This window comes from Myodes glareolus, chromosome 1 (genome assembly GCF_982192425.1).
Source record: "Myodes glareolus chromosome 1, mMyoGla1.1, whole genome shotgun sequence".
Classification (NCBI taxonomy): Eukaryota; Metazoa; Chordata; class Mammalia; order Rodentia; family Cricetidae; genus Myodes; species Myodes glareolus.
Window position 1 is genome coordinate 55689034 of NC_142026.1, and position 55412 is coordinate 55744445.

The window sequence follows — 55412 nt, forward strand, 5'->3', positions numbered from 1 at the left end:
AGAAAAAAAAATAAAAACATCAAATCACAAATGAAGAACACAATATAAAACATCTAACCAGCATTCCTCAAATGTGTCACAGGGAAGAAGAGTCCATGGAAATCCAATGTAACAAGAATGTGACATCCTGGTGAGATGCTAGAACAGAATAGGAACATTAGACAGACACAAAGGGAACCAGAATAACCCATGAACCTTAATTCATGAAAATGTTAGCAGGCTTGGTGGAGCAATCAGGAGACAGAAACAGCTGATCTATGAGTTCAAGGCCACCCTTGAACTCAAAAACAAACAAAAACTTCAATTCTCTCTAGATATCTCTAGCTTCAAAGTCAATATTTTGGTCCATACCTACAATTCTAGCACTTGAAAGGCTGAGGCAAGAAGATTTCTTTTTTTCCTTTTTCCTTTTTGCTGTTTTGAGACAGGTTTTCTCTGTAGCTTTGGAGCCTGTCCTAGAACTAGCTCTTATAGACCAGGCTGCCCTCGAACTCACAGAGATCCTACTGCCTCTGCCTCCCTAGTAGTGGGATTAAAGGCGTGTGCCACCACCGCCCGGCTAAGGCAATAAGACAACCTAGGCTACCAAGTGAGGTCCATGTCTTGGTTCAAGGGCCAGACCGTCTTAAAAACCAAACAAAACCCCAAAAGGAAAACATGAAGGCAGTCCGTAAAGTTAAGTTTTGTCCAAAACATAAAAAAAAAATTAAAAAAAAATGAACTGACGCCTATGAGGGCGTCAGGAGACCCTTTGCCCTGGGTCAGGCGTACAGATAACGGACTTGGCAGTGTTGACAAACTTCTGGTGGGCCCCCCGAACTTCCGTACTTCTTCGAAATTCCGGCTTCCACAGCGGGGTGGGCCTGATGACGTTGTTCGCTCTCATTCGCCCCCTTCATCTTTGAGGGCGTGGCCAGCCCTTTCTGCCGCGCTCTGACAGATGCAGGGCCCGGCTGGGCCCTGTCCTTCCGGCACTCTGATTGGCTTGTGCTCCTCCTGGGGGTGTGGCCACATCTCATTGGCCTCTGTTCCTGGGCCTACGGCGTCACGCAGCGCATCCGTCGCGCTGGTCTACACGTCAGCGGCCGGCTCCCACCCGGAGGAGCCAGGGGCTCGACAGTAGAATCTGCGGCGGCCTCAGAGGAGCGGTGAAGGCGACCGCATTAGCGATGGCAGGGGCGGGGCCGGCTCCGGGACTCCCGGTTGCGGGAGGCCCTGTGGTCCCGGGGCCTGGCGTCGGCCTCCCGGGCAAGAGCGGCGAGGAACGCTTGAAAGAAATGGAGGCGGAGATGGCCCTGTAAGGCCCTGAGCAGGAGAAATAAAAGCGGTTTCCGGGCAAATCCACTCAACCCTGGAGCCTCCGGGTCTCCTAAGGCCCGATGCGGCTCCATTAGGGGCTGTGGGATCCGAGGGACTCGGGGCATGGAGACATGCGCGGGGAGGCTTTGGACGGGATGAAGGCGCTGTCGCGAAGTGCCCAGCGCCCCGGTCTTGGTGAGGATCTGACATAGGGTATCTGTCCCTCTCCCTCAGGTTTGAACAAGAAGTCCTGGGAGCTCCGGTGACCGGAATCCCAACTACTGTGCCTGCGGTGCCCACAGTAGAAGCCATGCAGGTCCCAGCAGCTCCTGTGATCCGCCCAATTATTGCCACCAACACGTACCAGCAGGTAAGGCGGGAGTTACAGCTTATGAATCGGGGGGTGCTTTGATCTTAACGAGGGTTTATCTATGGAGAGCGATTAATGTTTTTTGCATTAGTTATTTGCATGACAATACAAATACAGGAACTCGGGATGCAAGACAGTATATTTAATCCTTTGGAAGCATCTGTTCTGCAGCATCCTATCTGGTAGAACTTTCTGCAGTGGCGGCAACTATATAAACTTTCTGCAGTTCAGTGTTCTTCAGAAACATCTTTAAAGCTTATACTCACGGATTTGTGCTGTAGTTCAGTAGTAGAGCACTTGTGTAGCCTGGACAAGCTCTAGTGTGTAAGGCCACCACCACCACAAAAATAATAGTAAAATGTATACTTTTGTTAAATCGTCCCCAAGTCTCATTAATAATATTCCAATGCTTAATAGTCAGCTTTATATGACTAGTGGAAAGAAGGAAACAGGGACGACTATTTAAATGAATACCAGCAAAAGAAACTTGCTAATTCTGTTTGCAATTATTAGGTGGACTGGGCTGCAGCTCAGTTATAGATCTCTTGCCTAGCATGTCAAGACCATAGGTCCCTTGCATTAAAAAAAAAAAAAAGAGCCAGGTGGTAGTGGCGCACACCCTGAATTCCAGCACTCGGGAGGCAGAAGCAAGCAGATCTCTGTGAGTTCGAGGACAGCCTGGTCTACAAGAGCTACTTCCAGGACAGGCAGAGAAACCCCATCTCAAAAAAAAAAAAAAAGAGCAAAAGCAGCCTTTGAGTGCTTTTTCTGCACCAGGCACTGCTCTGCTCTGAGGAGTGAGAGCAGTGAGCATATAGGAGAAAACAAAACAGAAAAGTTAATTGTTGCTTCTTTGGCATTTACATTTTAGTAGGGAGAGAGATTACAGAGTGGTAAGAAGGGCAAAGTTTGAGCTGGGCAGTCATAGTACATGCCTTTGATCCCAGCACTTGAGAGGCAGAGGCAGGTGGATCTCTGTGAGTTCGAGACCAGCCTGGTCTATACAGCGAGTGCCGGGACAGGCTCCAAAGAGAAACCCTGTCTCAAAAAAAAAAAAAAAAGGAGGGGGGCGAAGTCAGTCAGGCCTTTGTGTTTTATTGTTAGTAAAAGTGATGGAGGCATGCAGATGTCTGGAGTGATGTTATCCGCCAGTAGAGCGCTGTCCGTGCAGACCCTGAGACAAAGTGTATAGTGGTCATAGTGTTCAAGCAACAGCAGAGAGCTTAAAGTGCAGAAAGGAAAGTCTAGAAGATTTAGGATGGTGATGGAGCCTGACGGTGGTGACACACGCCTTTAATCCCATTACTCCAGAGGCAGAGGCAGGTGGATCTCTGTGAGTTCGAGGCCAGCCTGGTCTACAGAGCGAGTTCCAGGACAGTCTCCAAAGCTATAGAGAAACCCTGTCTCGAAAAACCAGAAGAAAAAAAAAGTAGACAGTGATGGGAGCTACATTTTGCAGGGTCTTGTAAGCTACTTTGAGAATCTTGGCTTTTACTTTTTTCTAAGGGAGGGCATGGTTCGAGATGGGGTTTCTCTCTGTGACAGCTCTAGCTGTCCTAAAACTCAATTTGTAGACCAGACTGGCCTCGAGCACTCGAAGATCCTCCTGCTTCTGCCTCCCGAGTGCTGGGATTCAAAGTGTGCACCCCCACTACCACCCAACTGGCTTTTACTTTTGAGATAAAGAACTACTAGAGAATTCTAAGAACAAGGGTGATAGTGGTCCTACTTACAGATAAGCAATAGACTGGATAATAGACTAGAGAGGTCAAGGGTAAATTCTAGGAGATGGAGGAAGAGGCTAATAATCTACGTAAAGTGGGTGTAGGTAACAGGGAGAACAAGTTAGATATTATTTGAGATAGTTCTGTGGTGTCTGCGGCCTTGCCCTGATTTCAAAAATGAATCGGGGACTTGGTTATTTCTTGGATGGGAGATAGTACTATAGGGAAGCTGAGTCAGAGAAATTGATCCTGGGAGAGATTAATAATAGTAGCTTTACTCAGTATGGCTCCAGGAGCCCCAGTGAAGGGACCTTGTAGCAGAGCCTGACTGGTCACCAGCCCCATAAAGCACAGGCGACCTGCCAGGGTGGGCCAGCTGAAGCTGATGAGCAACTCTGAGCCAGGCCTCCTTCTCCCCAATAGGTCCAACAGACCCTGGAGGCCCGGGCAGCTGCCGCAGCCACAGTGGTTCCTCCCATGGTGGGAGGCCCTCCTTTTGTGGGCCCAGGTAAGTAACAAAGTGAGAGGGTACGCATCAGGCTGGGTGGTAAGAAGGGATGGATACTCAGATCTCACCTCCCACCATCCTCATCTCTCCTCCCCACAGTTGGCTTTGGCCCTGCCGATCGCAGTCACCTGGACAGTCCTGAGGCTCGAGAAGCCATGTTCCTGAGACGAGCAGGTGGGTTGAGGACCAGGACCCCACATTTGACCAGGCATGCTTGTTTAGGTTTAGAAACTCTGGCTCCTTGCCCAAGTCTGCTGTAGATTCCTTTCTCCGCTCTGATGCTGTCTTAGGACAGTACACACTTGTGTGCCTCCTGATTGTCTCAAGTCAGTTTGTTCTCAGTCCTGTCGCTCCTCGCTGGAAACCTTGACAGTGTCTCCTCAAGCTTTAGCACCTTCTAGCAAGCTCTTCAGTTTGCTTGCTGTGCTCGTCACCTTTGCTTCTTCTAGCAAGCAAGCCTTGTGAAGGACAGGAATCTTGATTTTTGTCACGAGTATCACCAGGCAACTCACTAGTGGTCGGGACCTTTGTGACCTGGCTCCTTGCAGATCCTGATCTCCCACCATACAAAGGGGCTCCAAGCATGGCTGAGCTGTTAGAGAAAGTCAAGGAACCTTCTCTCTTCTGCTTCTTGTCACTCAGCTGTGACCTTCTGTCCGCCATCTGTTTCCACTCTGGCCCTTCAAGTGTATATATGTATATATACACTTACATAATCACATACCGCCTTTTTTTATGATGTTGCTTGTGAGAATGTGTGGTAAGATGTGTGTTCTTAGTTGGATGTAAAATTCTGTTGATTAGCCGGGCGGTGGTGACATATGCCTTTAATCCCAGCACTTGGGAGGCAGAGGCAGGCGGATCTCTGTGAGTTCGAGGCCAGCCTGGTCTACAAGAGCTAGTTCCAGGACAGGCCCCAAAGCTACAGAGAAACCCTGTCTCGAAAAACAAAGACAAAATTACTTTGATTGTGTTTGTTAATACTGCTGTGCTTTTGTTGTGCTGGGGATGAGCCCAGGGCCTCAAATATGTTCTACACTGAACTGCATCCAAGCCCTTAGCTCTTAAAAATAAGACCTTGCTATGCAGCCTAGGAGGGCTTCGGATACAAATCCTGTCTCTGCCTCCTGAATACTATGGTTAAGGGATGTCTCTGTTCCTGGCTTTCTTTTTTCATCTGATGGTGTCTGATGAATCTTAGTAAGTTAACAAAGTGAAAATCTGACTAGATCACCCTGCCCAGACTCCTAACCTGCTGTTCCCTCAGGAGGATACCATTGCTCAGCCAGGAAGGCTGCTTTGTTGCCTATCAGTTTTTCTCTTTGAACTCCCCCCCCCATTTCCTCTGGGATACCACCTGTATTTGAGGGGAAAGGTTTCCTTAATATATATTCTCCCTCGTGGAGGTGTTTCTGCTCACACCTTGCTGGACTTTTAGTTATCCTGAGGTCCTAGCTCGTGGGTCCCTTTTTCCAGGAGGCCTCAAGTCCCCTGGCTGGGTTATGGCTCTCTGGCCTCTGACAGCTCCTTTGGCTGTCCTTCTCTGGCAGTGCATGGATTTCCTCCTATCCTGGACCCAGGGCCTGGCACCACCATGGTCTTCTGGGTTCCTAGCACTGTTCACAACAGGCTTAGGCCCACAGGAAATCCTTGACATCACTTTGCTGAGTGAAGCAATGGCAAGACCACCTCATCTTCTCCAGGATTTCTTGGGTGCTGAGAGTACCTATACAAACAGCTTGCCCCTAGTGTCCCAATCCCCCATGACACCCCCATCTCTCTCTCCCACAGCTGTGGCCCCTCAGAGGGCCCCTATCCTGCGTCCAGCCTTCGTCCCCCACGTGCTACAGAGAGCAGGTGAGGGGCCAGGGTCATGACCCTGCCAAGCAATTTCTCTCAAGCCCTGGAACTTCCCCTCTAACACCCTGACAGATTCTGCTCTCTCTTCTGCAGCAGGTGGCCCCCGACCTATGGCCCTGAGGCCCCCACACCAGGCTCTGGTTGGACCCCCTTTGCCTGGGCCGCCTGGACCACCCATGATGCTTCCACCAATGGCCCGGGCCCCAGGACCACCCCTGGGTTCTATGGCTGCTCTGAGACCTCCCCTGGTAAGTGGGGACTGATTAGTGTGGTTAAGGGGGGGGGGGCTGGAGAGATGGCTCAGAGGTTAAGAGCACTGACTGCTCTTTCAGAGGTTCTGATTCAATTCCCAGCAACCACATTGTGGCTCACAACCATCTGTAATGAGATCTGGTGCCCTCTTCTGGCCTGTAGGCACACATGGAGGCTGAACAATGTATACATAATAAATAAATCTTTTTTTTTTTTTTTAAAGTACAGTGGGTAGGGGCTCCCAGTCCTAACTCACTACATTTAAGTCTCTCTTCCTCGACTTTGTTTCTGTTTCTTTGTACCTGTGTTGTTTCATTTCTTTATATGACAAAAATCTTTGTTTTCTTTGCTCTTTACAGACAAGAACTTGCTACATAGCTCAGGCTGGCCTGGACCTACAGTCCTCCTGCCTCAGCCTCCCAAGTGATGAGGGTAGAGGCATGTAGACCATGCCCAGCTTTCTCCTATGTGGAAGAGAGTATAAAGAGAAACACATAAGCCAGATGGTGGTGGCACTTGCCTTTAACCCCAGCACTCGGGAGGCAGAGGCAAGCAGATCTCTGTGAGTTCAAGGCCAGCTTGGTCTACAAGAGCTAGTTCCAGGACAGGCTCCAAAACTACACAGAGAAACCCTGTCACAAAAAAATAAATAAATAAATAAATAAATAAATAAATAAAAAATTTAAAAAAAAACCAGGAAGGAAAAGAAAGACCTGTTGATAATATTCCCATGTGTTTTTATTTTCCTTTCATTCCCTCTTTGTCCCTGTATACATCACCTGTGTCTATCTCCCTTCTGCCTTTGTTTCTGTGTCCAGCTGACTCTACTTCTCTGCTCCCTGGTCCCTGGCTCCCAGACCCTTGCTTTGTATACATTGGGGGTGGTAAGATATGAGCCTGTGAGCTGCCCATCCCTCACACCCTTCCCTTGCCCACAGGAAGAGCCGGCGGCTCCTCGAGAGCTGGGCCTTGGCCTTGGGTTAGGCCTGAAGGAGAAAGAGGAGGTAGCAGTGGCCGCAGCAGCTGGGCTGGAGGAAGCTAGTGCAGCAGTGGCTGTGGGGGCAGGAGGAGCCCCAACTGGCCCTGCTGTCATTGGTCCCAGCCTCCCACTGGCCCTAGCCATGCCCTTGCCTGAGCCTGAGCCCCTGCCCCTCCCACTGGAGGTGGTACGTGGCCTGTTGCCTCCACTGCGAATTCCTGAGCTCCTGTCCCTGCGTCCACGACCCCGGCCCCCTCGGCCTGAACCACCTCCTGGCCTCATGGCCCTAGAGGTAAGCGGGGACTATGCAGCAAGGGGACAGAGGGGCTGGGAGAAAGCAGAAGCCCATGAGCTTCCACACAGGAACACAGCCCTCTAGTCAGAGGGTGGTCAGGTGTAGACAGGGGAGGCAGTCCATCATGTAACACAGCTGGAAGCTTATGTAGCACTTGAGTGGGAGGTGCCAGGGGTGGAGGTAGTGCAGAGCACAAGACTCCCAACACCTCTCCCTGCCCCTACAGGTCCCAGAGCCTCTGGGTGAGGACAAGAAGAAAGGCAAGCCAGAAAAATTGAAACGCTGCATTCGCACAGCAGCGGGGAGCAGCTGGGAGGACCCCAGCCTGCTGGAGTGGGATGCTGGTGAGTGGACCAAAGTGAGAGGTTGGGCATCACCCATCCAAGAACAGGCTGTCCTGAGTTTTCAGGGCCACCAACAGAGAAGGGGGAAAAAGTGACTGCACAATGTCTGGAGGGTGTGGTGGGCAGAATTGTTCTCTAAGGCTTTGGTGTGGTTTTGCTGGAGACAGGCTCTCTCTGTGACCCAGGCTGGCCTAGACTTTCAATCCTTCTGGCTCAGTCCCCCAAGTGATAGAATTACAGGTGAGAATCACCAGGCCATTTGGTACCTAGGGCTTTCAGACTCTTTCTCATGGGGAGCTTGGCCTGCTGAAGGTCAGAGGATTCTGTTTTAATGCTTTTAAGGCACACAGTGATAAGTGAATGGCCTACCTGCTGCCCAGATTCCACAGTTAACATTTTGCTGTATTCACTTTATCCCTGTGTGTTTGGGTGCATGTGCGCACATGCATACACACACACACACACACACACACACACAATGCTAAGGATGGATCCCAGGGCCATGCACATGCTGGGCAGTCATGCTACCATAGAATCCTGCCTTCACAGAGTTGTGTTCTCTCATTCTTTATTGTTTAAAACAAGAAGTGAAATTATTACTTTGGTTGTTTTGTAAGACAAAGCCTCGTGTAGCCCAGATTGGTCTTCAATTCATTGTGTAGCCAAGTAGGACCTTGAAGTTATGACTCTCCTGCCTCTCCATCTGAAGTGCTGGCATGTGTCACCACGCTTCAGTTTATGCTGTGGGTTGAACCCATGCATGCAGTCAGCTCTACCAACTGCTCAACATCCCTAACCAATACCCAGTATTCACCCCAAGAAAGACTTTCTTTCATGTTATAATCCTATTAAAACAGCTAAGAAAATAACAGTAATTATTGATTTTGAGACCAGCTCTTTGATGTAGCCAAGGCCAATCTTGAACTCACCATCCTCTTACTCTACCCTCCCAAGTGCTAAAATTGCAAGTGTGTTTCACTATACCCAGCTTCTACTCCTTCTGCTTGATTAAACTGGCCTATGTAGCTCAGTGGTGGAGCACTTGCATAGCATGTGTGAGCCCCTGAGTATTCCATCTCCAAGTACTGCAGAAAAGAATTTAGTTAGAGAGATACTTAAGTGGTTAAAACATAGACCACTTCTACAGAGGACCTGAGGTCAGTTCCTTCCTGAAGTTCAGGTTCCTCACAACTGCCTGTCACTCCAATTCTAGGGGATCTGACAGTTTCTTCTAGACTCAGAGACACCGGTCCTCACATGTGTACCTACCCACACAGACACGTGCACACATATACCAAAATAAAAATCTAACCAGGTGTGGTGGCACATGCCCTTAATCTGAGCACACTCAGGCAGAGGCAGGCAGATCTCTGTGGGTTTGGGGACACTCTGGTCTACAGAGTAAGTTCCAGGACAGCCAGAACTACACAGAAAAACCCTGTCTCAAAAAAACAAAAAAAAGAAAGAAAGAAAGAAAGAAAGAAAAATCTTAAGCCAGGTATGGTGACATACTCCAGAGGCAGTCAGATCTTGGGAGTTCGAGGCCAGCCTGGTTACATAGCAACTTCCAGGTCATCCATAGATACATAGTGAGACCCTGTCTCAAAAAAAAAAAAAAAAAAAAGGGTGTGATCTTTTTTTTAAGGCAAAAAGAAAAAAGCTATCTGCTAACTTAAGTCCTAAACCCAGAAGAAATGAGAAGTCATTCAGTCATTCATGCAGAACTGTGGGGATAGAGGGTATCTAGATTCTGGCCAGCATCCTTGTGTTGCCTCAGGTTCATGGCCATAAAGCCAGGTGGGCAGGAGAGGGTCTGGTGACAACTCTGCTTGAACTCCCCTGCCTGACTACACCTGCAGACCTGACCCAGACTGTCAGCTTCAGTAGGACAGGTGGGCCTTATAAGAAGTGAAAAGAGTGCCTGCCCTCAAAGATGCTTTAGCTGGCCTGGCGTGGTGGCACCTACTTTGATCCCAGTACTCCGAAGGAAGAGGCAGGCAGATCTCTGTGTGTTCAAGACCAGCCAAGTACATAGTGAGACCCTTCCACCCTCCAAAACAAAGTTTTTTGTGGTTTTGTTTGTTTGGTTTTGGTTTTTCAAGAAAAGGTTTCTCAGTGTAGCCTGGACTGTCCTGGAACTCGCTCTGTAGACCAGACTGACCTCAAATGCACAGAGATCCACCTGCCTCTGCTTCCCGAGTTCTGGGATTAAAGGCCACCACTGCCCAGCTCCAAAAGGAAGTTTTAGCTGAAAGATCAGTTTGTGGGAAACCTAACTTCAGTTTACACGTCTGCAACCTTTTTTTTTCCCCTTATTTTAAATGAAGGTCTTGCCACCACATCTGACTTGTATATTATACAATAATTAATTTTTTGAGTGTGTTGGTCAATGACCTTGCTAGAAAATCTCATTCTCTGGGTTGTTATACTTTGCTTCTGGGGTAGCCTAACTCACTCGTAAATAGTCTTTAGTCGCCATGGAAACCATGGGGTGGGCAGCTCCAGCCTTGGCTGAGGGCAGAACAAACTTCCCTTCATTCCAGCCTTTGACTGCTGCCTCCCTTCCCATGACAGTCTGGTGGTCTGGGGCAGCTGACTTGATCATGCCAGCCTCCCAGCCCTATTTCTAAGGAGGAAGACAGTAATTTAAGAGCATGCCCAGTGAGACCGGTGGTAGAGGTACCCTGGAGAAGGGACAGGCATTGTGTTCCCATGACAATGTGGAGTTGGAGCAGATTTACAGAGTGGCCCAGTTGAGGAAGAGTGCAGTATTGTGCCAGTGTTGTGGCAGGACCACAAAGGACCAAGGAAAGGCTAGAGCTGGGACAGAGTTAGTCTCATTGCAGAAGTAAGTGACTACAGAAGGTGATGAAAGGCTATGCAGTTAGAGGTTAAGGTGTAGACTCTGGCTGGGTCTGGTGTTCACACCTGTATTCCCAGCACTTAGGAGGCTAGTCTGAACTTCTGCATAACAAAAACCTGTTTGAAAAAATGGGGTGGTAGAGACCCTGGAGCCAGATACCCAGACTTGTCCCAGCTCTGCTTAATGTGGGAGTTCAGGCAGCTGCTTGGTCCCTCTGTCTCAGTGGGAAAGGGCCTGGGGAGTCTCAGGTGCTTATATAACAGACTGCCTGTCACAAGGTGGTCACTACCACATGGATATTGGCAATTATTACTGAGGATCCCAGGGCAGAGACTGAGGATAGAAGGAGGGGCACTCCAGGATGCTCTGACCTCTTCTCTCTCCTAATTCCAGATGACTTCAGGATCTTCTGCGGGGACCTGGGCAATGAGGTGAATGATGACATATTGGCACGTGCCTTCAGCCGTTTCCCATCCTTCCTTAAGGCTAAGGTGATTCGTGACAAGCGCACAGGCAAAACCAAGGGCTACGGCTTTGTCAGCTTCAAGGACCCCAGTGACTATGTGCGAGCCATGCGTGAGATGAATGGTGGGTGAGGCCTGTCCTGGGGATAGTGAGTGTGGTAGACCCCCCCCCACATAAGCCTGACCCCCAAGTTTGACCTGGAATCCTCCATTCCCACAGGGAAGTACGTGGGCTCACGCCCCATCAAGCTTCGCAAAAGCATGTGGAAGGACCGGAACCTGGATGTGGTCCGCAAGAAGCAGAAGGAAAAGAAAAAGCTGGGCCTCAGATAGGGTCTGTGGCTTGGCACCCGCTCCCACCCAGCCGGGCGCTAGCTCCTTCCCACAGATGTTTGTGGGAAACCCCAGTTGTCCACTCCCCTGTCCCAAAACCAGTTTCAATAAATTTACCTTCATTTCCATCCCTGACTGGGCTTAGAAACTGTCAGCTGACAGGGCCTGGCTCGCTGAGAAGTGGGAACTTGGAAAGTTTACCCTGCAAACATTTAGGTGCACAATGTCAAGCCTCTAGTGTGCCTATTACTACCAACTCCCTCTCTTGGTTTCTCAGATTGAATCTCATATGTTCCTGACTGACCTCAAACCTGGATGTGGTTCACAACTATATTCCAAGCACTTGGAAGGCTGAGGCAGGAGGAACAAGCATTTGAGGCCAACCTGTACTACATAGCAAGAACTTGTTTTTAAAAGGGAGACCCAGATCTCTAAGGCTACATACATGCAGTACCACACCAAGTGTATGGGGGTGCTGGGGATTGAATTGAGGGTTTGTTGTTGTTGTTAAATTTATTTATTTGTCATGTATACAGTATTCTACCTGCATGTATGCCTGCATGGCAGTAGAGGACACCAGATCTCATTTTTAGATGGTTATGAGCCACCATGTGGTTGCTGGGAATTGAACGTAGGTCCGCTGGAAGAGCAACCAGTACTCTTAACTGAGCCATCTCTCCAGCCTGAATTGAGGGCTTTGTGTGTGCTAGGTAGGACCCAACCATCAAAGCCTTACCTCTACCCTCTGACCTCTTAAAGTTTTAAGTGTATGGTCAGCATGGCCTATTCTGTGAGGAAGAGGGGCTGTGGCAAGGTCAAAGCCAAGCTTGGCTTGGGTTCATGTTTCTGACTCCAGCCTGTGCTCTTGGCACTGAAGGAAGGTGTTGGAGGGTTATGTAGGCCCTGCCCTTCTAGAGTGCACATCATGACAGGCTTCCATCTACCCCAAGGTCTAGGCAATGCTGAGGATCCTGTGGGTTCTCTAAAGCTCTTAGAGTCATGATGCACTGTCTCCATGGCCCCCAAGCCAGATAGGCCTGGACGCGATCAGGACATGGATTGGGAAATCTAGGAACTAACCTGAAGGGACATGCTGAAGGAGGAATTCTCTGTAGCCCAGACTGGCCTCCAACTTGGCATTCCTACCTCAGCCTCCCAAGTGCTGGGATCCCAGTGTTTACCACCATTTCTAGCTGAGACTTCATGCTCTCTGCCTCACCCTGTGAAGTTCAGATGTGTGCATTACTTTGCTGCACCCTATTTAGCATCTCTTGTAGGCTTCTGGGTTCCCACTTCACTTTTCTTCTCCAAACCTATTAGCTGTCTGCATCTCTGGGGTCTATTCCCTAGCTTCAAGCTTTAAGAATGTCCTCTAGACCATGGACACCAGGCCTAGGCTCAAATGTCCCTCTGGAGACAGCACTGAGCCCAGGAAGCTTAGACATCAAATCAGGCCTGGCTCAAAGGTTGACACTAGAACCCTGAGGCCTGAGCTGGTGATGCATGAGGAGAAGTCCAGAATTTGGGAAGCTGAGGCAGAAGGATCAACATGAGTTCCAGGCCAGTCTGAAATGCATAGCAAGACTCTATCTCAAAAGCCTACAGAACGGAATTCCCAAGCTGGGGGTGGTAGCATATGCTTGTATGACTGGGGCAGGGGAACTGCCAAGAGTTCCACAGAGTGAGACCCAGACTATAAATAAATAAATAAACAAATAAACTGGTTGGGTGTGGTGGCACACACCTTAACTCCAGCACTGGGAGGCAGAGGCAGAAAAATTCTATGAATTTGATGCCATTCTGATCTACATACCAAGTTATAGGCTAACCAGGGTTACAAAGTGAGACCCTGTTTCAAAGGAAGGAAGAAAAAGATCAGAAATGAAATGTCCTAGTCCTATAGAAGCTGGGGAGGCCCAAGCCAGAAGGCAGAGGTACTGGGCTGGAGTGTAGGAAGAAGGTGTGGAGGTTTCCTAGAGACACACCTATCAGAACCCTGGGTTGGGGAACAAATTAAGGGAGACAGGCACCAGGATGGAGAGGTAATTCCAAACCTCTCTGGAAGATCACTCTGGAGAGGTGTCAAATTTCTCCTGTTCTGTGTCCCCACACCCCTTACAACTCCCTCTCTGACGTCACATTTTCCAGTCTGGCCCCAGGAGTGAGGGCCTCCCTCCCTGGCAGGAAGTGCCCTTTAGCCCCCTGCCACCTGGAATGGACCACTAAGCCCCAGAACCCTTAGACTCCTTCTCCTGGTGTCCAGCCAGCCCTTCCTACCCTGAACCCCTTTCTCCCTGCAATTAAAGGAGTGAGTGAGGAGATAAAAATATGACCCGAGAAAAGAGGATTGTCAAAGAGCACCAGACTACAATTCTGGGCCACAATAGGTAGAGTAGAAACCATCACTAGCATGGTACAGAGAGATGGAGCGTCAGGGACACACAGGAGTAGCGAGGGATAGGGTGGCAAGGCCTCACCTCAGGCTGGTACAACAGGGATCTAGAGCTGGGAATCAAAGTCATAAAAGGGAGACAGGAAAGGCCAGACTCAGGGAAAGGAGATCTGGGGTAAGGACACCAGGACCCTTTAGGCCCCTGGTGGGTGGGTGGATTGGGGGGGGCGCTAGGGGATCTCCCCAGGGGCTCATTGCTCATTCGACACTGGATCCAGTCACAACTCCCAAAAGACTGTTTTCTTGGGGTTTAGTTTTTCTGCAACATATAAGGCAGTGATGCCTCCCTCCCTCACACTCCACAATACTGAAGAATGAAAGGACTGTGCCCGTTCTGGAGCCTGGACTAAAAAGACTTGGACCAGGAGGCTGGAGAGATGGCTCCGCGGTTCAGAGCATGGCTCCCACATGGTAGCTCATAACCATCCATTACTCCATTTCTAGAGGATCCGTTGCCACCTTCTGATTTCCATAGGCACCACGTATGGACATGGTATACAGACAGACAACACTCATACACAAAAAAGTTTTTAAAAATTTTTGCTAGGCATCATACATGTTTGTAATCTTAGAACCCAAGAAGAAGAAGGAGGAGGATCAACAGTTCCCTTTGAGGCCATCCTGGGATGCATAATCAAACCCTTGCTCTAAGAACCAAGGGGTTAGGTGAGTGAGATGACTTAGTGGGGAGAGACACATTGTGGCCACTTCTGATGACCTGAGTTTGATCCACAGAATCCACATGGTGAGAGGAGAGCACTCACCCCCACAAGGTGACCTTTGACTTCTGACAGTGTACACACAAACACACACACACACACACACACACACACACACACTAAAAATACAAGCCTGTAGTGCAGTGGTGGTGTGCACCTTTAGTCCCAGCTCTCAGAAGACAGAGGCAGGTGGATCTCTGTAAATTTGAGGCCAGCCTGGACTGCAGAGCTAGTTCCAAGTCAGCCAAGTATACAAAGAGAAACTTTGTCTCAAAAAAGCCAAGGAGGAGAGGGGTAGAAAAAAAAAAAAAAACCAATGTGGCACATGCCTTTAATCCCAACACTTAGGAGGCAGATTTAGATAGATGTCTGTGAGGCCAGCTGGGGCAACATAGTGAGACTCTGTTCTCAAAAAAAGAAGAAGACGAGATAGAAATAATAAAATAAAAACCAACGTCTTAGTGGGAAGATGATTGACTCCCATGGGTAAAGGTGCTTGCCACACAAGTCTGGACCTGAGTTCAATCCCCAGAGCCCTGTAAAGCTGGGACAGAACTGATTCCACAAAGTTGTCTTCAGACTTCTACACACACATCCTGGCACACATACACAATAAAGTTAAGGGTAAAGGGGTAGAGATACAGCTAAGTGGTAGATTACCTGCCAGGACGAATAAAGAAAAATGTTTGTGGGACTGGAGAGATGGCTCAGCATTAAGAACACTGACTGTTCTTCCAGAGGATCCAGATTCAATTCCCAGCACCCAGATGGCAGCTCACAACCATCTGTAACTCCAGTTCCAGGGGATCTGGCACCCTCACACAGACACACATGTGGACAAAATACCACATGTAATATAAGTAAATTATAAAAGAAAAGAAAAACGTTATATTTATTTGTTTATTATTTCTCTATTTGAATCTCACTTTGTAGCCCTGGCTAGCCCGGAACTCATTGTATAGACTAGGCTGGAATTGAAATCCATAGATCTGCCTGCCTCTGCCTCCCTAGGGCTGGGGTGAAAGGCAAATGCTACCATGTCCAGCAATGAAAATGTTTTTAATATTAAATATTTAAAAATACTAAGGTGGCAAATATTTAATACTAAATATTTACCTATTAATATTTATTAAGAAAGTACTTACTTAAAAATGGTCAGGTCATGGAATTTAAGGCTTGCCAGGCTTAGCAAATTAAAACAAACAAGCAGAACACCTAGTTACTGAGTTTCTGTTTAAAAAACAAGCAAACACAGACTTTTTGTATAACTATGTCCCAAATATTATGTATACATAAGCATATTGCATGTGTTATTCTTTTCTGAATCATTTGAAGCAAGCTACAAACACGAGATTTCATCCCTAAATGTTTTCACTTTTTAACGAAGATATTTTCCCCAACAAACCATTGCCATAATTAAAATACTTTTTGCCAAAAATTAAAGTAATTTTAATGAATAAAATTATTCCAGGCAATAACACATTCAGTTCATACTCAAAATTTCCCAGTTTTCTGGGACTGCAAAAGCCCAGAAAGACATGGGATCTTGACAGAAAGAGAAGTGGGAGAAAGCATGCCACAATTTCCCCCTTCATAAAATCGGGATGAAAGCATCTCCCTCTTTAAAAGATTAAATACAGGCCCATTGTATAAGCCTCCTCGGAGCCAGCAGTCCCTCATTTAACGTTAGCAGTTACTTTTATTATAACACGTTGATGTTATTTTAGTTATGAGTGCCACTATTCGGAAGACCCTCCCTAATCGTGCCTGGTAAGAGACTCAGGGCTGGATTCCCCCCACCTCACCCATCTGGCTGTCTGTCACCCTGCCGATTATGACGTAGGTTGATGCTAGGGAAAGGGGGCATCTGGCCGGAAATCCCTCTTCCTGTTGCAGATAAGCCCAGAACTGCCCAGCTGACCCCAGACCCTCCTCCCCCACCACCTTTCATGTCACAGACGGGGAACCTGTCCAAGCCCCTCACCCTATCCCCACTACCCCGTAAGCACCCCTTAGACCTCGGCACCCCCAGCCCTGCCCTGCCCCTGTTCCCCAAGTCCTTTTCCAAGCCCGATTCATCCCTGAAAGGGGACAATTCCAGGGACCAGTGTGCATCCCTAAAGCAGGGGGTGCAACTTGGCCACGCCCCCATCCCTGCAACTTGACCCGGGCTGCGACCCCCAGCTCTGACGTCTCGGAAAATTCCCCCTCCCCTACTCAGGCCCCCCGGGAAGGGGGCATGGTATGAAATGGGGCTGAGACCCCCTGGCTACGAGAGAAGGAACCTGCCAGAGGTGAGCCACTGCGAACTGGGGACTGATGCCTGGGTATCTAAAGTGGGAAGGACCTGGGAACTCCCAAGACGCTGGAAGCCTGGATTGAAGTGTCTGAGAGAGGGAGAAGGGACTGGAAACCAATATTCTATTTCCTGGGGAAGGAGGTTGCAGAAGTCTAGACTCCTGGGTCCGAGGGAAACAAGGGCTGCAATCAGACTCCTGGGTCCCTAAATGTCACTAGCTTGTCCATTTACCCTTGGAACTTTTCCTCTCTTTACCAGGACAATCCGAACAAGCATCCATGGACCTGTGGAACTGGGATGAAGCGTCACTGCAGGAAGTGCCTCCTGGGGACAAGCTGACAGGACTGGGTAGGCTGCTGTGGCTTGGGACAAAGTGGATGCTAGGGTGCAAGGATGCAGCCCTCTTGACCCCTAACGCGGCCTTAACATCCTTGTTGCCCGCAGAGGGAGCGGAATTTGGCTTTTATTTCCCCGAAGTGGCCCTGCAAGGGGACGCACCGATCACATCGATGACAGTGGAGAACTGCTGGAAAGGTGGCTGCTGGGCTGGACCCCCTGGGTGCTAGGGAAATGGGGGAGGATGGGCTCCTAGAAGGCACGAGGGGGCTGCCCGGGAGGCTGAAGGAAGCATGGGTGGGTGGCCGAGGTCCCTAAGTCACTGCTCACATCGTCCCTAAACTGAGCTATCTTGTCCAACACAGGGTTCTCAGAGCAGGGCTGGAGCCCCGCTTTACCGCAGGAGGAAGTACCTTGTGAGAAGGGTGAGTGTGTAGGGAATGAGATGGGAGGAGAGGAACCAGATCCTCACACACCAGAGCTGAGAGTTTAGATCCCCTGGTCTACAGAGGAGCGGGACTAGGACTAGGGACGCCTACATCCTGAAGACTATATAAAGTGCCAACCTCCTACAACTCCCAAGGGTGCAGGGGACCAGGACTCTTGGGTTCCCCTCACTTAAGGTCCATCTTCCTCACAGAGCCGGTTGCTCACCCCGTTCCGTGGTCGCGAGACTGGACTGACCTGGGGTACAACACCTCGGATCCGTGGAGCTGTGCTTCACAGACGCCAGGCCCCGCCCCTCCAGGCACAAGCCCTTCCTTCGCTGGCTTTGAAGGGGCGACCGACCAATATCCTGCTACCTCGGCGGCAGGGGCCCCCTCGTGGTCGCATGCCCCGACAGCCTGGAGCACGGCCAGCTGGGACTGTTCTGCGGGCACCAACGGCGCCACCTATTGGGACAATGGCCTGGGAGGGGAAGCGCGTGCGGACTATAAGATGTCGTGGGGCGGGTCTGCGGGTTCGGACTACACCACCTCGTGGAATACTGGGCTGCAGGACTGCAGCGTCGCTTGCGAGGCGTACCAGAGTGCAGCATTCACCACGTCCTCCAAATCGAGCCAGCAGTCTGATCGGGCCACCTTAAGTCGCTACCGCAAAACCAACCACCGCGGTAAGAGGCTGCAAAGTGCAGAGAAGGGGAAGTCAAACGGATAAGGAGGAGTGGAGCCTGGACACTTTGGCGGGGGAGGGGCTGCTGGTGGTGGTGGTTCTCAATAACTAAAAGAGGCGCGATCTGGGAAACTGGCAGCTAAGGGGCCGGGGTTATGTACCGTGAATCTTGGGAAGAAAGGGGTGAGAGGACACTGGTGACTTTCTAGGGACCAACGGGACAATGAGGTAGGCCCCTGGGTTATGTAAGAGAAAAGAGGAGCATTCAAACGCCTGGTCTTCGAGGTGGGGAGGCTAAACTCGTGAATGCCTTAGATGGGGCTCAGGCTGCTGAAACTGGCTCTTGGGTCTCTACTGTGGAGGGATCCGAACTCACAGACGCCCGAAAAGGGATGGAGTTTAAACTCTTGGGTCCTGAACCTTTTAGCCTTCGCCGTGAAGGCTCCCCGACTCCCAGGGTTGTCCAGCGGAGTGTTCTGGGTTTGAGAAGCCTGACCTTCATCTGCCTCTCTACCTCGCAGGTCCCATTCAGCTGTGGCAATTTCTCCTGGAGCTGCTCCACGACGGGAAGCGCAGCAGCTGCATCCGCTGGACGGGCAACAGTCGCGAGTTCCAGCTGTGCGACCCCAAAGAGGTGAGACAGCTCCCCAGACCCGGCAAATCCAACCTAGTCCTGGTAGGAGCCTAACCTAGTCCTTGACCCCGCCCCCACCCACCCTCGACCACAGTTAAAACCCGCTCCCCTGGCCCTTCTGACCTCCGGATTGCATCCTAGGTGGCCAGGCTGTGGGGCGAGCGCAAGAGGAAGCCGGGAATGAACTACGAGAAGCTGAGCCGAGGTCTGCGATACTATTACCGCCGCGACATCGTGCTCAAAAGCGGTGGGCGCAAGTACACGTACCGCTTCGGGGGACGTGTGCCGGTCCTTCCCTGTCGGGACAGCATGGGGCACCTGCCAGGTGCAGAAAACCAATAAAAATACCCCGTCGAACGTGCTTACTTGTCTGCTTCTTTTCCACTGACACTGATTAGACCGTCGGGGAACCTAAATGTGCACTCCGACATTTCCGCACGGCGTCTCCACCCAGACTCAAGTATCCGGACCTCTATCTGTCCTTCACCGAGTCTATGAACCTGGATTCTGATGCCCTTAAACCCTAGACTGCCAGTGTCTTAGTTCCCCCACTAGGAGGATCCTGGAGTGAGGACTAGCCCCTCCCATTTCGAATCCATCAGATTCTAAACCCAGTTCCCTCCCTGCCGGGCCCCTGCCACCCCTTCCTCAGGTGTTTAGGTATCAAGGTCCCACCACTCCCCTCAGCATCTTCTGCGCCTATTAACTTGGCAATTAGTTCAGGGTAAGGAATCCGTAGGGCCTATTGTGCGTGCCTGTCCAGTATAAGGACTTTTAAAGAAACTGAACTTGCTAAGGCTTGACAATAGCTTATTCTCAAATTTATCTAAGAATTTATTGGCTTTTCAAAACAAGGTTTCTCTGTGTAGCCCTGGCTGTCCTGGCACTCACTGTGTAGCCCTGACTGTCCTGGCACTCACTCTGTAGACTAGGCTGGCCTTGAATTCAGAGATTCACCTGCCTCTGGTTCCTGAGGGCTGGGATTAAAGGTCTGGGCGGCCACCACCGCCCCGCTAGGGCTAAGAATTTAATCCCCAAAGTTTTAAGTTAACCAGGAGCACAGAAAGTCGATCTTCAGTGTTTAGAGATGGCCCATATGGGAGTGGTTAGATGTTCAGGATGGAGTCCCCACGATTGCATTCTGACGCTTTATAGAGAGACACAAGGGTGGTCCAGTCTCATACCGCGTGATGTCCTGGCTGTCTCAAGACAACCAGTAAGACCATTTGATGCTGGGTGGTGGTGGTGCCTATCCCTGCACTCAGGAGGCAGATGCAGGAGGATCTCTGTGAGTTCGAGGCCAGCCCTGCTCTGAGCTTCAGCTATCCTGTTGGGACCTCACTGCTCCAGACAGGAGACAAAATCAAAGCCACTTCTTTTTATAAAGGAGCCCCATTTTGGCAGTTTTGTGACTTTAAAACCCCATCATAGAAGTTTACCTGCTCTGTCTTGAAGAAAAGAATCAGGCTCAGGGCCAGGCATAGTGGGACACGTTCGAGGTCAGTTTGGTCTAAGTAGGGAATTCCAAGTCAGCCAAGGCTAAAAAAAAAAAAAAAAAAAAAAAAAAAAAAAAAAAAAAAAAACAGAAAGAGACTGACTGACCCAGGCTCCCCCTCCAAAAAAGAATTTGCTGAGTACCTTCTAGCTCTAGAAGCCACTGAATAATTAGAACTAATGCACACACACACACCCCAAAACCATGGGTATTCCAAGTTGGAAGACATAGGACCAGACCTTTAAAAAGACTACTGGACACCTAACCCACTCCAGGAGCCCCCAAAGAGAGCCTCCTATGTAACTCTCCCGTCCTGAATCCTGCCTTCAGAGAGTGCAGTGGACAGGCACATCCTACACTGTCACCAGAAAGGGAAAGCCCACAGTTCTTGGGACTGGGATGAAGAAAGCCCAGGGGATTATGGGAGCCCAAAAGAAGGAAACTGATCTAGGCCAGGGGGAAGAGAGACTGGAGTGGGGCGAAGAGAAGTCAGGAAAGCAAAGAATGTTTCAATCAGAAGAAAAGACCCAGAGATGGAATATCTTACAGTGTTGTTCGGAAATACGCATATAAAGGGGGAGGGTTCACTTCACAAAGGATCGATGGGCCATGGTGTCTTGGTTTCCCATGCACTGGGGAGCCACAGAGGTGTACAAGAGACCTGGATTATAGGAAGATGTTGGAAGGAATGGATGTGTACACAAATAACTCCACAGATAATTACAGTGCTGACAGAAACAATAGGAAAGAGGCTCCTGGACCAGTTAGATCAAAGACAGTATGCAGGGCTAGTGAGACGCTGAGTTAAAGGCGCCTGCCGCCAGGTCTGATAACCTGGATTTGACCCCAGGGACTCAGCTGGTGGAAACTCCATCAAGAACCAGCTCCCTCAAGTTGTCCTGTCTTCCACACAGGTGCAGTGGCATGCTCATCTCCACCCCCACCCCACAGTTTGCTAAAAAGGCATTATGAGGGAAACTTCAGAGGCCGGATTGTGGAGAGGGAGGGAAGCGGTTGGTTCCCTTTTACGTCACCCTTTTCGAGACCCTCACTCGCCCTCATTTGCATACGAGTTTTGTTCATTCCTCAGAGATTTAGAAATCAAAGCAAGCGAGAAGGGGAGCCATCTACAGGCAGAACAAGGAACAAGGGCAAAGCCGGGGAAGGCGGCTAAGGGAGGGTGCCTGGGGTGCAAGGAAAGAGTAGGTGAAAGGTGTTTGTAAGGGCTTTAGTTTTAGACTAGTTATGCCAGAAGCCAGGGAATGAGTTCTGGCTGAGTAAAGGACGTGGTATAACCGAGGTGGTAACAGCGTCCTAGGGCAGAGGGTGCGCGCTGTGCAATAGCAGGGGAGCTGAGCTGCGGGGGAGGGAGGGGTACAAATGGACCTGCTGTGATGCTCCAGGGTGAAAGACATGGACTGCAGTCGGCAGAGGAAAGGTCTGGAAATACTCTAAAGTCAGCACCAACAGGATTACTTGATAGGTCAGGCAGGCTATATGAAAAAGTTGTCTTGGTTTTTTTTTTGTTTTTTTTGTTTTTTTGGTTTTGTTTTGTTTTTAATTCCATGACAAGAATGATACAGTAGCCATTTTCCCCAAGAAACTGTTTCCATTAGACCCAACATTTAATTCCTGAAGTACAGGGCTCTGGGTTTGGGGCTCTCAGCTGCCTGTGTAATGGATTTGCTGCGGGGTCGAGACCACGCGGCAGGTCCCCAAACGAAGGTGGGGACCCAGCTAGCGGTGTGGGCAGGCACAGATGTTCCGGGACTGCTGGGGACCCGAAAGCTGCCAGTCCCAGAGACCATGCGGTAGGGAAGGTGGCTGGTCCCCAGCGGCGACGAATCGATAGGCGGCGGGTGGGAGACACAGAGAGAGGCACACCATGTAGATGGGTTTACTGCAAGCTGCCGGGGTCCCGAAAGCAGCCAGTCCCCAGCGGCGAACGAGACCACGCGGCAGGTCTCCATGTGACAGCGGCCAGCGGGCAAGAGAGACCGATAAACACACCATATAGAGTAAAGTTAGACATTTATTAGATGGGTTATGGAGGGGAAGGAAAAAGGGGAGAAGAGGGGAAGGGAGCGGGGGAGAGGCTGCCTCTCCGAAAGAGGGGACAGGAGAGGGAGAGGGACAAGGAGAGAGAGAGAAAGAGAGAGAGAGAGAGAGAGAGAGAGAGAGAGAGAGAGAGAGAGGTCTAAGGCTGCAAGCAGAAAGGGAGTGGGCGTGGCTTGTCTCTTAAAGAGACAGAATATTACAGCCTGAATAGATAAACTGTGATTTCTGAGGTTTAAGGACAGCCATGAACAGGGAGTGGCGTCAGATACGATGGTGAATGAGACTGTAGGATAGACTGCTTGCTTCTCACCTTTGGACAAAGGTCTTAGGACCTATGAAGGTAAGAATTTCGTCTTTTCTTCAGAAGTGCCTTCTTCTAGATGTGTTTGATAAGGAGAAAGCACTCAATAGATATTTCTCGAATGCACAGCAGACCCCAAACCTTAGTAGAACTAATTATCTGATGGAAGTACCATTCAGACTGTGAAACTCAGCACATAGGCAGCACCACCTGCCAAAATGAAAACAAAGACCTAATTCATCAAAGCCCATAGTTCTGGGGCTGTCTGAATGTTCTAACCTTGCTTTTGCCTTTTGAAGTTCCTCTTTTGGCTGTTCTTTGTTTCTTTCTTTCTTTCTTTTGGTTAGTTAGTTTTTGGTTTTTCAAGTCCTGGAATTCACTCTGCAGACCAGGCTGACCTTGAACTCAGAGATCTGCCTGCCTCTGCTTCCCAAATGCAGGGGTTAAAGGTATGTACTACCACTGCCCAGCTGGCTAACTGTTCTTGTTAACTGAAGCATGCCAAACCAGAATATGGTTTTTTGTCCTTAAAAACTCACCCTGAGAAAAGACTGAGTGATACACTGGCATCCTGAACACCCAGTGTAGTTCCCAGAGATCTCTGGTGGATGTCCCTCAACACATGAATGAAAATAACTTTCGAATCCAGACATAGTGGTACAAGTTTGTTATCCCAGCACGTCGAAATCTGAGTTCGAGGCCAGCCTGACCTACTTAGCGAAATCCTGTCTTAAAACACAATCAGATTATCTGGGATAGTCTCCCATTCCCACTCTGCAGATGGTCCCGCGACTGTCTTTTTCCTTCCAGAAGGACAGGCAGGTGTCAAGAGCCCATAATTAGAATTTGGTAGCCTGTTGAGTTCAGCGCAAGATCCCGACTGGACCGGCAACAATAATGAACAGAAATTTAGCTCAATAGGCGGTCGGGCTTCTTTGGAAGTGGGCGTGGCCAGGGCCGCTTCTGGGCACGCCTCCCGTGGCTTCTCTAGCCTCTGGAGGACTCAGTTCGGCTCCTCCTCTTGCAGCTTCCGGCCGGTCGAAATTCCGCTTCCCGTCTGACATTGGCGTCTTTGCTAAGGGTCACATTGAACTACCGCTGCTCCAGGGCAGTCTTTCGGTGAGTGCGAAGGGTCGGGATCCCGGGGGACCCAGTCCGGAGCGGCGAAGCGGCCCGGGGCTTCCCTGACGGGGGAAGGGGCCTCCGGTCGCCATGGCTGCCTCGGGCCCGAGGTCGTGGAGCTGACCACAGCAGCCTTCTTTCTTCTTGCTAGGTCTCATTCTGAGACGTCTCTATTAACTTACTCCTTCATCCAGCCCTACGAGCTAAGACCTGCTACTGTCCCCTTTGACAGCGCTGGGGCTGCAGTGTGAAGCGCTTTAGCCTCCGTAACGCGACGATAAGGATTTGAACCCAGCGAATTTGACTGTGGTGCTTTTAGCCGCGGGTTCCCAGACGTGGCCGCCCGCGTTCCATGGCCTCAGCATGTCACCTCGTCTTGTTCCTTTTCCCGCAGCATCGTCTTTGATAAACTCGAGATATTCCACAAAATTGCTTCCAACAGTGGGTCTGTTAAATCCTCCGTCCCCACCCTGCCTCCACAAATGACCCCTTTCTGCTGCCCCAGATGCCCCACTTCGGTCCCCCAGATGCTCTAGAATAGACAGTTTTTCTCGGGTGTGATTTTGACCGTGTCATCTCTTCAGTAATACCAGAGGGCTTTAAAAAAAAAAAAAAGCCGTGGATACTCAGAGTCAATAGAATTCGAGGCGCTAAGGTGTTTGAATGCATGTGGGGGAGTTGCATGGTGCTTTTATTAACCTCTGATTGAAATGTAGCATTTACTTTCATTAGGAATGGAGGCCTCAAATTCAGTAGGTTTGGCAACCTATGGAACTTCGTCAGCAGTCAAAGTCACAGATACCTGACACATTCTAGTTGCAAGTGTGACAAGACAAGTCACCGGGGTTACTTGATCAGTTCATATATGTGTGTGTGTGTGTGTGTGTGTATAAATATCATCTTAAGCAATTTTGCAGTGCATTGAGCCATATTTTTTTTCTTTTTCCTTTTTTTTCTTTTTTTTTTTTTTTTGAGGCAGGGTTTCTCTGTGTAGCCTAGCTGTCCTGGAACTCACTCTGTGGACCAGACTTGCCTCTAACTCACAGAGATCCAACTGTCTCTGACTCCTAAGTGCTGGGATCAAAGGCGTGCGCCACCACCGCCTGGCTCATTGAGCCATATTCTGAGAAAAGTTTATGAGTTTGCCAGACCCCTCTTGTAATGTTGTTTTTGATGATGATGGATGCAGCACATCCATCGGGTGCTGTATGACCTTGGGAAGTCATTTAGCCACCCTGTGCTTATATAGACAACAGAGATAGTAATACTTTTTAGGATGGCTCTAGGACTAGTTAGGTGTGTATAGAGTGCACGTGGTATTGCTATGCACACAGTAAGTGTTAGCTGGAATATAAGGATAAAGCCTGGTTTTTCCAAGGAGACATCTGTCTCCTGACCCTACTGTGACTTCTACACTCAGACACATGGATTTTTTGTTGCCCTTCGTCTTTCCATGTTTGTTGAGGAGAAGGAGGTAATAGCTTGTTGTTAGTCAACCCATTCTTCTTATCTGCTCTTCTTCCATGGGCCTCGTTGATCTGACATCCCTATGCCCAGCCACCCCTAGAATGGTTGCCAATGTACCCACTCTGTTTGCATCCAGGAGTCGGCACCATGGCTGAAGACATCAAGACCAAAATCAAGAACTACAAAACTGCCCCTTTTGACAGCCGCTTCCCAAACCAGAACCAGACCAGGAACTGCTGGCAGAACTATCTGGGTAAGCAGAATGCCGGGGTGGGAGGGTGAAGCAAGGTAGGGAACAGAGACCTATGCATACCAGCTTGCGGCCATTCTGTCAGGAAGGCCCAGTCCCTCATAGTAGCTGTCGAGGTCACAAACTTCAGTCTCAGCAATAATTTTTTTGAAGAATTGTGTATGCATTTTGTGTGTATGCCACACATGCATGCTACATACAAGTGAACATAACATGTAAATACTTAGTTCAGAAGTGAGTCTTGTGATCACAATCCGTGTAGAAGATGGGTATTGCCATCACTCTGCTCTCTCTCTGCTTTGTACCGGTCTTAAACACACTTCCCTCCTCACTAAAGGCATGACACCACTGGTTAAAAACAGTCACATTTTTTTGCTCCTACCACACTTGAGTCCATGTGACCTTCCCTTAAAAAGTATAAAACAGAACAAACACCAGTACCCCCTCCTGTCTTCCCTGCTTCTGATCAGGACCATCTTCCCCTTCCCCAGCCCTGTCTGTACTTCCATCATCCTCATATCTTCCCCTCATACTTGCTGTCATCCCTAGCTCTAGAATATTCTAACTGAGCAGCAATGTAGCTGCCCAGGTCAGGTGTATGCATCTCTTTATGGTATACTTATGAGTTTGCATTCCCTCTGTGTATATAACCAATCATGAAGCAAAAAGTATTTGAGAATTTTCCTCAAAAATGCACTTGATCTGAGTTGATCCAAACCTCTTTTCTTCACAGACTTCCACCGCTGCGAGAAGGCAATGACCGCAAAGGGGGGTGATGTCTCCGTGTGTGAGTGGTACCGACGTGTATACAAGTCCCTCTGCCCCGTATCATGGGTATGTGCCTTCCAGTGGGACCCTTGGGTGTTCAAGTGGGGACCTGGCAGAGAGGACTATGGTGACTAGTTAGAGTTCATCTCCAAGGGCCAAGATAGGACCAACCCTACAATGTCACTGATACCTCCTCAGTTAGGGCCTCCATCCCAGGACCACCCTCCTAGATCTGCTTCCTTGGCTATGCACTGTAGAAACCTGGACTTTAGAAGAATGGTAGTGACACACACCTTTAATCCCAGCGCTCTTGGGAGGCAGAGGTGGGCAATCTCTGTGGTTCAGGGCCAGCCTGGTATGCGGAGCAAGTTCCAGGACAGCCAGGACTACATGGAGAAACTCTGTCTTGAAATACCAAAAAAACAGAAGGAAAATTAAAGAAGGAAGGATGGATGACTTTTTTTCTCCTGCCCCATTGTGCTATGAACATGTGTAAATTGCACATAAATAGGGAGTAGAGACCCATGTTATAACAGCTGCCCATAACTCGAGGGCATCCTGTGGACTCCAAGGACACTGCACTCTGTGTACAAACCCATACACAGATACCCATACATACGTAATTAAAAATAAAATTTTGTTTTGTTTTTTGGGACAGGGTTTCTCTGTGTAGCCCTGACTGTCCTGGAACTCACTCTGTAGGCCAGGCTGATCTTGAACTCACACAGATTTGCCTGCCTCTGTCTACCCAGCTCTGAGATCAAAGATGTGTGCCCCCATCCACACTGAATAGTGACCCAGAGTTTTTCACTTTTTTCTCTTTAGTTTTTAAAGATGTATTATACATATGGCACACGGGTGGTACAGGTGTGCCACTGCATACATGCAGAGATCAGAGGACAGCTGTGTGGAGTCAGGTTTCCTGCCCACCTTGACAGATGCAAACTCAGGTTGTCAGGCTCACCTGGCAAACGCTTCCTCTCTAGTCCATCGCTGGCCCCACATTCTCCTTGTTAAGACAGGGTCTTGCTGTGTAGTGCAGGCTGATCCTCCTCCCACAGCCTCTCCGGTTCATGTTTCTCCTTATTCTTCCTCCCTTGCTGAAGTACTCTAGGGCAAATGTCGGATGTGCCATTTCGCCCCTACACAACAGGATGTGCCTGTTGAGTAGGCATTGCCGCTAAATCAGGGCCCATGGAGAGAGGGCCTCTAGCACTGATGTGGTGGGACTTGGTATTTAATACTCCAGCATGTTCTCTTTTGTGAAATCAGAGGGCCCTGCTGACTATAGGACATCAAGAGATGCTCGATTCTTATAAGAATTGATGAAGTGGTTATAACATTCATGCTCATTTCAGAAACACTGAAAGCATGTCTTAGAACCAAAATATGATACTTCAGTTCAGTGTGACAGTTACACATCCGAAATCCTAGCACTCGGGAAGGAGGTGGTAGATCAGAAGTTAAAGGTCATCCTGGGCTACCTGAGACCCCCATTATTTTTTAAATGTGTGTGTGCATGCATGTGTGTAAATATGTAGTGCCCATATATGTGTCTGCGGGGGTCAGTAGAAGGTGTTTGGTCTCCTGTAACTGGAGTTACAGATGGTTGTGTGCCTCCATATGGATGCTGGGAATCAAACCTGGGTCCTCTGCAAGAGCAACAAGTATGCTTAATTGGTGAGTCATCTCTCCAGCCTCTCCTATTGTATACTGTATTGAGATTTGCTTTGATTTACTGTGGGATGGTGATTGTTGTTAGACAGATACTTAGTAGTCTAGAATGACCTTGAACTCCTGAGATCCTGCCTCAGCCTCCTGGGAGCTGGGGTTGCTGGTAAAGGCCACCATACCCTGTCTGAAGCAGTGCTGGGATGGATGCCATGATTCCTGTGTGCTAGGCAAGCAGTCTACCGACAGCCTACACTATGATACAGAAATTTATATATATTGTTTTTGTTTTGTTTTGTTTTTCAAGACAGAATTTCTCTGTGTAGCAGTACTGGCCTCAACCTCACAGAGGTCTGCCTGCCTCTGCCTCCTGAGTGCTGGGATTAAAGGTGTGTGCCAACACCGCCTGGCTTGTGTTTGTATTTTTTAAGATGTTATTAATTATGTACTTGGGTATGTGCATTTGAGGGGGTGCCCCTGGAGGCCAGAGGAGTCAGAGCCTTCTGGAGCTGGAGTCACAGTTGGTCATGAGCCCCCTGATACAGGTCTGGGAACTGAACTCTGCTCTTCCTGTGCTCTTAACCAGAGTCATCGCTCCAGCCCCATCTGTAGGTTCATGGTTATTTTTAGAATCTTCAGCTTTTAATTATGAATATATGTGTGTTAAAGATGAATGCAGGTGCCTGGGGTGGCCAGAAGAGTGTCAGGTCCCCTGGAACAGGATGTACAGGCAGCTGTGAGGTGCTTAACATGGGGGTTGGGAACTGAACTGCAGCCCTCTGCTACAGGCAAGAGCAGTAAGTGCTCTTAAACACTGAGCCTTCTCCCCAGACGTGTGTGTGTGTGTGTGTGTGTGTGTGTGTATTTAAGTGTTTAAGACTATTCTAATCTTATTATGTGTTTGTGGGGACAAAGGCCAGAACCTCTATTATCTGAATTTGAATCATTTTTGTCCAGTCATCTTTTATTTTCCCTAATAGAAAACATTTAGTTTCCCTAAAAAGTTTAGTGTTTTGTAGAATTTTATTATTATTATTTTGGTTTTCTTGAGACAGGGTTTCTCTGTGTAGCTTTGGAGCCTGTCTTGGCACTAGCTCTGTAGATCAGGCTGGTTGCGAACTCACAGAGATCCACCCTCCTCTGCCTCCCAAATGCTAGGATTAAAGGTGGCACCACCACTGCTCAGCTGTGTTTTGTAGAATTTTTAAAGTAACTGGATGTAGGTTCTTTTCTTTCTTATTCTTCCTTTTCTTTTTCCTCCTCCTCTGGTGGTAGTGGTGGTATGTGTGTGTTTACAACTTTATACAGATGTGGCAGATATGGTTCACACTCTGTATTTTACTTTTTTTTTTCTTTTTTTTTTTGAACTAGACTGGCCCTGAATTCACCACAGTCTGCCAGTCTCTAGCTCCTGATTGCTCAATGCAAGTCTGAGCTAACACATCTGATTGTATGCTCTTTTTTTGTTTTATGTTTTTGTTTGTTTATTTGTTTTTTTGCTTTATCTTCTAAGAATCAAAAAAGGGGGCTGGAGAGAGATGGCTCAGAGGTTAAGAGCAGTGACTGCTCTTCCAGAGGTCCTGAGTTAACTCCTAGCAACCACATGGTGGCTCACAACCATCTGTAATGAGATCTGATGCCCTCTTCTGGTGTGCAGGCATACATTCAGGCAGAAAACTGTGTGTATAATAAATAAATCTTTAAAAAAAAAAATCCTCTGCTCTGTTGACAGAGGTTCTCGCTTTGTAGGCGGAGGTTCAGTCCCAAAGAAACACACAGAGGTCTGCATTAATTTTAAACTGGTTGACCTATTAGCTCAGGCTTCTTATTAACTAACTCTTACATCTTAACCCATAATTCTTGTCTATGTTAGCCACAAGGATGGTCCCTTTTATCAACGAGGCATTCTCATCTTGCTTCCTCTGGGTCTGGATGACAAGTGCAGACCAAGCCTTTCCTCTTTCCAAAATTCTCCTGTTCTGGTCACCCCACCTATACATCCTGCCTGACTACTGGCCAATCAGCATTTTATTAAGCTAAGCCAGTACAAGTGACAAATATTTATAGTATAAAACTATTGTCCCACAGTACTGATCTTTAGCTGGACTTGGTCTTTGGGGGAATAAATCCATGACAGGAAATGTTTTTCCCTGTTTGCATGATTTCCCATTTCCACTGTGTGTGTGTGTGTGTGTGTGTGTGTGTGTGTGTGTGTGTGTGTGTGTGTGTGTAGTGGGGCTATTGGGGTGAAGGATAATTTGCCAAAGGTCCTTATGCCTCATGCTCTAGTTTTTTTGTGGGTAATGTCTTGAGACATAGCCTCATGTATTCTTGGCTGGTGTTAAGCTCACTAGATAGCTGAAGCTAACCTTGGACCCCTGATCCTTTGCCTCTACTTCCTAAGTGATGGTAGTGTAAGAGTGCCACCATGCGTGAGGCTTCTTTCTGTGTACTTTTTTCTTTGATTTTATATATGAACATTTTACCTGCATGTCTGTCTGTACAGAGTTGATACCTAGTGCCTGTAAGGGTCAGAAGGCACTGAATCCCGCGGAAGTGGAGTTATCATTGGTTGTGAGCTCCCATTTGGGTGCTGAAATCAAACCTGGGTCCTCTGCAAAAACACCAAGTACTCCTAACCACAGAGCCATCTAACTCCCTTGGTGTGCTTTTGTTGTTTTGTTTTTTGTTTTTTGTTTTGTTCAAAACAGGGTTTTTCTGTGTAATAGCCCTAGTTGTCATGGAACTAACTTTGTAGAACAAGCTCGTGTCAAACTCACAGAGTTTGAGAGATCCACCTGCCTCTACCTTCCAAGTGCTGGAATTAAAAGTCTGTTCCACCATTACCAGCTTGGTCTACAAAGTGAGTTTCAGGTCAACCAGAACTGTTAAACAGAGAAACTCTGTCTCAAAAAACCAAAACCAACCAAACAAAAATCCTATGCAGTCAGATTTTTCTTTGGGCTGTCAGCTCACAAATAACCACAGGGCGACTTAATTATGAAGCTCGGCCTTAGCTTAGGCTTGTTTTTGACTAGCTCTTCTAACAAATTAACCCATTCTTATTACTTTACATTCTGTCATGTACCAACCATCCTGCTCCTTCCATGTCTCTGATTCATCTCCTACTTCCTCTCTCTCAGTACAGCAGTCCCGCCTATTCCTCCTGCCTAGCCCTTGGCCATTCAGCTTTTTATTACACCAATCACAACAATATAGCTTCACACAGTGTACAAATATCCCACAACACCCTTATGTCAAGTGTGGTGAAACAGGTCTTGCCAGCACTTAGGAGAAAGAGGCAGTCGGATCTCTGAGTTCAAGGCCGACTTGGTCTACATAGTGAGTTCCAGGACAGCCAGGGCTATCTCGGGAGGCCTATCTAAATAAAAGGACCCCTTCTTTAAAAAACAAAGCAAAACCAAAAAAACAAAGGTAAACCAGTAACTGAAAAATTCTGAGAGAGCTATGGCCAGTGAAGTCTGTGCGTGGGCTCTAGACAAAGCCAGCCTTGGGAAGGTGCATCCTGTGCCAGTCACCACTACCGTGAACAGCAGAGGTGTTGGGAACATGAGAAAGCTTGGTGCTGGCCTGTGGCAGGCAAGCAGGTTTCCTGACAGGTGTTGTTGCTTCTGTAAACTGGGCTGCTCCCTTGTCAGACTGCAGTCTTCCTTGTCCGTGCTTTATCCGTTGACTCAGCCTCTCATAAATAAATGTGAGGGTGAAATGGCTCAGTGGATAAAGGCACTTGCTACCAAACATGACAGCCTGAATGATCCCCAGGACCCACACGGTAGAAGAAGAGACCCAATTCCTTCAGTTGTTCCCACCCCCCCACATGCATGTACGCACATGCACAAATGTAAAACAGATCATGTGTACTATTGCTGTGGTGAAGCACCATAAGCAAATTGTGGAGACAGGAACTCAAGCAGGGCAGGAGCTGATGCAGAGGCCGTGGAGGATGCTGCTTATTGGTTTGCTCAGCCTGCTTTCTTACAGAATCCAGGACTTCCAGGCCAGGGATGGAACTATCCACAGTGAGCTGAGCCCTCCTCTATCAATCACTAATTAAGAAAATGCCCTACAGGCTTGCCTACAAAGAGGCATTTTTTAAAATATTTATTTATTTATTTATTAGGTATACAATGTTCTGTCTGTGTGTATGCCTACAGGCCAGAAGAGGGCACCAGACCTCATTACAGATGGTTGTGAGCCACCAGGGAATTGAACTCAGGACCTTTGGAAGAGCAGGCAATGCTCTTAACCACGGAGCCATCTCTCCAGCCCCAAAGAGGCTTTTTTTTTTGTCCTCTCCTCCCCTCCTACCAGGGCTTTTCTGTGTAATCTGGCTGTCCTAAAACACTTTCTGTAGACCAGGCTGGCCACAGAGATCTGCCTACCTCTACCTCCCAAGTGCTAGGATTAAGGGCATGTGCCACCACCACCAAGCCCAATGAGCTTTCTTTCTCTCTTTCTTTCTAAGATTTATTTATTGTATATACAATTTTCCTCCTGTATGTACACCTCCGTGCCAGAAGAGGGCACCAGATCTCATTACAGATAGTTGTGAGCCATCATGTGGTGGTTGGGAATTGAACTCAGAACCTCTGGAAGAGCTGCCAGTGCTCTTAACTTCTGAGCCATCTCTCCAGCCTCCCCAGTGAGATTTTTTTTTTTTTTTTTAAAGATTTTATTTATTATGTATACAATACAGTGTGCTGCCTCCATGTGTGTCTGCAGGCCAGAAGAGGGCACCAGATCTCACTGTAGATGGTTGTGAGCCACCATGTGGTTGCTGGGAATTGAACTCAGGACCCCTAGAAGAACAGTCAGCATCCTTAACCTCTGAGCCATCTCTCCAGCCCCCCAGTGAGATTTCTTATTCGAACCATTACATCATGAAAGTCTAACAACCTGAGCCAGGCTGTGGTGGTGTTCACCTTTAATCCCAGCTTGCAGGAGGCAGAGGTCAACCTGGTCTACAGGATACAAACCCTGTATCAAAATTAAAAAAGAACAGTGGTTTTGTCTTTCTGAGTCATTGTTGATTCCCTGGGACAGTGGTTGGCACATGCGTCAGTGGGCAAAGTAAGGAAATGTGGTTTGCCACCGGAGGAGTTAACACCGATTGTTTTTTACAGGTCTCAGCCTGGGATGACCGCAGAGCAGAAGGCACATTTCCTGGGAAGATCTGACCTGGCTCCACCCACCTTTCCTCTGTTAGCTCTCCTCTCCCCACACAGTAAAGGGGGACCTGGGTATATGATGGTCCCTACTCTGGGACCCTGAATCATGATGCAACACCTAATAAAATTTCACTGAAAAGTTTGATGCTGTGTGTATACGACAGCTGGACAAGAAGCGGGGTGCACTGGGCCTCACGTGGTTATCGTTCTTATTTTAAAATGAAGAGTAGATTTCTTTTTAAGGATTTAGTTATTTCAGCTGGTGGAGGCACACGTCTTTAATTCCTGCAGTGAGGAGGCAGAGGAAGGCGGATCTCTGAGATCAAGGCCACCTGGTCTACGGAGAGTTCTAGGACAGCCAGTGCTTCATAGGGAAACCCTATCTCACAAAAACAAAAAAAGACTTATGTATTATTTTATGTGTATATGTACACATGTGTGCCTGAGGGGACGGAAAGAGAGCCAGAGCTGGAGTTGGAGTTACAGATGATTGTAGGTGCTGGGAACCAAGCTCCAGTCCTCTGCAAGAGCTAGTGTTTTGTTTTATGGGTGTTTTGTCTGCATGTGTCTGTGTACAATGTGCATGCAGTGCCTGCAGAGGCCAGAAGAGGGCATCAGACACCCTGAGATGGGTTGTATAGCCTGTGGTGAACTGCTATATGGGTGCTGGGGATTGGACCTGGATCCCCCGAAGGAATAGCCAGAGCTCATAACCACTGAGCCATTTCTCCAGTCTCCATTTTTTTCTGCTTGTTTCACATTTATTTTGTTTATTTATTTTGTAAAGGTTTTTTATGTATGCAATATTCTGCCTTTATGTGTACTTGCAGGCCAGAAGAGGGCACCAGATCTCATTACAGATAGTTGTGAGCCACCAGGTAGTGGTTGGGAATTGAACTCAGGACCTCTGAGAGAGCAGCCAGTGCTCTTAACCTCTGAGCCATCTCTTCATCCCTACATTTTTAGTTTAGGAATTTTGATCACCTCTAAGTCCGTGGAGTGGATGGTCATGCAAAATAGCTTCAAGTCTCCAGTGTGCTAAAATTAATCTCCATGTTGCCCCTATGTGGATAGGGTTGTTTTTTTTTTCCTGGCAGTACTGGGAATCAAACCCAGGGCCTCAGGCATGCTAAGCAAACACTCTGCTGCTGAGCTTCAGCCCCAACTAGAGTCAGCAGTTACGAACAAAGCCCCATCCATTTCCTCTACCTTTTCTCCTTTCTGTTTTGTCTTGTCATAGGATGGCCTTGAACTCCAGATCCTCCTGGCTTTACCTCCCAGGTGTCAGTGTTACTGGGTGCTGCATACCATGCCTTGGTTCTGTCCCCTTAGTTTTTTGTTTTTTATTTTAATACATATGTGTGTGTTGGGGAAGCTATGTGCATGACTGCTATATTCTTGGAGGTTGGAAGAGTGTTTTGGATCCCCTGGAACTGGAATTACAGGATGGGGAGCTATGAGCTGCCTGATATGGATGCTAGAAACCACGCTCAGATCCTCTGCAAGAACAGCCAGTGCTCTTAACCTGAGCCATCTCTCCAGCTTTCCTTAGTGAAAATAAATTTTACTTAAAAAAGTAAATCCTGCCAGGTGGTGGTGGTGCATACCTTTAATCCCAGCACTTGGGAGGCAGAGGCAGGTGAATCTCTTGAGTTCGAGGCCAGCCTGGTCTACAAAGCGGACTAGTTCCAGGACAGCTAGGGCTGTTACACACAGAAACCCTGTCTTGGAAAAACCAAAAAAAGAAGAAGAAGAAGAAAAAGGTCAGTCCTCAAGATTTTTCCTCTCTCCTTCCCCTTCCCATTATAACTATATGTAGGTTTTGTTATAGCTCAGGCTAGCTTTAAATTTACAACCTTCCTCCGCTCCATAAATTCATGGCTTACATGCACACACTACTAACGTTCTAAAATGCAGAAAATTCTCAGGCCTAGTAACAAGCTCCTGCTCCAGGTTCCCTCTCCTGTCCTGGGTCTCATTCCTCTTTGAGTGTTTATCACCAGGATGATTGATGAAAGTCAGTGAAACGCTGGGCTGTAGTGGTGCACATTTAATCCCAGCACTTAATCCCAGGCAGAGGCAGGCGGATCTCTGAGTTCTGGGACAGCCAGGGCTAATGAAAAGTCAGTAAGAGAAGGCCAGACAGGCACACCATCCCTTGAAGGAATTGTCATAGACCTATGTATCAGGGAGACAGCCTGGGAAGCTAGAAAGCCTCCAATGACTGCAGGAACTCTTACCATGGCTGTGTCTGCTGAGAATTCAGATGAACAGAGATGCTGCATGTCCTGAGGATAGCAGCCCTTGAGTGGGATCTCTGAGACACCTGCCTAGAGGAGGACCAGTAACTAGTGCTAACAGGCCTTGAGGGACTGTTTGTAACTGGTTTAGACAGTGAGAACTGTTTTGTTGATTCTGGGGACTCTGGGAGGCCAACAACAGCCACACCCAGCCACACCCGGCCCCCAGGGACTCTACCACTGAAAGACACCCCAATCCCCTGACTGGGGGATTCTAGGCAGGGGCTCTACCACTGAGTCACACCCCAGCCCCTGACTGGGGGATTCTAGGCAGGAGCTCTACCACTGAGTCACACCCCAGCCCCTCACTGGGGGATTCTAGGCAAGAACTGAGCTGTGTCACAAGATCTCTCTCTCTCTCTCTCTCTCTCTCTCTCTCTCTCTCTCTCCCTTCCTCCCTCCCTCCCTCTCTCTCTCTCTCAATTTTTGTGTATATATGCAAATGCTGACAATGCCCTATAAGGCCAGAAGACGACTTTGAATTTGGAACTAGAATTGCATGTGGTTGTATGCTGCATGATAACTGGTGCTGGGATGATCTCCCATCCGCGGGAGCAGTGGATGCTCTTAGCTCCTGAGCCATCTCTCTCACATCCCCAGTTCTTTTTATTTTGTTTTTTGAGATAGGATCTTGCTATTATTGCCCAAGCTGACCTTGGACTGATTCACTGTATAGTCCAGGCATGCCTTGAACTTGGAATTCTCCTGCCTCAGCCTTCCTAGTGGCTGTATTACACACTTGTATCACCAGCCCTGGCCATTTTCTTTATTTTTAGAGATTTTATTTTACTTTCAATTGTGTGTGAGGGATTGTATGTGCCTGTGGAGGCCAGAAGAGGGCAGCATTCTCCCTGAAGTCAGAAATAGAAGCAGTAGTGAGCTTCCCCCACAGGTGGCGGGAGCTAAACTCAGGTTCTCCAGAGCAGTGTATACTCTTACCTGCTGAGTCATCTCTCCAGCCCTCCCTCTTTTTTAGAGGTGTGTATAATGTGTAAGATTATTTTGCCTCCATGTATGTACCCTTGAAGATCAGAAAGAAGGCATTGGATCCCCTGGAACTAGAGTTATACTGATGACTTTGAGCCACCACCTTGTGATTTCTGAGAATCGAACTCAGGTTTTCTGCAGGAGCAATAACAAGTGCTCTAAACTGCTGAGCTATCTCTCCAGCCCAGTGCTCTAGGGCTTTTGTTTGGTTTTTGAGGGGATTTTTTGTTTGTTGGTTGGTTGGTTGGTTGGTTTGGTTTGGTTTGGTTTGGTTGTTTTATGGTCTTTTGAAACAGGGTTCTCCTGTGATGGTCTTTTGAAGCAGGGTTCCCCTGTGTAACAGTCCTGGCTGGCTTGAAACTCCATTTGAAGACCAGGCACACCTCAGACTCACAGAGATCCTCCTGTCTTTGCCTCCTGAATGCTGGGATTAAAGGCGTGCACCAGCACCTGGTTAGTATTTTTCTTACACTTATTTGTGTGTGTGTTTGTGCACGTGCATGTGTATTAGGGGTGCCTGTGCCACAGCCTGAGGGTAGAGATCAGAGGACAGTTTGCAGGAGACAGTTCTCTCCAACCATGAGTCCAAGGGATGGAGTTAGGTCATCAGGCTTGGTGGCAAGTGCCTTTACCTGCTGAGCCCTGAGAGCCCTGCCCGTGGGAGGTGAGAATTGACTCACGCTAGTTATCCTTGTGTCTACGCACGCGCGCGCACACACACACACACACACACACACACTTGGGAGGCAGAGGCAGGCAGATTTCTGAGTTTGAGGCCAGCCTGGTCTACAGAGTGAGTTCCAGGACACAAAGAAACCTTGGCTGAAAAAACAAAACAAACAGAAAGATCTCAAAAACCCTAAATTATGGCTTTGGCAACATGAAAATTTGGGGGCTGGGGAGATGTCTCAGTGGTTATGAGCACTGGCTGCTCTTCCAAAGGACTCAGGTTCAATTCCTAACGCCCACATCTGTCTGTAACGTCAGTTCCAGGACTTCTGACACCCTCACACAGACAGACGTGCAGGCAAAACACTAATAAACATAAAACAAAAATAAATCTTATAAAATGAAGCTGGGGAGATGGCTAGGCAGTGTAGAATATTTGTTGATCTTTCAGAGGACCTGGGTTCAATACCCAGCACCCACGTGGTGGCTCACAACCATCTGTATCTCCAGTTCCTGGGGATCCGATGTCCTCTTTTGGGATATAGGTAAATGTAAACATGCAAGCAAAACACACAAAATAAATAAAACTTATAAAATGTTTTTAACTGGGTGGTGGTGGCACATGCCTTTAATCCCAGCACTCGGGAGACAGAGGCAGGCAGATCTCTGTGAGTTTGAGGCCAGCCTGGTCTACAAGAGCTAGGTCCAAAGCTACAGAGAAACCCTGTCTCGGAAAAAAAAAGTTTTTAAAGCAGGTCGAGTGGAGTGGTGGTGTAGCAGGCCTGGTCTATAGAGGACAAGAGGACAAGCTCCAAAACTACAGAGAAACCTTGTCTTGAAAAAAAAATTATTATTTTTTTCAAAGGAAAACAAGTATTTATTCAGTTCTCAAATGGAGTTGTTCTATGGTTAATACAAATATGAAGGAAAAATTATCACACCAGAAAAGAGCAATTTATTTTATTACATTAAAAGGTAATAATATGACCACACAAAGTCAGACAACTGAAAACGCAAAACCCTCCTGTCACACAGAGAGAATAATGGCTCATGTCACTAATGGGCGAAGAATCAGAGGTCAAGCAGGATACAACTTTCACCTATTATTTTAGATCCCAGGCTTGCTTTCTCCATGCTATGTTTTTTTGTGTCTAGGCTTGTTGACTTTGTTTTCTAACTTAATGTGCTACAACAGTAATAGAGGACAACACGGAGCTGCTTTGGATGACTCGGCAGTGAGAGACCATCCTATGGTAATAATTTCAAACACATAACATTTTACTCACAAAGCTGATCATAACATTATGTATAATACTGAAAATTTGGAAATAACCTAAATTTCCAACAATTGAAAGGTTAAGAAAATTACAATAAAATATATTATCAGCAATATAAAATATCTGCAAAAGTCACTCATAACCATATATAGTATTTAGGGAAAACGTAAGAACAGAAATTGTATTATAAGGAACATAGAGGATCAAGAAATGTGAAACATTCATACCCCCAAAAGGACAAGATATTAAGTGACAATCTCAGGATAAAGCACTCAAACATTTTCTTGAATTTTATTACATTTCTGACTTCCAATTTTTCTATAATTAACACATAAAATTCATAAGTACCTTTTTAAAAGTGAAGTAAATAGAAGATTTTTTTTAAACGCGTTCATTTTCCCTCCAATACAATCTAAGGAGTCCAGGAAGCCTCAGCCTCTAAGCAGTGGGGGTAGGGGAGCCAGGCTATGAAGAATAACCATTAAGGGGTTGGAGCAAAAAAGAGAGGACACAGCTAGAAGGGCAGGGGAGGCAGGGATGGCAAGGAAAAGTTAGCCAAGGAAAGGGGTGAAAGAAAGCGTTATCATAGGGCTAAACCTTATGGTTCTCACCTTTAATCTCAGCACTCAGAGGCAGAGGTAGGTAGAGGTCTGTTTGTTCTAGGGTAGCCTGGTCTACATGGTAAATTTCAGGACAGCTTGAGCTGTGTAGAGAGACCCTGTCTCAAAATAAATGAATTATATTTGTATGTTTATATAAAATATATTTTATGCTGAGTGGTGGTGACACCTTTAATCCCAGCACTTGGGAGGCAGAGGCAGGCAGATCTCTGAGTTCAAGACCAGCCTGGTCTATAGTGCCAGGACAGGCTCCAAAGCTACACAGAGAAACCCTGTCTAGAAAATCATATATGCAAATTTTAAAATAAATATAATTATATTTATTAGCATTTTATTTATATATAATATTAATATATTTATGGGTTTCCTTAAAGGTTTTAGTCTTTAAGATTAGTCTTCAGGGTTCAATTAAAGATGCCAAGAATAGCGAAAGGGGAGCTAAAAATCTGAGGGTAAAGAAGTCTTTTCACAATGGGAATCATCTGTCCATGTTTCTTTGTTCTCTCTCCAATCCATCATTTCCCATTGTTCCCCCTGTTATTTGTTCTCCTTTTTCTACATCGTTCTTAGTCCCACCTGTTACAAACGCTCCCAGTCATATGTATCCTTACAACCAGCAATTCCCCAGCTCTAGCAGGTTCCAGGGCCGGAATTCTTTTGCCCCATAAAAATCAGATAAGGGTTTTCACACTCACACACAGATCCATGGGAGTGGCTAGTACACGTCCGGTGAACTCATTAATGGAGAAAGTTAATTAAGAAAGGGATAAATCATCAGGAGATTCTAGAGGGGAAGGTTAGTGTGCTACACTACATTTTTCAGTGGCAGGAAGAGGTAAAAGGTTTATTTCTAGTGAGATTATAGAAAAGGCACAGATTGTTTAAATCAGCGTGCCTCTTTTCTCCCAGCAAGCGTAGAGGCTTACCTGGTAACCAGGCAACCTACTTAAAAAGTCAGAGGGAGGCTGATGGCTCTTGAATCTGATAACAGGACAACACAAACACCAGACGCTGCAGTTTCTACGGGCCTAGGTCTGGAGTTAGACTTACTGCTCTAAGTGAAGAAGAGACCCAGGCCTCTAAATTCTCAGTTCCGGGCTATGCTGTTATCAGCCGTTCTGATCGAGGGGTAAAACCAGAGCAGCAGCTAGGGCAGGTAGTAATTCTATGTTCTTGGAGATGTGTGAATGTCTTAAGTGGGACGCTCTTTGCCTGGACCCTAAGCATTGATCAGATGCCTGCTGATAAAGATAATTGCAGGAAGGCAGATCTCTGCACTTACGTAGGGGACAGAAACAGGCCTGCCAGTGGGAAACTGTTTTCACGAGACAGTTCTAAACTGCAGGAATTAATTCCCAAATATGTAAGAGAAAGGGAGTTAGCTACAGCAAAGGACAGCCACTTTATTCACAAAGCAATAGTGCCAAAAAGCCTTGTTTTTGTTTTTGTTTTTGTTTTGATTTAGCCTTTACCAGGTCCCTTGGCTCTGATAAGTCGCTCATGAAAAGACGGCTGGGCAATTACTATATAGTGTTGCGGCTTTAGCATGGCCCAATTGTTTAGCAAATTATTTAGACCAAAACTTATCTGCTGTTCATGAATACTTATTTAGGTTTTCTTGGAAGACATTAAAATAGATGTAAATCAAAAGAGAAAACTATTTTAAATCTAAAGTAGGTTGGTTATTTAATTTCCAATTACTTAAATTGGAAAACATCTCATATTCTTTCTTTCTTTTGGTTTTTTGTTTGTTTGTTTGTTTTTGTTTTTCGAGACAGGGTTTCCCTGTATAACAGTCCTAAATGTCCTGGAACTAGCTCTTGTACACCAGATTGGCCTTGAACTCACAGAGATCCGAGATTCACCTGCCTCTGCTCTCAAGTGCTGGGATTAAAGGTGTGTGCCACCACTGCCTGGCCAAAAAATTTTTTTGTTTTGTTTTGGTTTTGGTTTTCCAGACAGGGTTTCTCAGTGTAACCTCATGTTCTTTCTTAACACCAATGCCTGGTGTTTTGTTTTAGGGGTAGTGTCTTACTGTTTAGCTGTGACTGACTTGGACGTCACACTTAGGAAGCTAGGCTGGCCTCCAACTCACAGAGATATCCATCCTGCTCCTGTTGGGATTAACGGTTTGTACCAAGGCAGGGCCTTTTGTAACACAAGCTGGCCGTAAAACTAGCCACATAACAGAGTAATCCTGAACTTGATAGTCTTCTGTCCCAGTCTCCCACACCTGGCTAGCCCACTGTCTCGACAAGGGAATTTTAAGCGCCATTTGTTTGCCTGCTTCTCTTGTGACAGGGAAGTGACCATTGGCAGAGAAAACTCAACCAAAGCTCTGGAGATATTCTGGGGCCGAGACTTTGCTTCAAGGGACCACCAGGGGTTGCCGTCGGGGAGACCGTGGCCTCTGCTAGCCTGCCGAACCTCCCAAGTTTTCTTGGACGCTGCCACCTGGGAACCAAGGACCGAGTTACTCACGGTGCAGATGTGCACATAGTCGCGTGGCACTAGGAGATAGCAAGATTTAAGCTTAGATGTGTTTCTTGCTTTTGTTTCCCCTTACCTTTCCTTTTTGTCTTCTCTCTTTCTCCTCCACCTCCACTCTCTCCCTGTCTCTGTCCTTACCCTACCCCGCAGTCTCTGAAGCTCAGGATGGTCATCTTGAACCCACGATGCTCCTGCATCTCCCCGCTATTGGAATTTCAATTACAGGTGTGCACTATTCTGTCCTGCTTGAATTTAGATCCCTTCCGTTATTCAGCCTGAGGAAAGTGTGTGTGTGAGTGTGTGTGTGTGTGTGTGTGTGTGTGTGTGTACTGGGGAAAGAAGCTCTTTGTGTCCCACCAAGCCCGTGCCATATGCCCCCTTCCTTCTAGCACACTCCTTCCTCCCTCTCACACCCACCCCCACCCCCCAGCCCCACACCTCTGTCTCAAACCCCCTCAAGCTATCGCCAGCGCCATCCTCTGCTGCTGCTGCAGCCCTAACCAAGTGCCTTTCCTCTCTAGCCCCTCCCAGGGGCCTGCTCCGTGCTCCTCTGCTGTGGGGGTCTTCCTCTAGTTCTCGCTCTGGGTGGGAGGCAGTTTTCTGATCAGGGATTCCCAGGTGGATCTGTCATGGATCTGACTTCAGCTCCCAGGAAAACCCTGTTGCCCCCAGGGAAAAAGCAACAGCACATCGTGGGATTAGCTTGTCCACCCCTCCCCCCACCCCTCCGGCTTCACTGCTGCCTGGGAACTAGAGGCCCTGGGCACATGCATCCCCTTGCCCCAGTGGCCAGTCACGAGCACAATCCTGAATTTCAGGTCTGGAAATCACTCATAAAATCTATCTTCCCATCGTGAACCCTTGTCCCCTCCTCCTTGGAGTCCGGCTCAAGGAGGGTTTGGGGCATATATAGGGAGCTGCTGTGGGTGGGTGGGGCTGGCCAGAGAGGCTTCTGCAGAGAAGGTGAGGAGGGGGGTCTGGGAATTAACAGGGCAGGGGGAGCAGAGAGGCAACAACTGCCCTATAAGAGCCCAACTCTCTTATTCTGTAGAAGGCTCATAGCCAGGCTCTGGGATGCTGGGCATTTGGGTATCAGCCTGGGCTCTGCAGCAAATGAGCATCCCCTGACAGATGGAGAAGAGGATCTGCTGGGTCCTCCCTTCTAACTTCTGTCCTGTCTCACCCCTGCTTCTATGTCCCCAGCAGGAAGATGGCTTCTGCAGCAACAGAGGGAGAGAAGGGGTCTCCTGTGGTGGTGGGGCTGCTGGTTGTAGGCAACATCATTATTCTGGTGAGGCCCCAGTTCTGGGGGGCATGGGAATGTGTGCATGTGTGTGTGTGTGGGGGGGTGACAGCCCCAAGTCTATCTGCTTCAGTCTCTAGTCCCTGAAGGGAGCTGGGTGGGGGGAGCGGGAGCAGCCTGTTCTCACGGTCTTCCTGGTCTGTAACTGAGTCCTTGTGGCGCTCATAGATTCAACCACAACTTGCGAGAGATGCCTGGTGAGAGGAATGACTGCACACCCGTAATCCTAGCGTTTGGGAGGATGAGGCCAGAGAGCTGCTGTGAGTTGGAGGCTGACCTAGAACAGCGTCCTGAGAGAGGAGGAGGGAGGGAGAGAGGAGGAGGGAGCAGCTGGGTGTGGTGCACCTCTGTGATCCCAGCACTTGGAGGTGCAGCAGGACAGAGTTCAAGACCAGCTTCAGCTAAGTAGAGATTTGAAGACCAGCCTGGGCTGCAGGAGACCAAATCTTTAAAACAAATCATTCTGACTGGGTGTGGCGGCCCACACTTTTAATCCCAGAACTTCGGAGGTGGAGGTAGGGGGATCGCTGTAAATTTGAGGCCAGTTTGGTCTATGTAGGGAGTTCTAGGATAGCCAGGGCTATATAGCAAGACTCAGTCACAACAAAGCAAAGCAAAACAACAACAAAAAGAACTTAACACCAAGGCAGAACCAGGCTCTTTCCCTCCTATTCCTTCTTTCCCCAACTTGGGCACTTGTTGGGGGCAGTCAGTTTCAGGTCTGCTCATAGAGCCTGGAACTATCAACAAAATTTAGAGAAAGTTTTGTGTCTTAAAACAAAACCATGCAGGCTTTTGAAATAACTCTGGAGATAAATAAAGGTGTCGTGGCTAAGCCTGAGGACTTATGGGTCAATTCCTGGGACCCATGGAATGGAGGGAAGAAGCCGACCCCCACAAAAGTGTCCTCTGACCTCCACACTTAAGGCATTGCACTTCTTCTTATGCACACTCATACACAAGACATAATAAACATCTTTAAATATATGGTAGCTATGATCACAACATGACTGCTTTCAGTGTTTTGAGACAGGATCTCACTTTGTGGCCCTGGGTGACCTGGACTTTGCTAAGTAGACTGGGTTAACCTCTAACTTGTAGACATCCTCCTGCCTCTGCCTCCTGAGTGCTGGGATCAAAGACATGTACCACATCCAGAGATAGTTGTCTCTTTTATTTCTTAGGGTATTTCTATGTAGACCAGGCTGGCCTTGAACACACAGATCTGCCTACCTCTGAATTAGAGGCGTGCACCACCATGTCTAGCCAAGACTTTTTATTTTTATTTTTATTTTTATTGATTATTTGAGTTTCACACAGTCTGTTTTGGACACATTCAGTACCCCCTTCCTCAACTTTTCCCAATTTACTTCTTACTCATCCCAATATTTATTTTTAAGTTATGTGTACATAGTCATTTTAGTGTCCCATGTCTCTAATCCCAGCACAAAGAGGCTGAGGCAGGCAGATCTCTGTGAGTTTGAGACCAGCCTGGTCTACAGAGCAAGTTCCAGAACATCCAGGGCTGTTACATAGAGAAACCTTGCCTCAAAAAAGCAAAACCAAAAAAATAGTGTTAGCTTTTTCACCATCAGAAACACCTACAGAATATCCCAGTGTGATAGCACACACCTGTAGCCCTAAGGCAGCTGAAATAGGAGGATAGACCATTCTGGTCTACACAGTAAATCCCGGCCAACCTGGGCTACATTGTTAGACCTCATCTCAGAAAACCAAAACAAGAAAAAATAGCCTATCCACAGAGACGTTGTCTTTCTTCTCCTCCTCTCTCTCCTCTTCCTCCTTCCTCTTCCTCTTCTTTTTTGTTATTTTGAGACTGGGATTGTCGACCTGCCTCTGCTCTGCTCTGCTCTGTCCCAGGAACTGGTATTAAATGCGTGTGCTACCATGCCTGGATTTGCAGAGTTTCTATTCCTTTGCCCCCATGACAACCCTGTGGTGACCAGATTTGTTTGTTTGTTTCTTTTTGGTTATTTCTTTTTAAGACTAGCTTTAAAAAAAAAAAAAAAGTTTATTTTATCATATATACAGTGTTCTGCCTGCAGGCCAGAAGAGGGCACCAGATCTCATTACAGATGGTTGTGAGCCACCATGTGGTTGCTGGGAACTCAGGACCTCTGATAGAGCAGCCAGTGCTCTTAACCTCCAAGCCATCTCTCCAGCTTCCTTTTTTTGTTGTTGTTGTTATTTTTGAGAGAATGTCTCTCATGTAAGCTAACCTGACCTCAAACTCCCTATGTAGCTAAGAATAATCCTTGAATTTTGGATCCTTCTGCCTCTATTGGGCTTACAGGTATGCGTCGGCAGGCCCAGTTCATACGAGGCTGGCCCAGGGCTTTCTGCAGGCTAGAGAAGCCCTCTACCAACTGAGAGACATCCCCCTGTCTTTCTGATATTTCCTTAAGCAAACACAAGCAAACAGAAACAGATAAGCCTATTTCCTTGCTCCAGTGTAGCCTGCTGTGTGTCCTTCAGTTGCTCCCATGGCCTCTAGGCTGCTCCATATAAGACCACAGGATGCCAGGCTCCAGGCATCTGGATAGTCACACAGGCACTCTGCCATGTGGCCTCTACTCCCCTCATCACAGTGCCGCAACCGCAGAAACAGGCCTTGCTCGGGACAGTGCACCTGTCAGATGAACGAACTGGCTAAAGCCTGGCATGGGTCCTTGCCTTTTATCTTCAAAGCCACTGGCAGCTGGGATGTGAGGGCTGAGGTTCTGGTTGGACCGTTTCCTCCTTCTTGGCTTCTCTATACCCCATCCCTGCTCATAAAACCATAAGCTGGCCTCCCTTCCAAGCCCACTTTACCCCAAGGGCATAGGGAGGGGGTTCTGGGCCAGGAAAGAAGTGTATTTTTTTGGAGACTCACACAACCCGACTGCTGGCTCCAGGCACACTTTCCTTACCTTTCCCTGCCCAGTTGTCAGGCCTGGCCCTGTTTGCCGAGACAGTGTGGGTGACAGCTGACCAGTACCGTGTGTACCCACTGATGGGCGTCTCAGGCAAGGATGATGTCTTCGCGGGTGCCTGGATTGCTATCTTCTGCGGCTTCTCCTTCTTCGTGGTGGCCAGCTTTGGTGTAGGAGCCGCACTCTGCCGCCGTCGGTCCATGATCCTCACGGTGAGATCCCAGGTGGGGGGTGGCGGGTGACAGTGAGGCTATGATATGACTCTGGATGGCACCCGCTTAGGACCTCACAGCACATTTCCCTGCCCTGGCCCCATACCTTAATTTCAGCCATCACCCCCATTGTACAGAGGAAACTGGGGTACAGGGAGGAGAAGGATGGTCAGGACAGCTATAAAGAGACTCCAAAAGGTGATATAGATAGATAAGTAAATATATAAATGTGTATATATATATATATATATTCCCAATAAAATAATGGTAATTGAAACCCGATTATTTGGTCTCCAAGGTCTGTGGTCTGAGTTGGGGCAATAATAATGAAATGTAATAACACAACTAGCATTTAACAAGATGCAGCCTATGCCCTGAACTCAGATTAGTTGATACATGTCACGTGTCCTATGATGAAGTGCCACCACCACCACCATCATCTCCACACTATTTGACAGATTCAGAGAGGAAGTCAGCCCTGCAGGACCACACAGCCCAGTAATAGTGGAACAAACCAGCTCTTGACTCCAGTCTAGTTTTTGTTTAAAATTTATTCTATTTTTAAAATTTTATTTATTTATATATATAAATAAATATTTATATTTATTTATTTTACAATATTCTGTCTGCAGGCCAGAAGAGGGCACCAGACCTCATTACAGATGGTTGTGAGCCACCATGTGGTTGCTGGGAATTGAACTCAGGACCTCTGGAAGAGCAGGCAGTGCTCTTAACCGCTGAGCCAATCCTCCAGCCCCCTATTTATATACTTTTTAATGTGCTCTGTATGTACACCTGTAGGCCAGAAGAGGGCATCAGATCCTAATATTGATGGTTTTAGCCACCATGTGGTTGCCGGAAATTGAACTCAGGTCCTCTGGAAGAGCAGCCAGTGTTCTTAACCTCTGAGCCATCTCTCCAGCCCCAATATCTCTTGTATTTTTATTAGATAATGAGTGTGCATGTGTGTGTGCACACTCGCTCAGGTATCTAAGGAAACCAAAAGAGAGAGATGGGTCCTCAAAACTGGAGTAACAGTTGACTGTGGGGTGCTGATGGGGGAGCTGGGAACTGAACTCGGGTCCTCTGCAAGAGCGGCACATGGCTTTAACTAAGTCATCTCTCCAGCCTCTGCTTTCATTTGTTTGTTCGTTTTAAAACAAAGTCTTCCTATGTAGCCCCAGCTGCCCTCAAACTGACAATCCTCCTGCCTCAGCCTCTCAAGTTCTAGGATTATAGGTGTGTGCCTTCGCATCACACAAGCCCATAGTCTTTTTTGTTTTGTCTTGAGATGGGGTCTGGCTAAGCTTTGTCTGACCTTGAATTTACTGTGTAAACCAGGCCTGCTTTGAAATGAACCACCACACCCATACTTTGACCTTATGGCAAGCGGTTTAGGCAGTGAACTCTCTGTCCTTATGAAGCCTTATAAAACCGGGCTTTTAAGCCTATTCACCAGGCAGAGAAACCAAAGCTCCAAGAGAGAAGCCCTGGCCTCTCCCAGGTGTTGAGGAGAGAACAGGTGTCCCGCAGGAACAGCTCGGTGTTTCCCCTGCTGCAGAGAGTCCTTTAGGCTACCAGAATATCACTTATGTAGTCAACAAGAGTTTACTCAACAAGAAACTCTGAACACAACTAAAAAGCCCTTGATTTGGGGAGTGAAGGGAGCCTGGTAGGTTGAGGAAAACCCATAGTCAGCAGCAGCAAAGAAAAACATGTGGGGGACAGTGAGCCCAGTGCGCACAGGGTGGCGGGAGTGGCACCACCAGCAAAGGTCCTGTGGCCGGAGCAAGCCAGCAGTCTCTCTGGCAGTCAGAAAACAGTACAGGGCAGGGTCTGGGAGGGGAACTGCTTGGGACACTTTGCTTTATTATGTATAAGAGGGAGCTGTTAAGTGGGAGGGTGTTGGGAGGAGGGGCGGAAATGGAAACTTTTATAAATTAATAAACTTTTATAAATTAAAAAAAAGAGGGAGCTGTTATTGAAAGGAGTTCCTCACCACTCCCTTCCTCCTCTCATCCCCCCCCCCCACCTCCCTCTGTTGATGCAGGGTCTAACTGTGTAGCTTGACCAGGCCCAACATCCACTACGTAGGCCAAGCTACTCACAGATACCTGCTATTTCCGCCCAAGTGCTGAGATTGAAGGTGTGCACCACCACACCCAGCTCCTCTCTTCCTGTTCCCTTCCATTCTCCCCCACTCTCCAATCACACATTTAGCAGAACAATTTTATCAAAGCCTAAAAGTCAACCTAACTACTATTTTTGCTTGTTGTTTCTTTTGAGACAGCGTTTCTCTATGTAGTCCTGGCTGTCCTGTGTCCAGCCTAGGCTCAGACTCACAGAAATCCTCATGCCTCTGCCTCTCAAGTTTGGGGATTAAAGGCATGCACTGCCATTCCTGGCCCCTAACCACTTTTTAAAACTATGTCTGGCTTGTCTTTCTCCCCATTTTTTTGTTTTGTTGTTTATTTTTTCAAAGATAAGGTTTCTTTGTGTAGCCCTGGCTGTCCTGGAACTCACTCTGTCAATCCGGTTGGCTAGAACTCAGAGATCCACCTGCTTCTGCCTCCCTACGAGCACTGGGATTAAAGGTGTGCACCACCACTGACAAGCTTGGTCTCGAGTTTTCAGTCCTCCACATCTGTGTGTGTGTGTGTGTGTGTGTGTGTGTGTGTGTGTGTGCACATTGCCAGAAAGGGGACCCAGAGTCTTTTGTTTTGTTTTGTTTTTTTTCTTTTTTGTTTTGTTTTGTTTTTCGAGACAGGGTTTCTCTGTGTAATAGTCCTGGCTGTCCTGGAACTTACTTTATAGAACAAACTGGCCTCAAACTCGCAGAGATCTGCCTGTCTCTGCCTCCCGAGTGCTCGGGCCACCACAGCCCGGCAAATAGAGTCTTTTACATGCTAGGTAGCACTCTCCCGCTGAACAACAGTTCTGTTTGGGACTGTGCATCATGGCACACACTTAATCCTATCTCTTGGTGGCAGGAGAGGGTGGGCAGATTTCTGTGAATTTGAACCCTGCTCTGTATGTAGTGATTTCCAGGCTAACTGTGGAGGAGGTGCAAGGCCTCCGTCTGGCCTCTGTGCCATGGGCTGCCCTTGCTCTCTCTGCAGTACCTGCTGCTGATGCTCATAGTCTACATCTTCGAGTGTGCCTCCTGCATCACATCCTACACCCATCGTGACTATGTGAGCCAGGCAGGGGCTAGAACCCTGTCGGGAAGGGATGAGGGAGGAATGGCATCCCTAGAGTTGGAAGGGTCAAGGGAAGGTGGGCCTCCATCCCTAGCCAGCTGCTCTTCCCTGTCCCCCCCCCCCCCAGATGGTGTCCAACCCGTCCCTGATCACCAAGCAAATGCTGACCTTCTACAGTGCAGACAACGACCAGGGCCAGGAGTTAACCCGCCTCTGGGACCGGGTCATGATTGAGGTTGGTTGGTCTCTGTGATCATCTCTCCATGACGGCAGAGGGGATATTCAGAAGACAATCCACTCAGGGGACCCAGGCGGGGTAGGGGAACCTTTTGTTGCTGTGGTTTTGTAGACCACAGACCCAGAAGTTTCCTTTCTCATCACCAGGTTGGTAAGTGGCAGGGAGGCCTGCATTGTGACTCTGACAGTGGATTCTCCAGTGATTCTCCATCCATTGTAGTGATGGTGACAATGATGACCTTTAGGACGTAAGCCAGGCTGACCTTGAGCCCACTGTTCTGTGTGTGTGTGTGTTGCTGGGGACCCAACCCAGGACTTCATACATCTGAGGCAAAGCCTCTACCACTTAGCTCTTTGTTATCCAACCTCTCAGCCCTCTTTCTTTTCCTTAACTTTTTGAGATGGGGTCACCATAAGTTACCCATACTACCTTTTAATTTACTATGTAGCCCAGGCAGGCCTTGAATTTGTGATTTTGTCTTAATCTCCTGATTAACTAGGATTACAGCCCTGTCCCACTATGCTGAGTGAACAGGTAGCACATGCCTTAATCCCAGTGGGTAGATCTTGTGAGTTCGAGGCTAGCCGGGTCTACAGAGTAGGTTCCAGGACAACCAGGGCTACACAGGGCAACCCTGCCTCAAAAAACCAAACAACAACGACAGCAAAGGGTTTGCTGAAGTCCAGTCTGGTGTTGAACTCTTTGTACACCCAAGGATGACTTTGGAATCTGGGTGCTTCTGCTTCCACCTTCCCGTTTTGAGATTCCAGATCTGAGATACAACACAGCCGTGTCTAGCTCAGAAGCTGAACTCTTAATTGCATCCAACATAATATTGCAGAAGAAGAAGGTGGAGGAGGAAGAAGCTGCTGAATCCCAGCCCAGCCCAAGTCATGCAGGAGCCCCGAAACTACACTGTGTTGAAGGGTGTCCGCCCAAGGGCTTCTGGTTAAATACCCATTTGAGATGGGTATTGTGGTGAAGCCCTAGAATTCTAGCACTTGGGAGGCTGAGGTGAGCTGCCACCAGTTTGAGACTAGGGTACATCATGAGGAGACCCTGTCCCCAGAACAGCAACAAACCACTCAGTGGGCTGAAAAAAAATCATAAATCTGCCTTTTGTAAAATTTGATTTAAATTTTTTGGTTGCTTTTTTATTTTTTTTTTTGTTTGTTTGTTTTTCGAGATAGGGTTTCTTTCTGTAAGAGTCCTAGCTGTCCTGGAACTCACTTTGTGCAGCAGGCTGGCCTCAAACTCATTGAGATCCACCTGCCTCCGCCTCCTAAGTGCTAAGATTAAAAACGTGCACCACCACCACCAGGCAGATTTAAATTTTTTTATGTGAATATGTGTGTGTATGTGTAGAGGTGTGTGTGGGTACCCACAGAGGTCAGAAGAGGACATCAAATTCTCTGGAACTGGAGTTACAGGTGGTTGTGAGCCATCCCACATGGATGCTGGGAATTGAACTTGGATCCTTTTGAAGAGCATCAGGTATTCTTAACTGCTGGGCTTTCTCCCAGCGATGCCACCCCACCCCATCTAGTTTTTGGTGTCATTTTGTCAGCACAGTTATCAACAAAAGAATTTTAAAAGAAAATGAGTGTAGGCTTGAGTTAAATCTATCAGCCTTACACACACACACACACACACACACACACACACACACACACACGAGCCTAGAACTCTAACAAGTGGGGTCCAGCTGTGCCTAAAGTCAATCTGCCTCACTTTAATAGTGTGACCTCAGCCCAGCCCTGCCTAAACTTGGTTTTTTCCACAGCAAGAATGCTGTGGCACATCTGGCCCCATGGACTGGGTGAATTACACATCTGCCTTCCGGGCAGCCACTCCAGAAGTGGAATTCCCCTGGCCCCCTCTGTGCTGTCGTCGGACAGGGAACTTCATCCCCATCAGTGAAGAAGGCTGCAGAGTGGGCCACATGGACTACCTGTTTACCAAGGTGTGTCCCTTTGCCTTCTGTGTCTGTCTGTCCTTCTGTTCTGTTCTCCCTTTCCCCCTTCAACTGTCTGTCTGTCCATCTGTCTTCCAGCCTCTCCTGTCTGGCCTTTTCTTTCTTTCCCTGGTCCTCCCAGCTCTTTGCATGAGTAAGCAGGATGCACAGACATTCTGATTCAGACCTGATGTCTTCACCAAGAGAAGCAGTTGCTGGAGCTAGGCCTTGCATGAAAGCCTGTCGTCCTGCTCAACTAGTGACCTGAGTCAGGCTGGGCACATGACCAGTCTGAGCAACTTCAGGAGCCCCTGCCTTAGAAGTAAAAAGAAGGCCAAGGAGAGCACTCAGTGGTAGAGCTCCTGCCTAGAATCCCTCAGTGCGGGGGGGGGGGGGTGACTCAGTAGTAGAGCCTCTGCCTAGAATCCCCCAGTGAGGGGCTGGGGTGTGGCTTAGTGATACGGTGCTTTCCTAAGCATGTAAGAGGTCTTGGATTCAACTCCTAGTACAGCTAATATTAAAAAAATAACAGCTGAAAGTGATCATGTGGTACACGTCTGTAATCTCCACTGTGGAGGACCACTGCCAGTTTGAACCTTGGCACTATAACCAAGACCCTGTCTCAGAAAAGAATGACAACTGAGCATGGTGGCACGCACTTATTCAGAGGGTCTCTGTGAACTCAAGGCCAGCCCGGTTTACAGTGTGGGTTCCAAGATAGCCAGGGCTATACAGGGAAACACTGTCTCAAAAAACTAGAAAAAAAAAATAATAATAGCAGATGAAGTGTGGCGGTGCTCGGGTTTGACCCCATTCAGACAGATCTCTACGAATTCAAGACCAGCCTGGTCTACGTAATGAGTTCTAGGTCAGAGAGGGCTGTATAGTGAAACCCTGTCTCAACCAAAACTTAAAGAAATGGAAAATACTGCCGCTGTCACAACGGTAGCACAGCCAGCAGTAAGAACCCACAGGGAGCGTTCCCGTTGCCAGGCGTTTGGACTGTTCATCACAGTCACATGGGGAAAAGATGACAATGGCCCTGCTTGACACACAACAGAGGAAGAGGTTCGCCCCTGTGAGGGGGTGAGCAGGGAGGCCAGGGCAGGGCGGGGCATAAGCAAGAGATAGGGGTGTTAAGATGAGACTGGTCCCACTTGTACCTGTGGCTACAAGTCTTCGATCAGGTTTGGAAGGGAGCTGTCCCAGGGTCCCCCATCCCCAAGGACAGACTAGGACAGCCCATTCTCAAATCAAAGTCCCATGCATGCTCTTCTGTTATCCCAGGGACCTTCCATTACTCCAGATTATTCCATATCCCAGGGACCTCAGAGTCCCTACATCCGTTCTCCAGACTGCCACTTAGCAGGTTGGAAAACTGGGGCTCAGAGAACCAGAATTGTGCCTGTGTTCTACTGACAAGGAGCAGAGCTAGTCCTAGGCTTGGTTGTACCGGCCAGGGCCATGCACAGCTGGACCTGTGGTCTCAGCTGCTCTGTGGCTGGAACAGGAGCCAGGAAGGTGACCCTGGTACAGGACTCTGGCCTGGCTCAACCTTGTCTCTAGTGAGCAGGTAACAGGAATGAATGACAAACAGAGCTGGATTTTAAATGCTTAGGGTTTGTGGGTAGCATAGGAAGCCAGGCAGAACACAAGCAAGCCCAGACTGACAGCTGCCATTCCAGCAGCACCTGCTGGCTCCGGCACTGGGTTCAGGGATCACTTTCCTGGATTCCCTAACAAGGCAAACATGGCTACAAACCCAAGGCAAAGAAAGGGAAGAAAGGGATGTCTCCCAGGGCACATGATGACTTTTCATCACCTACCACCCTCCCATGATAGCTTCACAAGCCTCTATGGTTCCTCTCTCTAGGGGTTGCTTTGAGCACATCGGTCACGCCATTGACAGCTACACCTGGGGCATATCGTGGTTCGGCTTTGCCATCTTGATGTGGACAGTGAGAGACGGGGCACCTGGGGGCTGTGGAGGAGGGGCCTGCGGGTGTCCCAGGGGTGTGGGGTGTGCTCTTGGGGGAGGCAAGTGGGTTTGAGCTAGAGCACCCAATCTCATCATTCGCCCACCTAGCTCCCTGTGATGCTGATAGCCATGTATTTCTACACCACTCTCTGAAGATGAAGGCGAGGCCGTATGTACACCTCTGTCCGAAGCTCCTGCCTCTCAGCTGCACCTGGGCCTTTCTCCCACCCCTACCCCGTGTACCTCAGCCATAGTTCACTCCGTCCACCTCCCTCCATCTTCCCTTCTTGCAATCCCAAAGTCCCTTTGTAGGTATAGGAGCTGCCCCAGGCTGGATTTGTGTGCCTGGACCCCCTTGGTCCTGCTGCACTTGGTTGATCTCTTTATCTTTCTGGTGACAATGAAATGTCCTGTCCTTGGAGGCCCTGCCGCTGTTCCTGTGTTCCTGTTCCTGACAATCCATCATGCACCTCTCTTATGCCTTCCAGAACTTTTTGCAGGCGTAGCTATTGCTGCTCAGTAGTTTGTAGAAACTCTAACAGACCTAGATTGCTCAAGGGGAGGGGCAGATCTGCTCTGGTCACTGTGGATGCCCACCATCATCCAGCATGTGTTTGAGCATGGGTCAGATAGCCAATAAATACTGACTAAGTAAACACAAGCCTCTTTTTCTGTGTTATTGGAGATGGGGGTTTTACTCTGCAGCCCAGACAGCCTTTGGAATTTATATGTATCCTAGTCCTAGGCTAGCCTGGAAGTCAAGGTGATCTCGCTGCCCTCCCACCCCCCCCCCCCCCCCCCCCCCCCCCCCCGCCAGTGGAGAAGGTGAGAGCCACCACCCACCTCCCCTTCCTGTCTCCACCTCTAGAATGCTGGTATCCCAGGCATGCAATACTCCCCTCAGCCTGAGTTTGTTTTCTTTTGGGGACAAGGGTGAGTGAGTAACACTTCAGAAGGAAGTGGTGAAATCCGGCTGGCACCGGGGAAGCATCACATGGGATATATTGGTTCATGCCATTGATTCAAAATGGCTGGCTGCATGCATGTCTGGATACAGTTCCGTCCAGGTTTCCAGAAACTGGCTTCACTCTCAGACGAGACTCCTCTGAGAACATCAGACTTCACACTTTGAAATTTTCTTTTCTTTCTTTTCTTTTTTGAGACAGACATAGTCCCACTGTGTAGTCCAGGCTCTGTGTGGGTGTGTATGTGCGCGTATATGTGCATGTGCTCACTCATACACACACACGCACTCAGAGGCCAAAGGAGGTCAGCTATCTTTCTCTGGGCCTCTCTTTACTCCCTTAAGACATGGTCTCTCACTGAACCATGAGCCCAACATATTTTCAGGCTGGATTTTCTGGCCAGCAAGCCCCAACAATCCTCCCATCTCTGCTCGCTCCAGCGCTGGGGTTACTGATCTGAACTCAGGTCCTCTTTACGCATTGAGTCATTGCACCGCTAGCATCACACTCTGGATGCCCCTGCCTTCCGAGTGCTGGGATTACCGATATGCATCACTATGACTGTCTTCAAATCAGAATTTTCAAAACACTACAGAGATGTGATATATTCCAGATTTTAATACACAAGAGGAGGCCCAGCTCGCTGACTGCTGAACTGGCTTCTCTGTAGTCTCTAGTATGAAACTGTCTCCACGTCTAGGCACATGTCTGACTAACCTGTGACCACATCAAGGAAAGTGGGGGTGTTCCATGCTGCTCTGCTCTTAGCAGGTGTCCTCCTGAGCAAGTTCATGTGACTTAGCATGTGACTGGGATTCTCTGGAGAGGCAGCCCTGTGCTCTCCCCAGTCCCCTCCCAACAGTCTGAGCCTCACTGTGTCATCCTACAAAATGGGGATTATAATAGTCGCTGTCTCATGGCGCAGGACCCAATTGTTTTAGGGTTTGTTTGTTTTCTTTTTACTATTTTTTAAAATGTATTTATTTTTTATTTTTTGGTTTTTGGGGACAGAGTTTCTCTGTGTAGCTCTGGCTATCCTGGAACTTGCTCTGTAGATCAGGCTGGTCTCGAACTCACAGAGCTCTGCCTGCCTCTGCCTCCTGAGTGCTGGGATTAAAGGC

The 55412-nt window shown here is 48.1% G+C and overlaps 4 protein-coding genes across 7 annotated transcripts; all 4 read left to right on the plus strand.

The window, feature by feature from the left end:
- The first annotated feature begins 1057 nt into the window (after positions 1 to 1057).
- Positions 1058 to 11419, plus strand: Rbm42 (RNA binding motif protein 42). 2 transcript variants are annotated; one of them, XM_048438179.3, is made up of 10 exons: positions 1058 to 1297; positions 1534 to 1669; positions 3817 to 3901; positions 4001 to 4075; positions 5693 to 5758; positions 5834 to 6009; positions 6952 to 7284; positions 7514 to 7631; positions 10888 to 11082; positions 11179 to 11419. In XM_048438179.3, the coding sequence occupies exons 1-10, from the start codon at positions 1170 to 1172 to the stop codon at positions 11289 to 11291; spliced, it is 1425 nt and encodes a 474-aa protein (XP_048294136.1). In that variant the 5' UTR covers positions 1058 to 1169; the 3' UTR covers positions 11292 to 11419. The 2 variants fall into 2 exon arrangements, with proteins under 2 accessions (XP_048294136.1, XP_048294145.1); XM_048438188.2 differs by lacking the exon at positions 5693 to 5758 and having other exon boundaries at positions 1059 to 1297; positions 5855 to 6009.
- A 4855-nt stretch (positions 11420 to 16274) lies between these two features.
- Etv2 (ETS variant transcription factor 2) lies at positions 16275 to 19205 on the plus strand. 2 transcript variants are annotated; one of them, XM_048441424.3, is made up of 7 exons: positions 16275 to 16756; positions 17020 to 17109; positions 17206 to 17295; positions 17463 to 17522; positions 17738 to 18211; positions 18732 to 18844; positions 18986 to 19205. In XM_048441424.3, the coding sequence occupies exons 2-7, from the start codon at positions 17040 to 17042 to the stop codon at positions 19184 to 19186; spliced, it is 1008 nt and encodes a 335-aa protein (XP_048297381.1). In that variant the 5' UTR covers positions 16275 to 16756; positions 17020 to 17039; the 3' UTR covers positions 19187 to 19205. The 2 variants fall into 2 exon arrangements, with proteins under 2 accessions (XP_048297381.1, XP_085551307.1); XM_085695181.2 differs by having other exon boundaries at positions 17020 to 17295.
- A 6218-nt stretch (positions 19206 to 25423) lies between these two features.
- Cox6b1 (cytochrome c oxidase subunit 6B1) lies at positions 25424 to 33307 on the plus strand. The gene is made up of 3 exons (XM_048438201.2): positions 25424 to 25540; positions 26271 to 26371; positions 33121 to 33307. The coding sequence occupies exons 1-3, from the start codon at positions 25435 to 25437 to the stop codon at positions 33172 to 33174; spliced, it is 261 nt and encodes an 86-aa protein (XP_048294158.1). The 5' UTR covers positions 25424 to 25434; the 3' UTR covers positions 33175 to 33307.
- Positions 33308 to 42408: 9101 nt separating this feature from the next.
- Positions 42409 to 53987, plus strand: Upk1a (uroplakin 1A). Of its 2 annotated transcripts, none has more exons than XM_087906663.1 (8): positions 42409 to 42471; positions 42712 to 42799; positions 45756 to 45956; positions 49076 to 49150; positions 49284 to 49391; positions 51178 to 51356; positions 53222 to 53306; positions 53435 to 53987. In XM_087906663.1, the coding sequence occupies exons 2-8, from the start codon at positions 42719 to 42721 to the stop codon at positions 53477 to 53479; spliced, it is 774 nt and encodes a 257-aa protein (XP_087762789.1). In that variant the 5' UTR covers positions 42409 to 42471; positions 42712 to 42718; the 3' UTR covers positions 53480 to 53987. The 2 variants fall into 2 exon arrangements, with proteins under 2 accessions (XP_087762789.1, XP_087762790.1); XM_087906664.1 differs by lacking the exon at positions 42409 to 42471 and adding an exon at positions 42980 to 43071 and having other exon boundaries at positions 42732 to 42799.
- The last annotated feature ends 1425 nt before the right edge of the window (positions 53988 to 55412 follow it).

Coding starts and splice junctions, on each gene's coding strand:
- Rbm42 (XM_048438179.3), top strand. CDS start 1,170: ATGGCAGGGGCGGGGCCGGCTCCGGGACTCCCGGTTGCGGGAGGCCCT. Junction 7,285..7,513: donor CTGGCCTCATGGCCCTAGAG/GTAAGCGGGGAC, acceptor CTGCCCCTACAG/GTCCCAGAGCCTCTGGGTGA. Junction 11,083..11,178: donor AGCCATGCGTGAGATGAATG/GTGGGTGAGGCC, acceptor CCATTCCCACAG/GGAAGTACGTGGGCTCACGC.
- Etv2 (XM_085695181.2), top strand. CDS start 17,040: ATGGACCTGTGGAACTGGGATGAAGCGTCACTGCAGGAAGTGCCTCCT. Junction 18,212..18,731: donor CCGCAAAACCAACCACCGCG/GTAAGAGGCTGC, acceptor TCTACCTCGCAG/GTCCCATTCAGCTGTGGCAA. Junction 18,845..18,985: donor AGCTGTGCGACCCCAAAGAG/GTGAGACAGCTC, acceptor ATTGCATCCTAG/GTGGCCAGGCTGTGGGGCGA.
- Cox6b1 (XM_048438201.2), top strand. CDS start 25,435: ATGGCTGAAGACATCAAGACCAAAATCAAGAACTACAAAACTGCCCCT. Junction 25,541..26,270: donor CTGCTGGCAGAACTATCTGG/GTAAGCAGAATG, acceptor TTTTCTTCACAG/ACTTCCACCGCTGCGAGAAG. Junction 26,372..33,120: donor CCCTCTGCCCCGTATCATGG/GTATGTGCCTTC, acceptor TGTTTTTTACAG/GTCTCAGCCTGGGATGACCG.
- Upk1a (XM_087906663.1), top strand. CDS start 42,719: ATGGCTTCTGCAGCAACAGAGGGAGAGAAGGGGTCTCCTGTGGTGGTG. Junction 42,800..45,755: donor TAGGCAACATCATTATTCTG/GTGAGGCCCCAG, acceptor TTCCCTGCCCAG/TTGTCAGGCCTGGCCCTGTT. Junction 51,357..53,221: donor ATGGACTACCTGTTTACCAA/GGTGTGTCCCTT, acceptor TCCTCTCTCTAG/GGGTTGCTTTGAGCACATCG.